The sequence below is a fragment of the Castor canadensis genome, chromosome 11, assembly GCF_047511655.1.
Source record: "Castor canadensis chromosome 11, mCasCan1.hap1v2, whole genome shotgun sequence".
NCBI classification, from domain to species: Eukaryota; Metazoa; Chordata; class Mammalia; order Rodentia; family Castoridae; genus Castor; species Castor canadensis.
Genome location: NC_133396.1, coordinates 85,697,732 through 85,769,820, shown reverse-complemented (window position 1 = coordinate 85,769,820; position 72,089 = coordinate 85,697,732). Strand labels below are relative to the sequence as shown.

Sequence of the window (72,089 nt, the reverse complement as noted above, 5' to 3'; positions counted from 1 at the left end):
ACCATAGAGATGCTAACACCCTTAGTTTCAGAAATTTGTTGTAATATCATATATTTACCATGCATGTAAAGATTATAAGGAGAGATGAGGCTGTGAACATGAAGACCGGGGAAAATAATGTATACCTTAGGGACACAATAATACACGTGTCAAACTCCTGTGTGTCCAAGTAAGGATTGCAGCCTTATCCCCCAAAACATTATTACCAAGAGAGCAGTAAAGCACAGCTGTTCCAAGGAGGGAAATTCACCCCAGACAGACTTATAACTTAATTTTTAAGCTTCAGTTTCTTTATCTTTACAAAATAGGAATTGAATGTCTACCCTGTGAGGATTAATGAACTAATGCATGGAAAGCACTTAGTTTTAGTAAACTTTAATAAGAGGTCTTTTACAGCAATACTTCTTATCCAAGATTTCTCTTTCCATGGTTCCAGGTACCTATGGTCAATTGGGGTTTGAAAATATTAAATAGAAAATACCAGAAATAACCAATACGGTTTAAATTTCTGGCCGATTGAGCTGAGTAGTATTATGAAGTCTTATACCATCCTACTCTGCCCACTAATCATGAATCATCACTTTGTCCACACAGTATAGGTTACCCATATGTTAGTCACTTCTTAGTTATAATCATTATTAGATCAAATATTGTGGTTATCACAATACTTGTGCTCAACTAACCTTTATTTTACTTAATGGCAATCCCAGGCACATGAATAGTGATGCAAAGCAGTATAGGACATGGAAGGACAGATTGATTCTGGCACTATGTGGAAATGCTACAGGACATATAAAAAAACAGTACTGTGTACATAGGGTACAGTATTCTCTTCAGTTTCAGCATCCATAGGGGGCCTTGGATTGTATCCCCCCATGGATAAGCAGGGACTATTCTACTATAGTTGTTTTCAGTGCCACCATTTTCATGTAAATGTACATCAAGGAATCAAGTCCAGATCTGGGAGGTGTGATTAGTTTAGGCAAATACTAATACTTCTTAACTTAGAGTCATAGACACATAGGTGGATATAGATGTTGGTGAATGTTGCTTTGTAGCTGGTAATAGCTTTAGAAGATGAATTCAGTGCTCATTTGTGCTTAAGCACAATTAGTATTCTATTTTATTTGATTTTTTGAGACAGGTTTCAGTATGTAGCCCAGGTTCATCTTGAACTCATGATCCTTTTGTCTCAGCCTCCCAATTGCTGGAATTACAGGTATGTACCATGAAGCTCACCTTAATTTAGTGTCTTTGCACAGCCTACAGCATATTTTGGCAAATGAACATCTGTTAGATTGCTAAATGCTCTAATGAAAGCATGATGTTTGTCAGTCCTAAGTCTTGAGTGAGTCTCTTCTGAGACCTCATGGTGCCCATTCAGGATCAGTTCTCCCCAGCATCTTCTCTATGAGCAACAATGGTCCCCACAGAGAAGAGAAGAGGACGAAAGCCTCAATGCAGTCTGCTTTCAGAAATGCAGTGCAAAAGGCATCTCAACCGCACACCTGCAATCCCGAAAAGAGAAAAGGGAGGTTCGTTTCTTGTGTTTCCTTCTGGTGAGAAGGAATATGGGAAGGGGGCATTTAGGGGTCAGTGTTATAACATCAACATATAACATATTAATCATCCAACACTGATAGCAGAACTGTTGAAGGATAAGCTATACAATTTTAAATATTTCACAAGAACAAGGCTTACAAAAGGTTAAAGAACATTTTGAAAAATGTAACTACATTTAGATTATTTATGTTAGAGATCAGAATTCCTTAAAGTTAAGTGAGCAGTTAATGGGCTACTTGGAGGTTTATCCTTGTATCGCCATTAAATTTGAGAGTGGATGCATGCATTCCCCTGAAGTGCGCTGGAAGGAAAGATGGCTTAAGTTGTTTTTGTTTTATTATTGTTATTGATGTTTCATTAGCAGCTGATGAATTAATTATTACTGATGAATTATCAAAGGTACTACTAAGTAGCTCAAGTATAATATAATTCATATTTTTAGGAAAGCGTTTGGTTTTTTAGTCATTTCATCTTTCCTAACTTTCCCAGCTCTAATGAAGGTGAGAAGAAGGATGAGGCTGGTGAATGATCTGAGAAGGTTGGAAGAGTACAGTGAGTGGCTGCAGCCTTTCCTTGATCCTAGGAAAAGGAGCACTAGGAAACTAATGGAATCCATACCACACCTTCTGTTTCTTTGTCCTTTTCTCTGCAGCTGCTTAAATTAGCTTTAAGTTCCCTGAGGGTAGGAATAAGGTCTATTTTCAAGCTATGTTGAGGATCTAGCACCTTGCTTAATCAATGTTAAATAGTAACAGTGCATTTTAATTGGCCTACTTGCAGAGCATCAGATTAAATTATTCTGCTAATTAATTGGTTGATCTCATATTTCACTTATATTGTCAGGTTATTATTTTTCCCTTTAGGGCTCAAGACACCACTGACAGTTCAAATACTTCTTCATTAATTACCCAGTCTTAAACTTTGCATAATTTTATTATAACTATTTTGATACCATATTTATTGAACACCAGCAGGTATTAGGAGCAAATAACAGAATTAGTTGCAACTCTTCTCACTAATATGCACAAAATCCAATGGACGGTGTACTTGGCTTGGCAGAGCAGAGCCTTTAATTAGGTTTAATTGGTCAGACATTAAACTAGTTTCATGTAAATGATCAATAAACATTTTATAACATTGGATCAAATTTCTTTTTCAGCAGCCAAACATTTTCTGTTAATTGACTCATCCTTTCTTCTCTAGATGGCTGTGAATATAACAAAGCCAATCACTACATTTTTAAGAGGAAACTAGGTAAACTGGTAGTTTTCAAAAGAACAGAAAGCAAGATAGAGAAAGGTTTAAAAATCAACACCAATCAAATGGCTAAGGAATTGTGAACGTTTAGCCTGGAAAACAGAAGATGCGGTGAGACAAAAACTCCCCATACTCACATAAGTAGGAGATGGGATAATTTCATGTAACAGAACAAAGTCTAGTGGGTAGATAGTGAAAGAAAGAAAATATTATGCAATGTGAGAAGAATCTAAACAAACTCTTAAAATAATATATATGATGGGGACCTTTACAGCAGATAGTCTCTTGTCACTCAAGGGGGTACGGGATGCTAAACTTTTTAATTAAAAAAATGATTATGAATTTCTACTTTATGCAACACTTTTACAAACAAAAGTGAACAAATCAAAGTAATGTTTTTAGCGTGTATGTTATACTTGGGGTAGTCGCAAAAATACAATCAAACAATTGCATCTCTGGATTGTCAAGGAGGTGAGGCAAAGAGGTAGGTGGGGGATGAAGCAGGGATTTATAGGGGAGGATGGAAAGTTAAAATTTCGATCTAAGTGCAGAGCAACCTTTGGGGGAGTCTTCAGCAGAGAAGACATCATCTGACTTGCATTTTTAAATGATCACTTCTATCAGCTGTGTAGAGAATGTATAGGGGAGGAAAAGAAAGGAAACAGGGAAAACAGCTGGACCATTAGAGAAAGACTGATAAGAGATAAAAGGTGGATAGATTTAAGGAATGTTCTGGAATTAGAGTTGCTACTAGATAAGAAGTGAGGGATGAAGGAATGGGTAGAAGGTGGTAACCACCTCAAAGGATGCTTGAAAGAGGACTTGTGGCTTTAAATGGAAGTTGCAGATAATAGTTTCTAAACATCCTTTCTACCCTAAAGTTGAGGTAAACCTTGGATGTGGCAATGCCATATTCCCATCTAATTTCTGTTACTATCAGAAGCATATGTGAGAGCACTGATATTTAATATGCAACTGAAACAGAACACAGCATCTTAGAAGGTAGAGATGTTCTATTGTTTCCTAGTATAATTCCTAGCAAATAATTCAAATTCAGTAAATATTTGATAAATGAATGAATGAAGTGACAGAGAAAGACTATAATTGTACATTTTTAAACCTGCAGTTAATATTCACACTAATTCATTCCCACTAACTCCTCAGACTTTTCTTTTGTTGTATTGTCAGGGTTGTACTTGGTTACACCACAAAAAATAGTTACTTCCATATGTAGGTGCTGAAGCTTAGCAGTTGAAAGAGGTCAGAATGCTCCTATCTCTCAAACTCATGAGTCTTGAAGTTGTGTTCTCTTGTTCATCTATGCCACATCTTCCAAATGGAGAAAAATTAAAAATAATAATAAGAGCAAGTACCAAGCTAATGTTTAACAAAACCACTTGACTAAAATGTTTGTGCTTTAAGGATAAATGTGATACACAGAACACAAGGGAAGGTTTTGCCAGATTGCATTAAGCCTCAATAAATGTCAGTGGCTCCATACTGTCTGAGTCTATTGAGGATGAGGGAAACTTAACGATGTCTCTACAGTCTACCCTGAAGAGACATTCAGCACGGTCTGTGAGGTCTCTTGTGGTTCTTACAGGGAGTTGCCTGACATGTCAAGGTCTCTACCTACTGGCCTTTAAACCATTGTAGGAAAATTGCAATCAGGTTTTAATAGCTCATTTAAATGTGTAATTACTCTGTAGGCTCCAAAGGCCCAACAGTGGCTTTTCTAGAAGTTGTCTGTGTTTGCTTTTTGCTTCTCATCCCACCACTTTGGAAAATTTGGACAATTTTCTTTGTTTTGCCTCATCCACAGAGTTTATTCACCACTTGTGTACTATGAGGCAAAGGGAAAAACAATGACAACCAAACAGTAAACTTTGCTCTCAACAAACAGAAATTGTTGCCAAGGCAACTGAGTAAGAGAGTCCCTACATCCAGCCATCACAGTGTGAAGCGAGTTTCAGATGAGATGTGGCTTAAGGGGCAAGGAGCCCCTTTAGGAAAAAGCTGATCTAATAAAGAGGCAAACCAATTGCCATTCCAAATGATGTACTTCTCCCTTTCTCAATAGAAAGAAGAGCTTGCAGAAACCCTGAAAGATAGTCAGGCTGGATAAACTAGATGGATTTCACAGGGTCCTTTTCAATTAATCTGACTACAGATCCATTAGAACCATTGTGCTTCTGGCTACAAGCAGAGGTGAGACTTTTGAGTTAGGAGACACAGGAAAGAGACAAGGCATGAAACAGACTTTGGAACCATGGTGTACACTGTAAATAGGAGTAACTGTCTTTATTTATACAAAGCCTTTTGTCCAGGCCCCTGCTGTATGGCACAGACAGTACCTCCTTAGGCTTCCAGGCACCCTTGTGAGCTGAGGAGATCAAGAATGGGGATTACAGATGGGAAAACTGGCACTCACAAGCAGCATATGTGCCAAGGCCCCTTCAGAAGGCAGCAACACAGCCAGAAACAGGATGCAGGTAAAAATAACAACAATAAATTTCTTTCCTTTTTTTTTTTAATTGCTTTTTAACATCTTCTCTGCTGAATCAAGATCTATTTCCCGAAACTACTTTAAAGAGTCAGTATTCTGTTCTCCCCCAAAACAGCAAGCTTCCACACTCAGAACATAGTAGTTGAAGCCCCCTGTGGACTGACAAGATGGAGGGTGGGCTTGTGTACTATCTTTTGCGAATTGAAAAATACTTCAGGAGCATTGTGATTGCTCTTGGGTTCATTTTTCTAGTTTTATGGAAGTACTTTTAGAAGATTCATTTTGGTACCTCCCAACCATGTGGGTTCTCCATCTGGGAATCTTAATCAATCAAACAAATGTTTATTGATTGCTTACCGTGTTCAGATCTAGTCCCACAAATGAATAACAACTGTTGCCTGCAGTACTCACCTTATAAAACTATTGCCTATCTACCACACTTCTACAAAAAACATATAGAACACATGTCGTACACAACAAATGAAGGACAGAAAATGAAAACGATGTCACTATACATGGTAGAAGAAGAAAATATGTTCTGATTCTGAGAAAAGCAGTATAGTAACCTGAAGTTGAAGAAGCAGTGACCAAGGAGGGAGTCCTTGAACTGTTTCTCAGAAGTTTGGACCATGAACTGAATGAAATGGTACCAGCACAGGTAAAATTGACATAGACACATATCATTTCACAATATTCCTTCACTTGTTCTTCAGAGATAGGTCTTAGCACACGGTATTGTAAATATTTATCTTTGAATCATAGTTCCTTCATTAGACTGGGTCCTTCTTAGTAGAGATCACGCTATATTCATGGCTGTATCTCCCAGTGCTTACCTCTATGCTTGGACATAGTAAGTGATCATTAAATGTGCGGTAGAGTGGATCAAGGAACACAGAAATTTCCTGGACAACAATAACAGTTCTCTCTTCCATGCAGTAAGAATTCAGAGTCGACAATAAGTCAGTGAAAACTTTTAAGTTCCTTTATAGTAGAGAAGGCAAGATTTTGGGAGGTTTCATTCTTGGTTCTTCCACGTACTCCCCTTGTGTTCTTAAGACAAAGCTCCAAGCCTCTGTTTTCTCATTCATAAAATATGAATGAAATAACTGTATTTATATCAGTGGTTCTAGTAAAGATCAAATTAAACAATGCATACAGAAACACTGCAAAGTGTAAAGCAGTGTGCAAATCTTAGTTATCATTGCATCAATAGTATAATTTAGCATATCATTAATTTATGTCATCCATTACATACTTTTCTCATCAAAGTACAGTTGTAAATCATAGGCCAATTAAGGTTGGAATAGCCTCTTAACATCAGTAGGCCAAGGTAGAAGTAAAGTGATTTCTCCCACGGTCCAACAACCAGGAGTGGAACCACATGTCAGGCTCTTGGTCAGCGTGTGCTCCTTCTGATGATCATTTCCTATACAGACCCCTTCAGAGTCTAGTCCAGCAAGAACAGAAGATGTGTGGTTGCTTTTCCCCCCTGTTCTTCCTCATTACTCAGTGTCACCATATCAAAGCAGGACTGGAAACATCCTTGTCTCTATCCTCACTTGAGGCCAGATGCCACCTCTCTTCCTGATAACTATGGGAGCCCTTGGCCAGCCTCCCAGCTCAACTCCTCCCTGTTCCAATCAAGAGTCTGCAGTTATATCATCTTTCTCAAGCATCATGAAAGCCCCTGACTGCCCTTTTCTGATACTTCAAAAACTTCTTTTCCAAAAAGCCCCCTTCATGAAGTTTGAACCTTTTAATACATCCTCCACTCCCACAGAACCCCTAGATTAGGTGGGGGGGAGTGAGTCTGTGTTGGAATTATTGGTGTATCTACCAGCTCATTGAATAACATCAAGCCACATCAGATTCTCTAGACAAATTTATTAAGTTAAAGGAATGGTAGTGAAAACCACCAAGCAACCACCTTTCCTAACTATGTTCCTCTCAGTTGTTACACATAAGTTCATAAATTCCCAGCCAAGCATTACATCCCAAAGTTGCATAGAATATATTCTATGATGCCTGGTATAGGCAGAATTTCCAATGGCAGGTGGGTATCTGCAATATTTATCATTTTTGTCCCTTCTTATTTACTGGCAACTAACCTCTTATTCACCAACCTCAACCACCTTGCTTGGCTTAGTAACAAGGATCCTCTTACCTCTAATAATTCTCACACTATGACCTGAATATACTATCACTACTCTTTAGACTTTGCACAGTAACTTGCCACTAACAGAACCACCTTCTCTAATCTCCAAAAAACCAGGTCTTGAGTTAGGGAGACAGCTCAATGGCAGAGCCTAAAAAAAGCCCTGAATTGAATCCCCAGCACCAAAAAGAATTAAATAATGAAAGAAAGAAAATGAGTCCTCTCCCACTGATACCTGTGCCCAGGACTCTCTTCAGCATGAGTCCTAGCTGATGCCCTCAGTGTATCCTCTCCCACACGTTATATTCACACACAGGATTCTCTTTAGCAGCAAGCAACAGATACTGTATTCCTGTGTTAGTCACCTCTTTGTCACTATAATGAAATACTTGAGATAATTAGCTTATAAAGTGAAAAGGTTTATTTTGGTTCACAGCTTTAGAGTTTCCGATTTATGTTTGGGTGGACCCATTGTTTTAGGCCCCTGATACATGTGCCAGACGACAATGGTAGGAAGCACATGGTGGAGTAAACTGTTCACCTCATGACCAGGAAGCAAAAGAAAGGAAGAAAGAGGAGCTGGGGTCCCACAATCCCTTTGGAGGGCTCTTCCTTCTGAAGGTTCTGCCACCTCCCAATAGTGCCAACCTGGATCTTTGGGGGACATTCAACATCCAAACTATAGCAACACCTGTTTTATACAGGTCTTAGTATTAGTTTCCAAGGAAACTATATGGCGTATGAGTTTTAGTGCCTGCCTTCTGGGACTTTGCAATGTAGTTGATGTTAAAAAAATATGCATAAAATAGTAATGTGACGTTTTTATATCTCCCAGTATTTCTCTCCTTCCCTTGCATGTGATCGGTTTATACAGTTTGAGCTAGCTGTCCACTGTTGGTTTTCATGTTTGTGTCCCTTTTGTGCTGTGCTTGTTTATGAAGGCTTCTCCAAGTGTGTCACTTATGCTCAGAAATATTTCTGTACACAATTCTTTATGTACATCCAGCTCCCTCACCAGAACATAAGCTGGAGGATTGTAGTAATTAGGTCCTTTCTATCATTCACAGAACCTGCAGTGGTTCTTAGAAAATGGCAGCAGTGGAGGCTGGCTGAAAGTGGTCACCTGGCTCAGCTGCCATTGTCACACATGCACATTTACACATATATAAAGAGGGAGACACACACACAAAGACAGAGAGAAACAGACAGATAAAGACAGAGAGAATTGGGCAGGTCATTTAGAATCACAATGCCACCTCTTCCAGAGGAATGTTAATAAATCTACATCACTTTCCTTGTGATCAAGGGACACACACCTGACAAGACCACAAATGAGACAGGAATGAGCATGAAACAGGTACCTAGGGTCACAAAAATTGCCAGACCATTCATACTTCATCAGTTTCACCTTAATGAATCACTCTCCCCATTTCCTTCTAAATAGCTCCAGAATTTGCTGTCTGTTCTATGCTTTTAGCATGTAATATATGTTATCTCCATTATTAATTGACTTACTCATGAAAATATTCATTGAGCATCTATTTACACTGTATGCTGGTAATGGAATCGGGAGCTAGTCACAGTCTCTGCACTTCAATAGTTTACTTTGTAATGAAGAAAATAGAATAACAGGAAATTGCAAAGTACAAAGGTACAGGTTGGGAAAGGCTCCGTTGAAATCCAGTTAGAGGATGAGATAGCCAGTCCAGGAAGGACACAATTCCTTGAGAAAGCAACCTTGAAGCTTGACTTGAGTATGAGTAGGTCTTTAGTGAGAGGAAAGAGAGGAAGAAACTTCTTCAGATCAAAAGATCTTAAAAACCATGTTTTACCTAGAGTAAATCCATAGTGAAACTACCATTTTACCCATACTTCTTGTACCACCAGCTGCATTGTCTCCAAAGGCAAACACTAAAACTCCCACATCAGGTGGCCTCTTTGGCTCCCAACAGCCAAGATGTATGTGTAATGCAACAAGGGGATTGGGCTTTGATCACATGATAAAGCGAGAGCACACAGGGAGGTATGAGGATAGGTAAGACACCTAAAAAACTAGATAGCATTTGTTGCCCTCAATGCAGAGAAACTAAAGTAGATACTTTAAAGCAACTGAGGCCAATAGGAGAAGGGGACCAGGAACTAGAGAAAAGGTTAGTTCAAGAAGAATTAACTTAGAAGGTAACACACATGGAGAGGAAATCAATGTGAGTCAACTCCCTGTATAGCTATCCTTATCTCAACTAGCAAAAACCCTGGTCCTTCCTATTATTGCTTATACTCTCTCTTCAACAAAATTAGAGATAAGGGCAAAATAGTTTCTGCCTGGTAGTGAGGAGTAAGGGGAGGGTAAGGGAGGGAGGGGGGAAGAAGGGAGAGGGTGGAGGGGAAGGGGGGAGAAATGACCCAAACATTTTATGCACATATAAATAAAATAAAAATTTTTAAAAAAAGATGTATGTGTAATGGATACTCAAAACCTACTGGCTACTGCTAAAGAGTATCCCCATTTTGATGTGTGGCAGTTGCCAAATTCTGAAGAAAAATAGTAGCACTCAAGTGGAGCATGTCACTTGTCCATTAGTTTAGTTGACAAGAAGGTGGTGCTATTGTGCACCTAATAGGGAACTCCATCATCCTGTTTGTCCTTGAATAAAAGAATAAACCTCTCCACCCTAGACTCTACTATTACACACTGTGGATCTCAAGAGATGAGAAGGTGGTGAAGGCTGGAAAATCTATCATGTCAGAAAGTCTGAAGGGAAGCATAGATGGTGCCCTCTGTGGCCAGGTGCAGGTCTGGTAATTTGAAAGAAGCACCTAGCAGGGGCACATCTGCCTGAATTTAGAAACCCTGTCTCCAACTGCCCCTGCTATATACAGTTTCTCTTTGTTGGCATGAGTGAAAGAGGCATATGGTGGTGTCACATTCAGATGGGCCCCCTCCTATGGGCCTCCCAGGAAGGGCAGAGAAAATGTTCAGTGAGGAGCAAACAGATGTAGATGTTGGAGCAGAGTCCCACAGTTGTTCTCTGCAGCCAACCTGGCTTCTTTCCAAGGTCAGGCCAAAGAACTGCCAGGCAGGCACCTTTTTGTTCCCTCCCCAACCTGCCCAAGGCAGATCACTGGATGATTTGCTCACAAGCCACTGATGTAAACTTTTTTTTGAGACAATATATTTTAAAACACATGACTTTTCCAACAATGCCTAGATAGAGTGAGCTGTAAATAACTAACACTCAGCAAGTAAAACATGGTCTCTGAACAGTGAAATTTTGGCTCTTAGGAGACTCTACCCATAAGTCTCACAAGTCTCCAAGGGCAAGACTGTTTGCAAAGTCATCTTCGACCCAGCTAGGAAATCTATTGAGAGAATTGGAAAAGACATGTGGATGTAGCTGGGGGTAAGAACACCTCTATTCCCTTTTGGAAATGGGGGCTCTCTATTACCATCATTTTTCCAGGTTGATATTAGTCATTACAGAACCTAGCAAATAGTGAGATGAAAAATGAAACAGAAAGGAAAAAAAATCAAAGGGAGTTTTAAAAATGATAAAATATAGACTAGAAAATAAAATAGAAAGCTTAAAATAAATAAAAAACACAAATAAGGAAAGAGTTAAAATTTGAATGTCACATTTCAAATAAGAGGAAAAAAAGAAAAAGAAGGCAGAGGAAAACAAAGAGAAGCTCAAAGTTACCAAGGGAAGGTAAGAGATTCAAACATAGAGGTTGAAAGGTATAAGATTTTGATAAAGCTCAAACCCAAAGATAAACGTAGAGCTGTGGGGGAAGGAAACAAAAGGAGAGGATCTGACCAAAGGGTCTTGTACCTTCCAGTTTCTGAATGAAATGGACAGCTCAGGCTATAGTCATTCCTGCTTGATGGTGCAGACAAAGGTGTCAGTCATATTCAGCCATTTCTACCTTGGCCCTGTAAAGTGCTTCTGAAGATTTCTGCTCTAATAACAGTCTCTATTTTCACTCTGCCTGTGGAGAAGGGAAAAGAGAAAGAAATCTACCAGAGCTGGCCAGGAGATAACTAATCTGCTCAGCTCCCACAAATCCCAGGAGCTTTGCTAATGCTGCGTCTTTGCAGTCTCTTCTCTAGGACGGCCATCAGCCCTGTGTAAGAACACAGGGTCTGGTGTTGACGACTGGCTGTTCACTGCCAGTAGAGAGCTGCCTGCCAGCAGGTCCCTAACCATGCTGGCCTTCACCATCACCTCTGATATTAAAAAATCTATCAATAGCTACATTGGACTTCACCCATCAAGAATAGCTCTGAGCCAAGAAGAGGTCACTGGGTGGAACTATTTAGATCTCCCTAGGGACTCCCAGAGTCCCAACTAATTTTTCTCCTTCTCTGACCCCTGTTTTTGCTCCTTAATCTCTGGAGACTGATTTGGCTTTTGGCTTGTCTCATCTTTCAATACACTCCCCATCACCATCATTTGACTGCCTTTTGTGTCATTGACTGAACTCAATGACTTCTGATTGTCTAGTATATACCTTGGTGTCCCCACGGTGTTGTTCTTGGTTCTTCATAATGCTGGGTGTGACAACTGCTGTTTCTTCCAGTGATGTCATTCTAATTACAACTGGCCATCTAAGAGCCTTGGTCATAGGGACATCAGGGGACAGTGTGTGAGTTTGGTTCCATATAAACACACCCTGACTGCTAGAAAAACAAAACAGAATGCATATTATGTGAAGAGTGGAACAGAATGTCATGTCCGTATGTGCCCCATTCAATTTGTAAGATCAAGACACTTTGGGACAGGCATATCCCTTCTATTCCTTTTGTTCTTTGCCTTCAACTGATTCTTTGACATGTAAAGACAGCACCATGGGAGGAATACATACTGCCATTATTAATATAACAAACCCCCTGGGAAATGAGGGGGTTTGTTAATATTGAGGGGATGTCCATTCAGAGCTGCTGTACCTGCCATTTGCTTCCTGTTCCCTTACCTGATAATGAGTTTCCAGATATCAAATGAAAGCTCCCTGACTACTGCAGGAGAAGCAGCACATCTGTGAGGCTGCAAGTGACAACACAGACCCATCTTCGTGTTGCTTACAGCTCTCAATATGCTATTCTTACAGCACAGCAGCTCACAAGGCTGTGCATGGAAATGATACTGGAAGAGGGTATCAGCTAGAATGCGTTAAATCTTCCTCCTGATAAACTAAACTTGCAGATAGAACAACTAATTAGGTCCCATGTGCTGGATCCAAAGGGATTTTTTTTTTTTGATGACCTAAAGCTGGAGAAAGGAAAGTGCAATTTAATGTAGACAACTCGAACTATTTTCTTATGGCACAGAATCCATGGAGAAAGCCCAGAGAGGGAGCGCCAACAGCTCCGCAGAGGGACCAGGCAAGTCATGGGAGTGCTTTGTTCAGCTGGCTAGGACACAGCAGCATCCTCCTAATAAATGGTGACCTCCTCTGGACATCTAGGTCAAGGTGGGGGAGGGAGTTATCTTTGTTCTTTAATCCCAGTGCTGTTTATTTCCCTTGGAGCCAGATTAGTGTCCTTTCAAAGAAAGAGCCAGAAAAACAGTAATCAGTGTGCCAGGTTATCAATTGAGGGCTCACGGCTTTACAATTCAACAAAAAGCAGTCACCCAAGGGAGGACTTAGATAGGGATGTGGTCTCTTTCAAAATCCCCAGACTTTCCTTTTACCCAGCAGCACAACTCTCAGCTTTAAGAGAAACAGGCACACTCAGACATTTTAGAGGGCACACACTGGCTTTGTATGGAGCTCATGTGAGTTTGCAACTGATTTGTTTGAATTTGGTACCCATGAAGGTGACACCTAAATCAATTTTTTTTAAATTGTTGTGCTGGGGGTACATTGTGACATTTGCCAAAGTTCTTACAATATTTCAGCATTGAATTCACTCCTTCCGTCATTCTCCGTTACCCTCCTCCCTCTATTTCTAAAATAATCTCAACAGGTCTCAACAGCTCCATTTCTTATCCCAGGTTTTCCTCTACAAATATGCTAGAGCTCTATCTTTCAGCCTTTGTAATGACTAAGAAAGCCAACTCCTCTGCCTCATCTTTATAGAATCTCTGCTTATTTCAGACCAAGATACATCACCTCACATCCTTTCAAAACTCATCTTGGACATGTCCCTGAATTCTGTTCTCAGAATTTCCCCAAACTTCCTCTTTCATGGTGTGAGGACATCCAGCTACTCTGCCATATCTGCGTGTTCTAGCTCTCAACCTTCTGCATCTTCTTTCACTGTGAATGACTTTGTGCATTGTACGCACAGTTTTTCTGAAACAGCACCTGAATTTATTTTCTTTATGAGTCTTCTCTCTGTTGGAAACATTAAATGAGGCCTTACACTTCTCATAAGTCCAGGAACATGTTCCTTCCACACATAGGAATTTTCTATCAGCAGAAATACATCTACTGGTCTCTTCTTAGCACAAATATTTTAATAATCTAGTTACTTTTTTTTAATATCTACTCACTTAATAGCAGTGAGGGGAAGCATGGGGATTCTTAATCCACAAAGGTAATTAGAAGTTTGAAAGGATCACTGAAGATGATAAGATGGTGAAAATAAAAAACAAAAGACAAATAAAAAATCTGTGACTGTGGAGTAAAATGCTCAGATGGTGTGGACATTAAATCAAAATCTCCTTTTAACTCTCAGGGTTCTTAATAAGTCTCACTGATGTGGAGTAATGGAAAGAGGAAGACAGGTAGAATCAAGGATGGCAAAAATGTCAGGTTCCCACAACCAAACAAAAGATGATTGTTTTAGGAAGCTACCCTCTGGAATACACAAAATGAAGAATACTATATTTTAAAAATAAATAAAATAAAAGCCAAATAATTCAGTTTATTTTAAGTGGCAGAGGGAGCTGAGCAGGAGCTGAGCATTTATTTTATTATGAGACACACCTATTTTGGAAAGAGTCCACCAAACAGCTGTGAATGTTATCTCAAAAGCATCATTTCATTTCTTACAAAACATTTATTAGTATGTTTTAATTATACTAAGTAAACGGTTTCATTATGATATTTTCATATTACTCTTCCTTATCTCCCCTCCCCCCTTTCACTTCTACCTCTCTCAAACAACCCCTTCTAATTTCATGACCTTTTTGTTGTTGTTGTTCTTTTTGCCCTAGCTTCCACAAAGAATAAAAAACCTGATGTTTGTTTTATTCACTTAACATGATGATCTCCCATTCCTTCCACATTCTACCAAATGACATAATGATTTCTATAGTGGCTGGACTAGTTTACATTCCCAGTGTATAAGAATTCCTTTTACCCTCACCAGCACTTTTTGCTATTTGTTTTATTTTTATTTATTTATTTTTGTGGTACTGGCATTTGAACTCAGAGCCCTTTTTGCTTTTTAGGTTATTTTTCAGATAGGGTCTCATGCTTTTTACCCAGAACGATCATCCTACCTATGCTTCACATGTAGCTAAAATTACCAGTGTGAGCCACTGTGGTTAGCCCTTGTTATTTTTTCTTTTGATAACAGCCATTCTAAATGGGGTGAGGTAGACTCTCAATGTAGTTTTGATTGGCACTTCCCTGGTGACTAAGGATGTCGAACATTTTTTCATGTATTGATTGACCTTTTGTACTTCTTTCTTTGGGAAGTGTCTCTTCCATTTCATTGCCCATTTATTGATTGCATAATTTGATTTTTGTTGCTTAATCTTTTCAGTTCTTTCTATATTCTAGATATTAATTCCTTGTTGAATGAATATCTGGCAAAGATTTTCTCCCATTTTGTAGGCTGTCTCTTAATTCTGTTGATGGTTTCTTTTGCTGGGCTGAAGCTTTTTAATTTGATACAATCCTATTTATCAATTCTTGCTCTTATTTCCTGAGCAATTGGAGTCCTATTCAGGAATTCATTACCTATCATCATTCTTAAAGAAGCTACTAGAGATAAAGGGCCATGGAGCTTTGTAATGGCTGCATATGTCCACCAGTAGTTCCACTGTGGACAATGTGGTGAGGGCTAAATTTTTACATATATATAATATATAATGTATAATATATAATATGCATCAGAATAGAATGGAATGTATAATATGCATTTCCTGTGTACCTACTCATCTTGGGATGTTTCTGTGCTTTGATATTGCTTGCCTTAAATCATCATTTCCTGGGTACCCACCCTGGAGACTTATCTGCTCTTATCTAACATCTGATGTCTATTCCAGGGATGTAACACCTTAAGACACCTAGAATTGCAGAGCTAAAGAAGACTTTGGTGGAGCCCTTATAACCCAATACTTACTCCGTAGCATTGTTTTTTTTTTTTTAACTTGAATTATAATAGTAATATGTCCGTTTTAAGGAGTATGAAAGGAAATAACCTATAATACAAATATCAGAGTTCTAAAATTCAGTTCAATTATTTTGAGGGAACGATGGTGTATAAATAAATGTATACATGTATGTATGTGTGTTCGCAAAGGCATACCACACATTTTATTCATGCTGAATTGAGATTACATTATAGGACATGGTGTGAATTTTCCCATATCAGTAGATATTCTTCAAAAACCATGATCTTAAAATCTAAAGTAAGGTGAAATCCACATAAGAAAAATTAACCATTTTAAAGGGAACAAATCTGTGGCACTTTGTGTATTCATAGTGTTGTGCAATCACTGCCTCCACTCTCAAAACCTTTCTGTTACTTCAAGATAAAACCCTAAATCCATTAAGCAGTTTTGTCTCACTCTCACTTTCCACTAGCAGCTGAAAACCACCATTTTGTGTTCTGTCTCAGGATTTACACTTTCTAGACATTTCGTATAAATGGAATCATACAATATGTGACCTCTTATGTCTCATCTCTTTCACTTAGCATGTTTTGGAGATTCATCTTTGTTGTAATGTGTACCAGTACTTCATTCTTTTATGGCTGAAAAATATTCCATCATATGTATAAACCACAATTTGTTTATCCATTCATCCATTAGTGGATATTTGTGCTATTTCCACTTCTGGGTACTGTGAATAGTGTTGCCGTGAACATGTACTTGTTTGAGTGCCTGTTTCCAATTCCTTTGAGTATACATCTAGACACTGGAATTGTAGGATCATATGGTGTTTCCATGTTTTCATTTTTGGAGCAACACCAACTGTTTTCTACAAGTTCTGTATCATTTTACATTTCCATTAGTGATACAGGAAGGTACTGATTTCCCACCTCGTGAACACTTGTTAATTTCAGTTTGTTTTTTATCATAGCCTTCCATTATATCTACTGTAGTGGGTGGGAAGTGGTACCTCATTGTGATAAAACCATGATTTTTAAAATGGTTATGCATGTGATTTATCTGACTTTACTACAATGCATTAATCAGTCTCTACTCTATCACCCACATTTTGGATGTTTTGAAGTGGCTCCTATTGTAAATAACCATGTGGTGAAATACTTTTACACTATATAAATCTTTAATTAAATCTCATTTTTGCCCAGCAAAAGTTCTTGGGAGCAGTCATCTGATTTTTCAGGTGAAGATGTTGAGTAAACAAGAGATGACAGAGAAACACAAGTTGCCTAAACCTCAGCCAATGCTTTCCTTTGATTTTTTGATGGGTTTGTGTCAGTGTTTTATATGGGAGATGTATAGAAGAATAAGTAGAACTCAACAAATGCATTCTTTAGCATCGAGCCTGATGCTCTGTGGGACCAGTGATTCCAAAATCACTTCTAGTACTATTTTCTTTTTATTTATTTATTCATATATTTTTATCATTCTGGGGCTACATTGTGGCATTTACCAAAGTTCTTACAATATATCTAATATATCATACTTGAATTCACCCCCTCCATCATTCTTCTAACACCTCCCACCCTGTTCCTGGAATAGTTCAACAGGCCTCATTTTTCCATTTACATACAAGTGTATGCAGCATTTGCACTGTATTCACCATCTCATGCCCTTTCTCCCTCCCTTCCCCCCTCCATTGGTACCAATACTGGGCCTGTTCTACCCTCCTGTTCTCCAATTTTGTAAAAAAAAAAAAAAAGACATTTTTGTTATTTGTACTATTTTCACTCATTCTAATTTACCCTAAATGGAAGAAGGCTGTAAACATAATAAAGCTCTGTGTGTTCACATGCATTGTTGCATACTGGGTGCCATCAACAACTTTACACCTTTTCACATAGAGTCTTCAACAGAGTCTACCATAAGTCACCAATCTGCATGTGCTAAAAGTCTGAGAGAAGAAGGTTCAAATCAATCACACTGGGTCAGCTGCCCTTCTGTGACATTGTTTTCCCACCTCCAGAGTACTCTGTGCTTGCGTAGGAGAATGACAAGCAGATTTGTGCTGTCATTGATAGACCTCTATTTAAGTGGCATTTTCAATGAGGTTTGAGCTGGTAAGAGAGTAAGATCCAATGATACATTCTGAAATTTTTAGTGAGATCCCAAAAAGAAATATATCCAACCACATACAGTGCATAAAACTACAGTCTGTTTCCCCTCTAATTGGTAATAAATGTAAATGTTTAGTTATGCCTGGCTTGGGAGCTATGAACAACACATCTGTCTGACTGCTTTTTCAATCTTCACAAGGACTGCAGCATTGATACCATCTGTAGCCTGTGGAGGAAGAAAGAGACAGAGAGAGTGAAGCTGAAACATAGAGAATAGGTATTATAAGAAATGGATAGGGAATTGATTTACTCAATAAATATTTACTGAGAACCTTTCATGACCAGGGCACCTCAGGAGGACGTTGCTGGGTTTGAGAGAGATAATAAATCTCCCCCCACCAAATTCTAAATCAATTGATGGGGTCAGGGTATCAGGCCAATAAAGACATAAATGTCAAACTTATTATCGAAAACGACTATTGGAGAATGAGGCTTAGGTTGCAGTAATAGTGGATTGTCTAAGTGTGAAATCCAGCAATAAACACTGCCCCCACCAACAGACAATAATACTCAAGGACTATGGGAGACACAGCATGAATACTTTTCTCCAGGCCTAGCTAGGAGCAGACCAGTTCTCTACAGGCCAGCAGGGCCATACAGAAAGAAAACAAGACGAGACAGCTACAGGAAAGTCTTCCTTCTAAACTGACTCAGGTGAGTAAGGGGCAACAAAGAATTGCTGGAACATGCACACAAATGGGTGACCTGGGCACTTTAGTAAATTCAGATTCAGTCCCCACACCCATGGATTCTAGTTCCGCTGGACTGAGGGTGGGAATAGGCATAGACATATATATATATATATATATATATATTTAACTTCTAGGTAATTCTAAATATGAATCTGGGGCTCAAAAAGTTCAAACAGAAAGAAAGTAAGGGGGAAGGAGCCACCATCACCCCTACATACTTCAGCAGAGACAATGATAAAATGAGGTAGGGCAGTTTACCCTCCAGGATATTTCATTCACCAGAAAGAAAAGACACCAAAGCAACCACAGTGCTGCTTACACTCAGAAGATGGAGGAACCAAAGGCTTGAAGTTGCAATATTCCCAGGACCATGACAGGCCTGAGTTCAGTAGATCACCCTGATAACTGTGGAAGAAACAATAAGAGAGAGGGGGACGACTGAGAGGCCCCTTTTTGATAACAGATCAAGAGAGAATGTTAAATAAAAAGGAAGTGAGGTAGGTAGGAACACAGATTTCTCATTAATTAGCATCTTTTAAGGGCTCAGACTTAGGATAACAAGCTTTCTTTTGGAGGGGTAAGCTGCCATGGTCTGCGTTGGCCACATGTATGGCCTCTGTTGGGGTCTGTGGTACTGTGTGGAGAAGTTTCAGCTTCTAGAGGTTGCGCTGCAGCTCTGAGGAGAGAATGAATGAAAGTGCATGGTCCAGTGCCTGGCTCAGAACACCTGCTCTCTAGGTGTTAGGTGCTGTTGCTCTTTGTTGAGAGACATGTTGGGAAGTTTGGCAGCACAAGCTTTTCCTTGGCTTCTGTGGGCTAATAGTTTAGCTGAAATTCTGTAGATATTTTACTTCATTTTCTGATTCAATCATCAGTAATTGGCAACAGACAATGTTGAAGATACCTGGATATTATATCTTAATGAGTTTTATTAATAACCAGACAAAGCCAGGTTCAATAGCAAGTGTCTTAAGTTTATTTTGTACTGCTATAACAGAATAGTTGATATTGGGTAATTTTTAAAAAATTAAACTTCAACTTAATTTTTTTTAAATACTGGGTAATTTTGTAAAGAAGGGCGGGTTGCTTAGCTCATGGTTCTGGAGGCTGCGAAGTTCAAGTTCAGTTAGCTGCCTCTGGTAAGGGCCTCTTGCTGTGGAGATGGCCTATCAGGTGGGAGTGTGGGTAAGAGTGGTGAGTGGGCATGTGAGGAAGAAAGAAGGGGGCAAAAAGGGCCAGGCATTTTATAGCAATCCATACTCATGCTAACTAATCTGGTATGAGGAGAGAAGAACTCTCAAGAGACTGCGTGTATCCATTGCATTGGAACTCCCATGACCTCCGAAAGGTCCCACAACTTCTCACAAACATTACACTGGGGCCCAAGTCTCCAAGAGATGAATTTGGGAGGACAAACCATAGTCAAACAATGGCAGCAAATAAGCTTTCACTTTGTTTAATCTTTATAACTACTCCATGAGATACATTTTATAATCCCATTTTACGGTTAAGAAACTGAGGTTAGGAGAAGTTAAATATTTTTCTATTGTCATCCTTTAAGTAACAAAGGGAGGATTGAAACTCAGGGCTTCTGATTCTGTACCAGACTCTGTTTTGTTTACACAACAAAAAAAAAAACCAGTGCTTTCTGCCTTTAGAGACAAAGAAATAAAGAAAGTCATGGTTCTCAAGTCCTCTGGAGGTACATGCTTATAAATTGCCTTTGTAATATATAGAAATACGGTCTGATAATAGAGCTCTATTATCTTCTGTAAATGTGAGAAAATCCCGTACTTGAATGGGAGAGTAAATTAACGCTCACCCTCTCTATAAATTTATTTTCAAGGTGTCTGTAGAGTACCCTGCAAACTGTGGAAAAATGAGAACTTTTGAACTCAGTATTACTTTTTCCCCAATTTAATTGCATGCCATATCTTTTAGATTAACACCCTCATTGTATGTTTTATGTGTCTGCAGACCATCCATGGGAAATTCGTGAAGAATATTGGTCACAAATTCCTTAAATTTGCACTTGATGGGTAACTTGCATTTGATGAGTAACTTTTGATTAAATGAATGAATGAATGTTGAAGAAGATCAGTATTGTGGAAGTGAAGGGGTAATAGATATGCCATGAGGGGAGGCCAAGAAAGGAAGAAAGGTGTCCTCTTTTCTCCCAGGGCCTGGTGGCAGTACATTTTACTATGACTGTAAGTGCTTGATGGCTTTACTCATTTTAATTTCAAATTGGTTCTTTATTTTGAATCAATTAGACATTGTATTGTAGCAGTCCACATATCATTTGTCTTCCCACCCTTCCTGGAGGTCCTATCTTGGCAGCATTTCCAGCTGACTTGCAATTATCTTTTTAAAGAGGCATTTGACAAGGAGATTCACGTAAAAAGAGAAAGAAGTAGTTATTACCCACTTTTGCAAACAAAAGTGATATCTCAAGTCACTTCTCTCCACTCAGCAGCCTCAATTCCACTCTGCACACATTCATGGAGTTTGTATTCTGTGTGGAACACTGAGATAGAGACCTAGGTCTTTTTTCCAAGTGGAAACACTGTGGTAGGGACTAAGAGATGCACATAAATAATCATAGCGCCATGGAGTCTCTATTGTTTAATGACTACTGCTGTTACATCATAGGAAGTTTATTACGTTAGCCTTGGACACCTATCTGACCATCAGTGTTATTTAATATGGATTTAACCAAAGATAAAAATTTGAGAAATAACATATGAGTGCAGCTCTTACCAAACTAATTCCCCCACATTCTGCTGCAGAGCACAAAAAATCATACCAGAAGTTTTGAACCCAAGGTTTCAGAAATGAATGACCATGAAGTAACCACACTTTCATTTTTTAGAAAATTTATATATTTTATATATATTATATATAATATACATAAATACTATATTTATTTATATATTTTTTACATATATACTTTTTTTGAAATTTTTTTTCTTTTATTCATATGTACATACAATGTTTGGGTCATTTTTCCTCCCTTCCCCTCGTCCCCTCCCTTATCCTCCTTCCCTCTACCCCCCATCCCCTCGCTACCCGGCAGAAACTATTTTGCCCTTATCTCTAATTTTGTTGAAGAGAGAGTATAAGCAATAATAGGAAGGACCAAGGGTTTTTGCTACTTGAGATAAGGATAGCTACACAGGAGTTGACTTGAATTGCTTTCCTGTGCATGTGTGTCCACACTTTCATTTTGTTATGTAGGGGTATGCTGATGCTATTTTAGGCCTAAGGGCTCCATATGTAGATTTAAGCTTCAGCATCTTCAAAGGGTCTTTCAGATCAGCAAACATTTATACCATACCTACTATGTGTTGCCCACTTAACTGCTCGCCAAGGGTAGGTATGAAGATAAACAAAAGATATTTGCTTTTTTAGGAGTTTGCAGCCTGGTGAGGGGTGCAAAACCAAACGATTTCAATAAATAATTTTGGGTGCTCAGAAAGTGCACGGGACACTATCCTAGCAGAAATGAGTGGCTCGAGCCCAAGTAGAGTGTCCAGAGAGGCTCCCTGGAGAAGCTGCTACTCCTCTGCTCCTTGAAGGTGAGCATTGGTCAGGTGAAGAAAGATGTGAAGGATCATTCACGTAGAGGGAAAGGGAAAAAAAAGGCATGGAGGACACAGTATATGGTATTTAGAGGGAATTCTCAGTTACCTTTTTAATAATCATGAGCCAGCAAAGGATAGATGCTGCTGGAGAGGGAAGGCAGGTTGGGCCAAGGTAGACTTTGAGTACTAGGGAAAGTGTTTGACCCCCAGTGTAATGGAGCTGCACTGAAAATTGTCATGCAATGTAGAGTAGACTTAACTGGAGCAAGGCAGAGCTAGGAAAATGGGGAGTCCAATTCAGGAGGATATGATCCAGAGGTTGTGAAGGTCTGAGTGTGAAAATTCTAATCCCAACAGAGGAAGAACTCCCTCTCTGGAAGCTCATGAGTTATTCAGGCAAGGTGAGGGAAAGGGTGCAATAGCAGAGTTGAAAACTGATTAGATATGACTATTGAGGAAGAAGGAATCTAAAAATGACTCTGAGGTTTGGGACTTGGATTACCAGATGGATGGGGCATCATTATAGGCACTACAAATAAAAGAAAATAGAAGTTTAAGGGCAGGGGAAGAAAGTCCAATTTGGGATATGTGTTGATTTCAAGGTGCCTATGAGACAACTGAGGAGGTGTCAAATAGGACACTTTGATATACATATGTGAAGTTTGTGGAAGAGGCTAGGACTGGAAATATAACTGGAAACTCCATGTGCTAGTGCATCTCTCTTAGATCAGAGCTGGGGAGGTAGTAAGAAATGTAAATAATACATGTTTAAGACTGATTGCTTGGGGGCCATGGGGAGAACTATTTGCTCTAGGAAAGAAGAGTACATAAAATCTCTTAAGATTGTCTATACCTTAAATTTTGCATTATAGAAAACACTTCAGACCAAGACAGTACCTGGCTGTTAATCCCAGACAGAAATTATTTTTTTCCAGTACCTATTTTTGGTGTCATTCCATTTATTTTTAGACACCTTTGAATTAACTTTGGAGAATCATCTCTTGGAGTTTATCCAGGGGACTGTGATTTAGATAGTGAAGTATCTAGAAGCCCCTTCATATGAGAATCAATTTGAATATTTGCAGATAGTTCACCAGGAGGAAGAGACCCCCACATTCACATATGCACCCTCACATGCATAATGAAGATTTCTTCCATATATTTAAAGGGCCATTGCCTAGAAGAAATAATAACCTTACTGGACATAACCCCAGCAGATCAATGAGTGGAAACTATATGCAGAAAGAGTTCACCTTAACTCAATAAACAACTGTTAAATGCCCACATTTGGTAGTTTTTGTTCTAGGTACAGGAATCTAGTGAGGAACAAGATAGATAAGGCACCTCTTGTTCTGGAGTTCATATTCTAGTGATGAGGAGACAGATAATCAACAAGATAAATGACTTTATGTACTGAGAAGTACTATAAGGAAAGGAGTGAATTATAAAGAGACAGAGTAAGACCAAGAGACCAAGGTGGAGAGCTTAAAGGTGAGGGAAGAGCTCTTCAGGTTGAGGTTGGGGAGAGTCTTCTGAGGAGGAGACATTTGGAGGTCAGAATGACAAGAAGACAATCTTAGGGAAGAGCTTTCTGGGAAGGGTAAAATAAAGAAGACTAAAATTCAGGGCCAATTCTAGTCTCTTAGGATAAGAAAACAGTATTATGTGGCTGAAGGGAAGATTAAGTTGGATAGTTAGGCCGAGGGAGCTCAGACAAAGATCCTTGGGATTTTATTCCAAGTGTGATGGGAGATTCCTATGTAAGCTTTGAATAAGTAGGACTTGTTCAGACAGTCAATTATCTAAATTATACTTTTTAAAGATCACTCTGGCCTTTGGGCAACAAATAGAATTTAGGGGAGTTAACACTATGGCAGAATCCCAGGGAACAAAAGACAGTAACTTGAGGAAGGTGGTAATGTAGACAGAGAAACATATAGAAAGAAACATTTAATAGACAGACATGGGAGAATATACTTTTTAATTATGTGATGGGGGAAGTGAGGAAAAAAGGGAATTAAGGATGACTCAGGTTTTCAGCTTAAATGTTCAGTTGGATGGTTTGTGCATTTTTTGAGATGGGGAAGGTTGGGAAAAGCAGGAGCAGTTGGTGTACAATAGATAGAGATTATGCTTAGATATATTATGTTAAAGTATCAATTTGACTTGCAAGTAGCTATATCATGTAGTCTGGATCACAGGGAAGAAGTCATGGCTGGAGAAATAAAAGATTGGGTATCAACAGAACATGGATGAGACAAGAGCTGTTGAATTAGGGATAGAGGGAGATAAAAAAGATTCCTCAAAACTGAACCTTGAGAGTTTTTTGATATTTTTTTAATATTTGGAGGCCAGTTAGTGAAAGTACACCTGGTCAAAGGTACAACTAATAAAATAGGTTGAACACTAGGAGAAGGTAGCACAGTGAAAACTAAAAGTATTTAAAGAAGAGGAAGTCTTTCTATTTAAGGAAAATTCTCAGATTTTTCCTATCATGAATACAATGCCATGGTCTCCTATCAAGGAGACAGGAAGGTGCTGCTCTGCATTTCTCCTCTCCTAGAGGTTGAAAACAACTAACCGTACTAGAAGACAATGGTCACTGAGTTAGGATGGACTCTGAGGAAAAGAAAGAGATGTTTATCAGCTGCTTAAGCCTGGGTTTACAGACTTTCCTGTTATAGATATTACTATGTTTCTGGAGACTCCTTTCCTGATGCTGGCTGGGGACTTCGCCTTATTCTCAGGTCTTCATGGACACTTTTTCTTGCATATCAAGGATTCTCCTCTGCTTCAGTTCTGGTTCTTATATCAGATTTCACACCCAGGCCCACTCTCATTCTCTATTGATGGTTTTACCCCTACCTGGGCAGACTGTCATTTCCTAGTTTTGGTTAGGTCCTTGTCCAAATATATCACTACTTCCCTTTTCCTTTCACCCATCATTATAGCCATGATTATTTACTGAATCTGCACTAACTTTCAGAGTCACAATTCTGTTTTTGTATAATTCCAGCCTTAACCTTTGCCCAGAATCACAGTTCTTTCAAGATTCAACACATAGTTGTATGTGGTCTATACAGCACTAGAACTAGGTTATATAATGAGACACCTGGAAGTGGCCCTACAATAAAGAGGATACCTGCCCCATGTGCACAGTTTGGTAGGATGACCATTGAGGTCCCATCGAATTCTGGGCATTTTCAAATTCAGTGTAAAGAAAATGACTCTTAGGTTTCCTTTTATGGAATCATTTAGAAAGCAAAAATTTAATGAAATATAATTACATTTCATTATTTCTAGCATGACTATTCTTATTCTGAAATTCTGTTTTTATGTTTTTCTCTTTTGTTTTGCTTTAGGTTAAGGGAGCTCTTATTTTGCTGACAAGATATTTTGCTTGAGACTCACATAGTGCTACTCAGTCATAATTCCAAATGACAAGATTATACACTAGACTGTACAGTTTCTTCTGGTCAAAGCTGACCTCCTCAGCCAGGAGTCAGTGGCTCATGTCCATATTCCTAAGTACTTGGGAGGCTGAGATCAGGAGGACTGTGGTTCTAGGCCAGCTCAGGCAAGAAAGTTTGCAAGCCCCCATCCAGTGGTAAAAAAATCTGCACATGCTGCTGTATACCTGTCATCCCAATGATAGCAGGAAGCTTAAAATAGGAGGATTTTGGTCCAGACCAGCCTGGGCAAAAAGCAAGACTCTATCTCCAAAGTAACCAGAGCAAAAAAGGGTTGGGAGCATGGCTCAAGCAGTATAATACCTGCCTATCAAGTATAAGGCTGTGAGTTCAAACCCAAGTATCACCAAAAATAAATAAAAAATTGACCTCCTCATATTTTCTTACTTACTGTAGGCAGTCAGCAAATATTTAATGATTTGAATTGGTTTCCTTGGTAAAGCAATGGCTTGTGTTGGTATTCATTATCAGGATATGGCATAGGATGGAAAAAGGAGTTTTGTGAACCATGCTTTCTATTTTTCTCCTTTTTCCTATTAATATTAACATGATAAGTTGATGCTTTCCTATTTGTAACACAACATTTCCAAGAATGATAAACCATTTGGAACCTCTCAAAGTATTTCTACATTTTCCTGGTAAATAACATTAACTTAGTATGTATGAATGTGTGGCAGGGGAATACCATGTTATCTTGTCCCCTGTTGCCATTCCATGGTCACTGCTATTATCATGTGGACTTGCAATGCCTGGGTAAGGGAGAGTTGTATCTAATGCAAAAGCCATGATCTGGTAGTCTGCACATTTGTGTTGTGTGACCCACAGGGCATTTCTAAAGCATTTCAAAGCCATGCATTCTGCAGTCCTCATTCTTCTCTACTATATTGCTCCTGACCTGCTTCATTCATTTTTGCTACCTGCTATGCTTTTGGATGTTTTTAAATGTGTAAACCTGGTCTAAAATATGATAGAACAGAAAATATGGCAGTGATTATAAATTGTCATACAAGAGTTTTATTTGGACTACAACAGTGTAAACATCACAAAGTTTTAAGATAGAAACAAATATAACTATAACCAGCTGGAGTCAGAAAAGAGCAGGCAGAAAACAACTTGGGTCTTTCTCACCAAAGCCCCTTCCTTTTTCATTTTCCCTCCATGGCATTATTCTTCCTCACCACTGGATGACTCTTGGTCATACCATTATTTTTCCTGTCATTCTCAGTTATTCACAAAAAATCTTGCTTTCAAGGTATTTGGGGAATCAAATCCAGTTTGATATCAAAGTGTCATCTCTCATCCAAATTTAAATGCTCTACTGTCCCATCTGCATACCAGCTGGACACTCACCCGAACACAGATCTTTGTAATAAGGAAGCAGGGTGAGATTGGTTGCCTCCCTCTTTATCTGCTTCATTTTTCCCTTCTATATCTCTTTCCCTAAATGCTTTTCCTAAATGCTTCTCCTGGTCACCTCTAGGGCGGAGCTTAAAAGAGTGAAAGGAGAGGGGAAAAAAGGCCACAGTCTTACTTTGCGATGAGTTTCTGTCATGACTTTGGGGCACAAAGGTAGCTCTTTCTGGGATGCGCTGATTTGTGGGTCCTCACTTGCGTTTCCACTGGAGAGTTCCCACCTGTAGTTCCCTGATGTGGGAAATGTCCTCTCCAATTGAACTTTTATGGCTCCCTGTCATCTCCTGGATTCTGGCACATCAACACAAGAATTTGCTCTTGGGTAACTCATCTCTCCAGACTGTCCTATTGGAAAATTCCTTTCAAGAAGTTGCAAGACTACCTACATTTTATGACATTTACATATAGCTTATAAGAAGAAAATTATTGTGATCCTGGTGACTTTGGAAACACAGGTCATTTTCAATGAAGTCCTCTGTTCTGTAGCCACTAGTCACTCCACACAGTATTTTATCAGCAGAGTTTTGCAGGTATAGTCAGGTAGGCACCGGCTGAAGCTTCCCAACATCCAGGGGATAAATATCAAGGCCTTCTTCGTGGGCTTGAAGTGGGAGTAAAAGCATGTCAGGAAGAATAGCAAACCAACAGTCTGCAAGATGCTCACTCATCACCAGTCTCTCTAGTGAGCTCTTAGCCTTCTCTTACATCTCCTGGAGTTAGGTGATGGGGTAAGCAGGAAAATCATGCTTTGGTCTGTTTTCCTATCCTGCAGTGCCTCACCTCAGAAAGCAGGGATCCTTCTGTCTGTCATTCTCAGCTTTTGGGCTTTAGCAATGAAATAGGAAAAATAAATGCTTTTTACATCCTGAGTTTCATGAAATAAAAGCCAGTCAATCTTTGCTTCTGCTTAGGAGGCCATTCTTTGATGACTTTTAAAGGCGACCTCTCCTCACTTTTCCTCATAATCTCTCACTTTGCTGAAACAGTTCCATCAGTTTCAAATGAGTTCTGCAATCTCCCACCCTCCAAAATAATATTGGTCAGTTCTCCCTTGACCTCGCATACTTCTCCAGTTATTGCAACATTTTTCTGCTCCTCTTCACAGTCAATCTTTCTAAAAGGTTTTTCTACACAAGCTGTCTCCTCTGTTCACATCCAGTTTACTCTTCATTCAGGACCACCTGACTGCTGCCTCCATTATTCATGGGAAAATGCTGTGGTCAAGGTAACAACCACATGTTGTCAAATGCAATTGACATTGTTCCTTACTCATCTTTCCAAGTGTTTCTCCAGCATCTAATTTAACTGACAAGTGTTCTGCTACAATCATGTTCCTCTTCAATCCCCAGGATATCACACTGTCCTGCAATTCTTCTCTCACCCCTTGCTTAGTTTCCTTTGTTTCATCTTCTAATAGACCTAAAATGCTAGACTTCCCCAGGGCCTCATTCTGAAATGTCTGCTCATCCCCAGTCTTTCCTGTGTGATGCCCTCCATTCCCAAGTTCTACACACCATTTATCTCATGTATCCCAACTTGCTGTATCTAACCCAAAACTTTCCCCTACTCTGCCTTGGCATAGTTCAACTATACAACATGATTTGCTATAGCCATATTACAACTAAAATATGCAAATCAGAAGTAAGTTTTCCTTTCAGATCTGATTCTCAATCTTCTTCCCAGAAAACACCAATTCCCTTCTTCCCTGCTATGAAAGCCAGAAATGGGGAAAGCATTATTTTTCTTCTTTTCTCAATCATGCAGTAAAGTCACGTATTTATCGACAGCCTGCCATGTCTCTATCTAACGTGAAATACCCCATTCCAACTTGTGGTTCCTACTGATTCTACCATCTCCAAGCATCTGCCTTCACCTTTCCTTTCCTTGACACCATCTTAGTTCAAACCTCCATCATTTTTATTACAGGCATCTCAACTGCTTTCTGCTTTGACTCTGACCCTAACTTGATACCACATCCATTTTCCACCCAGTCTCCACAGTAATTTTTAAAATATGGTAAGTTTACTATATTCCAAAATATTCTAATTATTTGATAACTGTAAAACTAAGCAAAACAAATAAAATATCCTGAGTAAGCTCAGTGCTTAGTCCCTGCCTTCCTTTTCCATGTCAAACATGGCTCCTATCTCTCATTTACAACTCTCTAGCCATGTACGTGTTTCAGTCCTGTGAATTAGCCAACTTCTTTCCTACTTCAGGGCCTTTGCACTGCCATTCACTCTAGCATATGTCTGGCTTATTCTAATCCAGGTTTCAATATAAGGTCATCTCTTCAGAAATACCATCTCTAACCACATTCTCTAAATTAGTGTACCCTTGCCAGTCTCTATCTTGGTATCGTATTATTTTTTTTAGACCTCCATTATATTTTCTAATTATTTATTTACCATTAGATGTTTATGACTCCCACTGGACTATAAGTACTGCATGGGCAGATAACATATCTGCCTTACTTATGGTGGCATCCTCCTCATTTACTACAGGATCTGATTGATTGTAGGCATGCAAGAAAGGTAAGTTCCATGAATGAATGGATGAATATGGACACATGTGACAAAGAGACAGCTCATTCATAAGTGGTTCTTCTAATTGCAGTGTATTTGGACATTAACACGTGAGGGAAACAAGGAAATATGTTGAAATATTTGGACCATTCATTTGTTCCACCAATAGTTAAAGGATTTTTATTTACTATGTGCTGAGTACTGTTGACCTCATTGGAGATACATAATTAACACAATGTGAAGTCTCTGCCTTCAGAGAGCTTTTGTTCTCATGGGTTTTCCATGAGATCACAGATCACAATATATTTAATGAAGATATGATGTCATTTGACAAGGAATATGTTAGGAAGAAAGTAAAGCACACAAAGATGATAAAGGATGACATTAATGGGGGCAATTTTAAACCAGGTGGTTAGTAAGGAAGTCCTTTATGAAAAGGTAGGTATGAGCAGAGATGCAAGGGAAGAGCATTTCTAATGAGGGAGCAGCAGATGGAAAGGCCCTGAGGCAGAAAGAGTTTGAAAAGTTGAACTAATAAAGAGGAGACTGAAAACTACAAGAGTGAGGTGAGATAAGTGCAGAAGTCAAGGATGGAGCAATGGTCAGGGATCAATCATAGGGCTCTTAGATGACTGCTAGAATTTTATTCTGAGTGTCATAGGAAACTTTGTAGGGATTACAGCAGAAGAATAACATGATCTCATTGACATGTTAGACAAACTCTCTTTTTCAGCTCTGTGGGGAGTGAACAGAGGCTATTGGAAGCAGAAAGACCAGCTAGGAGGCTACTACAATAGTCAGGATGAAAAGGGGAGTGTAGACATGGAGAATAGTGCACAAATAGAGGATATCCTCTGAAGGTAGGATCAATGCAACCTGCTGGGACATAGGTTGTAGTGTAAGCAAGTTTCCAACAAGATACTATTTATTTAAGCCTGTGCCAATGGACTGTTGTTTGACTGTAAAGAGGAAACCTAAAGGAGTGCATGTCAGAGACAATGGAGAATAAAGAGTTCTGTTTTGGCCATGTCATGTTTGTACTCTATTTAAACCAAACATACGCAGTTTGATAATGCACAGATCTTAGGTTCATTATGGTACATGATAGCCATAGAAGGGGTTGAAATGTGTGAATTGGTTACTGCCCGTACAAACTCATTACCAAGTTATAATGAAAGCAAGTCTCAGATCAGATTTTATAAAACATGCAGAGATAATGTCATTAATGAGTAGGCACAGGGCAATTTTTGCACCTGCTCTGTAAGCTTGATGTAAGTCTCAACTCATTGTCCTTCCAGGTGTGCCAACCACTGCTTTGAAGGAAGAATTCACTCAGCAGAAGATAGTATCCCAAGACAGAGTCAGACATTCAGAAATCCTTGGCCCCAATGACTAGAAACAGGACTGTTTAAGGAACAAGCTTCATGTATTATCCCTAAAAGTATAGCCCATGGGCCTTGTGAAATTCTTATGCCCTGTTTTTATACAGGCTGGTAATGTCCCTTAAATATCTGAGCCAATTCCCATATCTTGGTTACCTCTAATTCGGCCTATGAAAGCCCATCTCTATCATCCATTATGCTGATTAACAAGCCACTAATTTCACAAATGAAAACCCAGTTTTGATTCAGCAGGCTAATTAGCAAAATGTCTGGTGTTGATCAGAGTTAAAGATAGCTGAAGTGCTTGTAGTAGCTGCCTCTGGAGGAAGACCTTTTTGCAATGAAGCCAGCTGTAGAGCAAATTCCTGATTAGAGTAACTGTCTGTAGCTTAAAGTAAAAAATTATACACCTTTGGAGCACACTCTCTATTACAGAGCCATAAAACAATGACAGAATATATTCTATGCTTCCTAGTAGACATCCACATAGAGACATCTTGTAGGAAAATGGATATACAGGTATGATGATCAGGAATACAGAAAGACATTTTTGAGTTCTTAGCATATGAATAATATTTAAAGTTATGGAATTTGGTGAGCTCATCCAGGAAGTAAATATGAGAAAGGAAGAGACCAATGACTGAAACCTGAGACACTCCAATTTTAGGGACCAATTAAAGAAGGAGGACATATCCAAGGAGGTCAAGAACTGGTCAGGTATATAGGCAGATGACCAGAGAAATGTGTGAGAAAAAGAATTTCAGAAAGAAAGAATGACTAAATGTGTCAAATGTTCTGAGGATTGAGGAAGGAACCTTAGATTTTCCAAATTAAACTCACTGAGGTCTTTGTAAAAGTGGTTTCCACGCAGCATTGGGAATAAAAACCTTGGTGAGGTGGGTAGAGGAGAGACTGGATGGTAAAGAGTAGAGATAGTTTGGCCAACTCATTGGAGTTGCTTCCTTATACAGGGTAAAGGAGAAATGGGTTGGCAGCTGCAAAGTGCAAAGGGTCTAAGAAGTCTTTGTTTTTATTATTGCTCTTATGTGAGATTACAAAGCATGTTTTGATGCTGGCATGAATGACCCATTAGAGATGGGAAATTGATGAAGAAGCAAGAGCATCCCTTCCTAATGCTATGATATGGGAAGTCATGCTATCATCCACTATTCCTCTTCCAATTGGTAAAGTCCCTGCCATCAAACTAAATTCTTATCCTAGAGGTGCAGGAATCCCTTAGTGATTCGTTGGGATGGAAAAAAATAATTTCCTGAAGAAATCAAATTGTAAAATAAAAGACCACCAAGGAAGGCACACCCCAGTCCTTGCAGCTCTACACCATGGGTCAGGAATGAGTGAGGGGCTTCTCCTCTGTTAACTATTGGCAATGAGATTTGCTTGAGAAATGTTCTAATTAGTCCAACCCTCAAGTCCCAGATCCATCATGAAGCTTAGAAAGTGCAGAAACAGCTCCTATTAGGAGCTTATTAAGAAGATCAGGAATTTGCCAGCGTCTGTATGAAAATGAGGAGAAGCAATGGCCAGTCAAGAGCCAGGAAGAGGACCCCAGCCTCCACTGAGTAGGTGCTGAGACTCTCTCTATCTCTTCTTGAGATCATGAGTCTCAACCTACTTATTAATCACAACTCCCCGTGTAAAGGATAAATGTTGTAGACCCAGTCCAGCCCAGAAGTAAGGACAGTGAATGTGGCCCTCTCCCTGTAGGAGCTTCTCACTGTGATGAGGATTAAATGTGGGCTCTTGATCCTCACTCTTGCTGACACCACTTCTGTCTCAGTCTTCTCAGTCAGTTCACTCCTGGGTTTCACTAACTTTGACTAGGGACTTCAAGAGAAAATGTGGTCTTCCAAACCACCCTTCTGTCTCCTAGGCTTTGCACCCACATCTCACTTGAGTTAGCTGGGACTTCATATCTTTCACCAGAAACTTGGCAGCCATGTTCTTGCTGCCAGCCTCTCTATTCTCTGCACTCCAGTTTATGCAGTTAATCATGCTGAAAGAAATTTAACCCCATATTCCTTGTTGCAAAATTAGAATTGTCACTTGTTCTCTAATGGTTGGAGTCTGAAAATGCATTTTGCATGACACTTCCTATAGTATGCTATCTCTTTTAAACCCCTTTGGCTCTTTCCACTTTGTTCACATAAAGCAAACACCACAGGTATTGGGCCAAACACAAGCTGTTTCCTTTAGCAAAAATGCACTTTGACCCTTCTCTATCTGGTAAACTCTTCACCATCCATCAACATCCAACACAAATGTCACATTCCCTCTGCATCCTACCGCTATGGGTATTGCTGATCACTGGCCCATCATTTATTGTCTGATTTCTTTGCACCACTTCCTGCACCGTGCATGGGAAACTTTACTTCAGGGGAGGGGGTTCCCTTTAGCCAAAGACATCTATAAAACATCTTTTTAAATAAAATGTCCCAGGTGATTGTCACTGCCCCTGGACTGAGTACATGACCAGCACTGACTGAAAGGAAGCAATTTTCTTCCCAGTTTAAGTAGAGGGTTCTCTCTCTCTCTCTCTCTCTCTCTCTCTCTCAACATAGACAAGGAAGGTCATGGCCCCCACATGCTGCTGACATTATCTTGCAATCATCAAGGAAGATGAGGTCAAATATAACCCATAAAAGAGGGCAGAACAGGAGAAGAACAGTGAAATGGAATTGGAACTCTGGCTAAACTGTAACTTCTGCCTACCATAACTTGGGTATTGTGTATTATGAGATAATAAATTTCCTGTTTGTTTAAATCAGTTGGAAGTAGGTTTCCCAGCACTTACAACTGAATGTTCCCTGCCTGATACATCCACTATCAATTGAGTACAAAGGACATTCCTCAGTGCTCTCCACCCACAGGACCTTGTTACAAACCTGTGAGCTCATCATTGTCAGTGTCTTCAATGTCTTGCACAGTGCCCAACAACCAAAAGGTTGATTGGTAAAGAAGGTATGAATAAATTAATAGAGGGGTCCTTTGGTAACCCAAAAAAATCCAACCCAATGAGTTACAAATTATTAAGAAGAAAGTAACAAATAAGACACAAAGAGAAGGAAAAGTTTTTTCAGAGCGAGAAAGGCTAATAACTAAAGAAATATCAGTGTTTAAATCAATTAGTCTTCAAACTGGTTTCCCATTGTGTCTTTACTTACAATATGGACAGGAAATTGCAGACTCTATCTCAAAACTTACATAGAGTCCAAATTTCTTTTAGTTTCAAATCCTGTCTCCAGCTCTTACCAGCAATTTGACCTTGAACAAACTCTGATCTTCACTTTTCTTCTCTTCGATATGGGAGTGATAATATCTCGTTAAGGTTGCTTAAGGCTTAAGCAAGGTTAAACTCACAGTATTTGGAGTCAGAATAAATGACTAAGATCATGCAGGGAGGTGTGAGAGATGAGCAGGTTGTTATATTTGCATTTGTTTTAATTGAGAAAGGTTTCCTTAAGAGAGAAGATCTTGGCTGTCATTTCCCTGTAGCTAAGATCCTTAATTTCTGTCTCTGCTTGTGTCTGAGCTTAGCCTAGATACATCTATGGAGATGAAGGCATGACATCTTTGTGTTCTGACAGGAGCATTTTAGTTTTCTAGTTAAGAAAATAAACTGGAACAGAAGAAATAAAAAGATCAAGAAGAAAGGGATGGAAATGCCTTTTGGCTGGATGCTGATTCTGGCTGGGGCAGCTGTTTTCCTGGCCTTGAGTTCAGTGAGGTGGGTGTTATTACTCCACCTTACAAATAAGGACACCTAAGCTTAGGGAGCATAATTTACCTAAAGCCACACGACTAGTCAAAGGCCACACTTTAAATCCAAGTCCATTTGGTTCCAGACCTAAGAAGCCAGACAGCCAAAGTTTAGAGTCTAGAATCCTAGCACACCAAAGCAGAAACCTAAGGAGCTGAAAGGACACAGCTCGTTTACTTGCATTTTTTTCCTGCGTCCCAAGAGAGAATCATCTATTAGTGATTTAATTCATTCCCTGCAGTTGGTGCAACAAAATTCTTAACAATACGCATTCAGGACAGTCCACAGGGGGAACAGAAAAGATGAAGTATAGCTCTCAGAAATCATGTTCTTTACATGAAAATAGATCAGGCAGTGGGAGGGGGTGTACTGAAAATAGCCTGAGGGAGTGAGAGACAAAACATGTGAACAGTGAGAGGGAGGCTGAGACAACTGTGATGTAGTGAAGAAAGGGCACTATCCAGAGAGAGGAGCAGACAGAAGTGAAGAGAAGAAATGATTATTTTTTTAGGATTCTGTTAAACCATCCATTCAGCCTCTAAGGCAAAATCATTCCCCAAAAGACAATATATTTTAAATTATGTCAACTTAAAGTACCATTTCTTTGGTAGTCTACCTGCCCTTCCATGAACATACATTTTCTGAAGGAAACAAATACAGAGATGAATGGATAGATAGATAACACTTTCTCTCAGGTTTGAAATTAATGCATCCTTATTTAAAAGTTGAAAAGTGCAGAAAAACATAATGAACAAAATCACCCATCCCATCACATCGATATAGCCATTAGTAACCTGTACATGTTGAATTTTCTGCTTTAGATCCTTGAGGGTGTGTTTGTGTATAATACATGTAATAAGGGCTGGGTATGGTGACACATACCTATAATTTCAGTTTCTAGGAGGCAGGGATGGTGGACCATAGTTCAAATCCAGCCCAAGTAAAAGTGCAAGATCCTTTTTGAAAAACAAACTAAAAGCAAGTGAGGATGAGTTCAATCCTCACTACTGCAAATATATATATATATATATATATATATATATATATATATATATATATATAATGTTCCAAACAGAAACAGAATTCCCCAATTCCTAAATAGAGGTCTTCAAAACAACTTGTGTTCTAGTTGATTTTAGATTCTTATATTTTCAAAGACTTCAGGTCTTCATTTATGTCTTACCTCTTCTGCATCCTAAAATATATTTCAAAATTTCAAAATATTCCTGAAGAGGGGAAAGGAGGAAAGGGCATTAAGGAAGAGTAATATAGATGAGATGATTGAGATCAAAGTACATTTTAGGCATGTTGTAAATATCCTAATGAAACCCCTTTGTACAATTAATTTTTGCTAATAAAATTAATCTGATGTTACTTCATCTCTAATTCATTATGGTGGTAAGATTAATATATATATATACATGTATGTGTAATTACATAATCATATATACACTGAATATTGTGTATATACATTCTGTATGTATAATATGTAATAATTGCTTGTTTTAAAATTTTTCTTTCATATACCTCCAACTCAGCTCCAAATGAACATTATCTCTAAGCGTTTTCTCTGGATTCTTTCGGTTTCTCTAGAAAATACTACATATTCCTTCTCTAGACAAGCTAGAGTTCTTGGAGATAAATGGGAAATGGACCTGGTGTGTATTACAGAATGTAGACTTTACTTTTGCCCCTTGTTTTTGCAATCACCTCAGTCTCTTCTGCAGCCCTCTACTATGCACAGTATTGAAGAGAGAAACCCAGGTTCTAACTGCTCTTCATAAGAAAGATTTCCAGGAGTTCTCTCATTTTTAGCTCATTTTCATTCTTGCTAGGGGTAGTGCTGTAGTGCTATAGATGGATTGTTTGTGTCCCCAAACGTCATGTGTTGCAGTCTAATCCCCAGTATAATGGTTCTTAGGGGTGGGACCTTTGGGAGTTGATTACATCATGGTGGGAGAGGCCTTGTAAATAGGATTAGTGCCCTTACAAAAGAAACCCAGCTCATTTGTCCCTTCCACCATGTGAAAGCAGTGAAAAGGCATCATCTGTGAGCCAGAATGCAGACTCTCACCACACACTGAATATGCAAGCCTCTTGATCTTAGATTTCCCAGCCTCCAGAACTTTGAACAGTGAATCTACTAGCAGTGAAGTTATTCAGTCTATGGCATTTTTAAAATAGCAGCTCAAGTAGAGTAAGACAGGTAGATTGTATTAATGGACCTAATTTGCCACACTTGCCTTCATGTGTATTCTTTGTCATGTGACTTTGCTGTCCTCTTGCTAAAGGGTCAGAGTCTATTATCTCACAACCTTAAATTTAAGCTTGTCCATGTCATTTACTTTAGCCAACAGGATGAGGTATGAGTGAGTGTGCCAGTCTGAAAGTCTGAATCCAGTCTTGGCATTTCCATTGTCTTCCTGTGCCTCTACTTCCATCATGAGAAGCACATGACTGTGTCATCTCACTGCCTCAACTGGAAGAAGAGAGATGTGTAGAGTAGAGCTGGCTATGCTAAGGAGCCATGACGAAGCTCAGCCTTGAGAAAACCCCCCAGTTGACTCTTAAATGTAGAAGTGAACCAGATGATCTTCAGAAGTGTGAACAAAACTTTATTGTATGCCACTAAAGTTATATGATTATCACAGACTATTATTCTGATTATACCTATCTAAGACACATTTTTCTTCAAATACCTGAGGCTTTCAGGGATGAGAGTAAGTGGGAATATCACCTATTTTCTCATTACCATGATTATTTTCAAATACCATTTTTCCATTTAATTAATCTGATCTTCATATTCTAAATTTTGTAGACATATTTCATACATTGTTTTTCACACACCCCCATTCTTGTAGCCTTTGTCAACTTCTTTCTATTTAATCCACTTACTGTCATTTTAAAGGGTTATTTTAGAAAAATACATATGTTTAATTAGAAGTCCCTCTATCATGAAACATTCTCCATGCTTACTATGACAGAGACAATGCTACTATTCATCTAACAATTTATTTCTCTTCTGAGTACAGTCCTCCCAGCTGTTACATTTAGATTCTGGTCTAGATGACTAGCTTGGCTGACAGAATGTGAGAGAAATGATTGAAGCCACTTCCATGACTCTTCTTTTCCTACTATCTTATATCCAATACATTGATATCTATTACTACTCAGTCTTTAGGATAAAGCATATCAAAGAGAACTTTATGCTATGGAAGAAGTGAACATTTTCCACACATGTATACATAGGATTTTGTATCTGCCCTTTTTGGAGAAACAAAGAGTAACTTTTTATATATACATTATATAAATGCAGTTATTAAGATAAACACATGATGCTGATGTTGTTTGGAAGTTAAATATAAATAGAAGGTATGTTTGGACAGAGTCCAAAGGGATGGACTGTAAAGAGATATTATTTATTAAACTTCATTCCTTTTATTCAATTCTCAATGCCAAAATAACATTTTTTTGTTGCTTAAAAGCCAGTTTCCAGTTAGACTCTGCTACTTGGAGGCACTGCTGTGAGTATTTTGACTTCCTCAAGAAGTTGAAAAGTCCCAACCTACACCCTGTGCCAAGTAGTGCGAAGACACCACTCTAAAGACACTGCTTTCTCCCGACTGGTTATTGTTAGTATGGCCAATCCTGTGATTCTGGGGAATTCCCACTCTTTTTCTTTGTCCCATGTGTTATTGAACTTCAGAGCCCAGATGCCTTGCCATGCCCTTTCCATGTACTGGCACTCTGCCACTTTGCTTATCTTGCATGAAGAGGTAAGCAAGCAAGAGGTTATACAGAACTATGGATTTAAAAGATAATAGGGTCCCTACCAAGATGACTGATCCCAATATAAAACAGACAGCAAGCCTGCTTCCAGGAGAAGAAGAAATATTTCTCCTATTTCAAAGGAAACACCTGAGCCAGGCGCTGGTGGCTCATGCCTGCAATCCTAGCTACTCAGGAGATAGTGATCAAGAGGACCACAGTTCAAAGCCAGCCCTGGGAAAATAGTTCATGAGACCCTATCTTGAAAAGACCCAATACAAAAAAGGGCAGGTGGAGTGGCTTAAGGTAGAATGCCTACCTAGTAAGCATTGGGGCCCTGAGTTCAAATCCCAGTAGCCCCCCCTGAAAAAAGACAAAATAACTGAAATCATGAGAGACAGATGAGTACATAACACCTACCATGAGATACACAGGTCCATAATTGAACCTGAACAGTTCCAGAATTGTCATCTAGGCTGTTCTATTTGTTGAGTTTCTCACCAAATAGAAAGTCTAGCACCATGACAGATTAGCTGAATAGCTACGAGAGAATTGGTAGCTAATTTGGTGGCCTGATAAGTCTAATGTTTTTGTCTATTTCTGGCAAATTCTACTGAATCACATCACTTAGTACCCTACCAACTATGAAACTTGCAACTATGATTTACATGACTAGAAGATGAACAAGACATGAGGATGTCTTTTCCTCCTTCAGGAATCATTGGAGGAGGCATAAGGATAAGGTTGCAAATTGTAGTTATCATTTTCCTAACCCCCTTGGCTACAGCTGCAAATGCTGCTGACCTGGAAATATTTTCAGACCACAGAATACTCCCCTCTTGGCTGTTATTACAGATGTACTTCCCTCTGTGCCTCAGCTAAAAATGAACTGTCTCCTAGAGTAGTCAAGTGACCATTACAAACCATCTTCCCATGTTTCTTAAAGTGATGTCAGTGCTAATCTCACAGCTGTCAGCATTGAAATAGTATAGGTCTCCCACAGAGAAGTATGGTGTATAGACACCACATTTTGGAATCAGAGGGTTGATTGGGAGTTAAGGATTAACATGTGTAAGACTCTTCTCTTGCAAAGCTACAGCAAAACTCCATGGAACTGGCAATAGCCCAGGGCTTTAGTCAATCAATGCTAAACAACAAGAGGGGTTGGGCTTAGGAACCCGATCAGACCCATGGAAGGTCTGATGCTCTTCCAACCAAGAATGGTGATATAAAACTCTTGCCAGTAAATCATCACACCATATAGTTGCAACTCCAAGTCTTAGATCTCAGTTCCCTGTTCACATCAGAAGCAGGGCTGATACTTCATCAACCATAAACACAGAGCTGGCAAAAATAGGGCTAGAGCAAAGTCCTACCACTCAGTACAGAATCATATTTAAGAGTTTTCCTCCAAACTCTGACAAGTCTACCATGTGTGTGTGCACTGCCTTGCTATTTTGCACAGCATTTAAGACTCAGTTCTGCTATTTTTCCCTCCCCATACTCTCTCCCTTGTTAACATCCTCAATTTTTAAGGCTTTATTTTTTTATTTTAAGTTTTATTTATTTGTTCATTTAGTTATTTATTTTTGCAGTGTTGGGAATTGAACTCAAGGCCTTCCTCTTCCTAAGCAAGCACTCTACCACTTGAGCCATACCCTCAGTCTGATCTTGATGGTTTCAAATGTCTTCTATAGATGCTGGCTCTCAAATACATGTTCTTTTAACTTCTCTGACCTCAGGAATTATATCCTCAACTACTTACTTGACCTCTCTATCTGAATGTCAGACTCATTATGTCTCAGACCAGAGCACTGCTCTCTTCTACTGCTTCAACCCCTTTCTATGCTGTTCTGCCTACTCCATGAAGATCATCATCTCTCACTTGGAACACAGATGTTCCTTCTTGCATTCTGGCCCACCTTTATCCCATTCTCCTATGGCAAACAAAGTGATCTTTCAAAACCATAGACTAAAACATCTTATTCCACTTCTTCTTGGTTTAATAACTATACAAATGACAAATTCATATGGTATAAAAGAACCCCAGATCTCTTAATGATGACAATGTCTTACCCTTTATGACTCATTTGAAATTAATCTCTTTTTTGGATTGTCTGTCCTTTCTATCTTATCAAAAGCTACTCCTATTCTTTAAACCAAGTGACTTCATACTTTTTATTTATTTAATTTGCTTGTTAATTGGTTGATCTATGAACTCTAAAAATGCAAATGTCATATCTATTTAATTTGTCATTTTCCCAGACTTGAGACAAAGGCCAGTACATAGTAAGTGCTGAATAAATGTGTTTAAAATAAAATAATAGGCATGTTTCTAGTGAGTGTTTGCTGAGCATTTCCTCATAGAATTATTTAAGTGCCTTTTTGACTTTGGCCAATATTTTTTCCTCACATGATAACCATTTTTCATGAAAATTTTTAAGTTTAATCACTATAGGAGAATATACTGTATTCTCAGGTAAGGAAAACAATTCCATATATGAAATGCAGATGAAGCTTTGTTCAAAGATTTGTATTTTAATATTTATTCTTCATGTCAGTTAGAGTATGTCTTCAAATAATTTTTCAAAGGGATCATCTGTGGTATATACTAAACCTTTGCTTTTATGAAAATAATTTGAATAATTGTTTGGTTGGATATAAAATCTAAGGTAACAAAACTTCCTCTCACAGCTACCAAAATTCTAGGGGTTAATCCATTGTCTTCTAGCATTTCTCACTTAACCTAACCTTGGTTAGGTTCACTTCATCATTCTCTTTCATCCCCCTTCCCCTACTTAATACCATTCTAACAGGTTTCATTGTTCTATTTTCACAATGTATATAAAGTACATTGACTATATTCACCCTCCTTCACCATCTTCATTTTCATATAAGCAAAAGATTAGTACAAATCACAGATCATCCTTTTAAAAAAGTAATCAAAGACATCCTCCAAATGACATGGGGATTCACTATTAAAATATGGATGTTTGAAGAAAACTTCATGTAGAATTTCTTGCATGGATGAATTTTCTATTTATGTTTTTAACAGTTTTCTTTCTCAGTCTGTTCATTGTTGGCATATGGAAAAGATATTGATTTTTGTGTAGTGATTTTTCTTTTCCTGCCACTTTGCTGAAAGTGCTTATGACATCTGAGTTTTTGGTGGAGTTTTTAGGGTCTTTTGGTATAATCACTGTTAGGAAAACGCTGCACACCACATGCAAAGGAGGCTTACGAGAGGTATGTCATGTCCAAAAGTTTAATAAGCAGTCTGGCTGGCTGAGAAAAAAATGGTGCGGCAGCTTCTATCTGTGGGTCTGGCCTTAAGTAGCATTTGGGAGAAAGCAAGGGCTAGGGACAGGCAAAGGGAGGTGGCAGGAGATAAGGAACAGTGGGGCTTTGTTCTGCAAGGGATGAGACCAGCTGCAGCTCAGGCTGCAGAATGGTGGCAAGGGGCAGTTCTTATCATTCTCCCATTTTTTTGTTCCTTAAAGAGAGAGGGAGAGGAAAAGGGTTGAGTATTGGGGCACAGTTTGATCCTCTGGTTGCTTCCGGCTGGTGGAGGGTGGCACATGTTCTCAGGTGGGGTCCTTAAGGTTTGGTGTCTTCATAAGTTTTAGCATGGTGATCTCCTCAGTGGCCCCAGAGAAGTTGATATCCTTGGAGGAGGAGTTGATTGATTCTTTGGTTGGTGACTGCAGATATGCAATCTAGTAAAAAATTTTGTAAAGTTTTCATAATGCAGGGGAGAAAGCTCAGGAGGATAAAGACAACAATAAGCGGCACTAGAAAAGGCAGTAGCCAAGAGAACAGAGGGGATTGAGTCCAGTCTAGGATAGGGGAGTTTTTAGTCTTGCAAAGTTAGATTTCTTCACTTAAGGGAGACAGGGCATCAATATTTTGTTCCACTAGGCCTGACTCATTAATATAGTAACAACATTCCTCTAGGAAGAAAAGGCAAGTGCCTCCTTTCTCAGTGGTTAAGAGATCTAGGGCCCTGCAGTTTTGTAAGGCAACCTGAGCTAATGAGGTAAGTTGTCATTGAAGGGAGACTAGAGAAACTGAGGTTGATTCAAGAGTGACCTGTAGGCGATTCTCGAAGTCCCTGGCTGAAATGAGGCTGCGGCCCAAAGCTCCTCCTGCTAGCCCTGATGGAGCAATAGAGGAGGCTAGGCTAATCCTGACCATGAAAGGCAAGAAAGCAGCCCTTCTTTGTCATGGTGAAAGGAGCCAGGCAAGCTCAGCCTCTATGTAAAGGGTGAGCTGAGGGATGATTACCATCAAAAGGCAGGGACCTGGGGTGGTGGTATTCACACAGGCATATAAAGTACCATTCCACCAGAAGGATAGTCCAGAGGGAGGGAAAAATCTGTGATGTCACAGAGATATTAGAGTGACAGAGGCCATGTAGCTCCTCCTTGAGGGTGGAATGTTAAGTGAAGTAACAAGTATGAAAGGGAAGTGGATGTTGGTCTGGCTCAGGTTCCCAGAAAGGTATAGAAGGCAGTGGGGAAGAGCATGTTGGGGTATCTGGTATAGAGGTGAGAGTAGGTTTGGAGAAGTTGACAGGGATTGCTGCCAGTAAGGGGCATTGGAGGGAGGCATGTAGAAAGCAGTGGGTAACATTCATAGGGCTGGTGGAGTTAAGAACCTGTATGGGGGCTTGTATAATTTGGATCTAGGATGAGAGGGTAGTGGTTGTGGGGCCTTCTGGAAGTTGATCTTGGAGGGTCTTCTCAGCCTCTAGGATGTTTGAGGAAATTTGTACATGTGAGTGGAGGGCCATGAGTAACTCCCTAGATATCCAGATATGTCCAACAGGAGACTTACTGTACCCATGGGGGTAGGCTGTTCCCTTTACTGCTGTAACCAATCTCGAGTCCCAAGTGTCACTTATTTTGATATAGAACTTGTTGTCTTGGGCATAAAATGTGCCCCTGCCATTGTGGGCTAAATGAATGTGGCAAGACCAATAGGGATACCCACCATAGAAGGGGGTCACCATTTTTACAATAGTCTCTACTTTGGTCATATTGAAAGCAGATAAAGGGTTTGTAAGTGGGGGATATAGACTGCAGGCAACAGAAATAGTGATTGTAGAGGAACATCCCTGTATAGGGCAATCAGCAGTTCCTGCAGCGCGAGAGACGGAGGCCTGGTTATGTGTGTAGGTTTCTCGGACCTTGAATCTCCAGAGATATAATGGAGACGGGGAAATGACTGGAAGGATAGTAAAGATCCAGGTCATAAGAATGAGGAGAGTATAGGGAGTAAGGCGCATAGGGCAAGGTAACTGAGGCAGAGAGCTGTGCAATGGGGCCATCTCCACTCAGGGAGAGAAGTTGCCCACAGGCTGACACTCAGGAGAATGGGGATGAGGACAAGAATTACCCACAGGAAGGGATGGAGTGAAAGCATAGGTGGAGTGGCTTAGAGTAAGGCAGAGAGTAGGTTGGAAAATGAGTAGATTTCTTCAGGAGTAAAGTCTGAGAGAGTACCCTGGAGATGAAGATCATATATCCAATCTATAAAGCAAGGGTAAAAGAGGTATGAGAAAGGAGGGAGGTTGATCATGTTGGGAAGTCTAAAACCTCAGAGTACAGTGTATATATGAAAGAGTAAAAGCATGGGCAGGCACTGACAGGAAAGAATGGGAGAGGAGAAGTATAAAGAGTGAGTAGGCGAGATGCCAGGTCCCCAGACATAGGGCTCTTGCTTATGCCCTGGGAGTCTCCGTGGGTGTGTCTCCATCTTCTGGGATCCTGGGGAGGCAGGAGATCTTTATTTTTGTTGGTCCTGTAAGAAGAGATTGATAGGTTTTTTTGTGGGGCTGCCAGTTTTAGATTTTGAACATGTACCCAGGAGGGAAATCCTGCTAGCTTAGCAGCTGTAGGTGTGGTGAGGATGACCTTAAATGGGCCTCTCCACTTTTCCTGCAGGTGGCCAAGTGTGGTTGTACTTTTTAGATAAACCAGATCTCCCATTTGGAGGGAGGGAGTTATTTTGGTGGTGTCAGAGGGCTGTGGCAACTGATCATGACCATGAGACCAAAGGATAGAGTGAAGAAAAGTGAGGAGAGGATTAAGGAGAATGGGAGAAATGTTAGGGGGTTGTGGCTGAACTGTGATAGGAAGAAGTAGACAGCCATAGAGGATCTCTAAGGGGCTGAGCATGAGTGTTCTTTTTGGGATGGCCCAGAGACAGAGAAGGACTAGGGGTAAGAGCTTTGTCCAGTCTAGGTGGAGCTCTAGGGAGAGTTTGGTGAGAGTATTTTTTAGTGTGTGATTGGCATGCTTAACTTTACCTGAAGATTGGGGGTGATAGGGAATGTGAAATATTTAAGGCTTGTGCCAATTTTTGGGAAATAGAGGAAACAAACTCAGGCCCATTGTCTGACTGGATGGAGGCTGGGAGACCAAACCGTGGGATGATGTCTGTGGCCAAAATTGTTGTTACTGTGGAGGTCCTTTTATTGGTCATAGGGAAGGCTTCCACCCATCTGTGAAGGTGTCTACCAATACCAGGAGGTACTTAATCCTCTTTAATGGAGGCATATGTGTAAAGCCCAACTGCCAATCCATGGCAGGGAGGCATCCCCTGGCTTGGTGGATAGGAAAGGGAGAGGGTCTAATACTGGAGTTGGGGTTTGTGCACTGGCAAATTGGATTGGGTAATAGGTTTAAGGTATTGTATGTCTCCTGGAGATAGGGAAAGGGATTGGCAGAGAAAGGTGTAAAGAGCATGAAGATTAGGATGGAAAAGTATATGTAAATAGGAGAGAAGAGTTTTAACTTTAGAAGGGGGGAGAGAGAGTTTAGTGAGGGGGGAAGGAACCTGGGGTAAGGGGGCACATGGCCAATTGGGGTGCAGTTTTGAGGGCTGCTCGTTTGGCCTCTGCATCTGCTTGGTTATTTCCTCTGGTAATTATGGAAGAGTCAGTTTGGTGGGCTTTGCAATGAGTAATGCCCACCCGGGAAGGAGGTGTGAAGCCTCTAAGACCTGGGCTATTAAGGCAGCATTGACAATGGGAGTTCCTCTTGTAGTTAGGAATCCTCTTTCCATCCAGATAGCAGAGTGGACAATAAAGTGTGAAATGCATACTTAGAGTCAGTATAACTGTTGACAGTTTTGTCTTTTGCCAGGGTTAGAGCTCTGGCCAGGGCAGTCAATTCTGCCATTTGGGAAGTAGTACCAAAAGGGAGAGGGCATGCCTCAATGATGGGGAATCAGACATGATGGCAAGAGGGGTCCAGGGGCTCTTGAATGGGACCCTCGAATGCCTCATACAGAGGTTTGGCTATTAGACTGAAGTTGGGCACCTAGGCTCTGAGATAGCCAGCCAGGCCGAGGAAGGAGAGAATTTCAGCCTTGGTGGTTGGGGCAGGGAGAGAGGCTAACAAGGACTTATGATCTGTGCTGATGGCCTCTGATTAGGGGACATGAGATGAAACTTAGGGTGGGATCCTATGATTAGGGGAGATAGGCCCAGGTATGTCACCTGGGTGAGAGACAGTTGAGCCTTGTTAGGGGACACCCAGTATTCCTTTTTTCCCAGAAAATTGAATAGGAAGGGAGTGTGTTGTTGGCTATCCTCGAGTGAGGGGCTGCAGAGCAGGAGATTATCTACATACTGGAGGAGTTTATTTAGGAAGAGATGGAGGGTAAGGAGGTCTCTAGCCAGAGCTTGGCCAAAGAGGTGGGGACTGTCCCAGAACCCCTGAGGCAGAATAGTCCAGGTCAATTGTTGGGAAATATGAGAATCTGGATCAGTCCAGGTGAAGACAAAGAGGTTTTGGGACCGTGGGTGGACAGGGATAGTGAAGAAAGCATCTTTTAGGTCCAGGACTGTGAAATGGGTGGTGTTACTAAGGATGACAGACAGGAGAGTGTGGGGGTTGGGTACTACTAGGTGTATAGGAATCACTGCCGTGTTGATTAAGTGGGGGTCCTGCACCAGCCGGTAAGACCCATTGGGCTTTTTTACAGTCAGAATAGGAGTGTTATAGGGGGAGTGGGTTGGGTGAAGCAGGCCCTTAGCTAGAAGCTCCAAGATAATAGGCTTCAGACCCTGTAGGTTAGAGAGATGTGATATTGAGATTGGCTTGGGAAAGTAGAAGGATCTTTGAGAGTAATGACAATTGTCTCATGATGTGAGGCAACAGAGGGATGTTTGAGATGCCATACGATGAGGTCCACCAATGTTGCTGGTAAGGGCAAAGAGTTGGGAGAAGCTTGTCGAAGGAAGGCACCTATGACAGCGAGGAGGGACTGTGAGGATGGAGACGAGGGGTTGATGGGTCATGGCTTTTGTGGGGATGGATGTGAGGTGAGGGTGGCCTGAAATTTTGTTAAAATGTCTCTACCTAAGAGTGGAGTGGGACAATTAGGTAGCACTAGGAAGGAATGGGTAAAGAGGGTGTCTCCCAGTATGTAAGTTAAGGGACAGGTCATTAAGGGCTGGGTAGGATTTCCCTCCACCCTGACTATGGAGGTTGAAGAAGGCTTGGTAGGTCCCCAGAACTTCGGCAAGGCAGAAAAAGTGGCACCAGTGTCTATGAGGAGAGAGATAGGCCTACCGTCAATGATGGCCGTTACTCTGGGCTCATGTGAAGTTATGGTCGTCGGGCCTGGGAGTCCTGGGCTCTGTCAGTCTTCTGCCATGGTTGCTAGCCCTAGAAAATTAGTTAGGGAGGAGGAACATTGAGGGGGTCTAGACCCCCCCCACCTTGAGAGGTGGAGGGGCAGTCCCTCGCCCAGTGGCCCTCCTGTTTGCACTTAGGACATGGTCCTTGTGGGTGGTGTATCTTAGGACAGGCACAGGCCCAGTGTCTCTCAAGGCCACACTGAAAACATGGGCCAGGAGGTGTTCAGGATTTTCTCTGGCCTTGTGAGTTGGAAGCTGAGGGATTTTGTCGAAGGGCTTGGGCCAACATCTGGAATTTGGTCTTATCTCTCCTCTCCTTATCAGCCTTTTGCTGTTCCTCATGGTAATTATAAACCTTAAAAGCAACATTTAGAGTTTCAGCCTGTGGATTCTGAGGATCATTTTCTAGTAGTTTTAACTTTTTCTTATATCTGGGGCTGACTGGGAGATAAAATGTGTCATAAGAATAATTGTCCCATCTTGTGTTTCAGGATCAACTTTGGTATGGTGTCATAGCATCTCTGTGAGTCAGGACAAGAAACTGACTGGATTTTCTTTTTCCTCTTGTTGAATTTCCCTGAGTTTATCAAAATTAACAACCTTTTGGGCAGCCCTCTTTAACCCTGCCACTAGGCAGGTGACCATCTGGTCTCTGGAAGTTGTGTCATTAGTTTGATAGTCCCAGTGGGGTTCTGTCTCTGGAACCAACAATGTTCCCATGGGGTGGGCAGGGGTAGTGCAGTGAATCTCATCTGCATGTGTCTTAGCCATGTCCCAGATCCTTCATCTCTCCTCTGGGAGGAAGGTTGAGGAGAGGATGGTATAAATGTCATGCCAGGTGAGGCTATAAGATTGGGCCAAATACTGAAATTCTTTAATATGAGTCAGGGTCAGTGGTGAAGGAACCGAGGTGTTTTTCAACTTGAGACAGGTCTGAGAGGAAAAGGAACATGAACTCACATGATACCCTTGGCGCCAGCCACCTCTTGGAGGGGGTAGAGAGAAACCAGCTGGCTGGGTGGGGGGCATGAGAGCAAGTGTGTGGGGGACTCCAGGGATCTTGTGGTTCTGAGTTGGTAAGAGAGCGGGGGAAAGGGAAGCAGAGGGAGGAGCAGAGGAAGGGGTGGGAGAAGGGGCAGGGGAAGCAGTGGAAGGAGTGGCAGAAGAAGGGTCAGAAGGAGTGGCAGAAGGAGGAGCAGGGCCAATGGTTGAACAATGGCAGCCTGTGTCTGATAGGGCAGAGGCTCATCAGTGGGATTGAAAGAAGGGAAAGCATTGGAGTCAGGGAGGGTAGTTGGGGTCTTTGTAGCCAGAAGGACCTGGGCAGGGGAGGAAGGGGTACAGAGAGAAGGTTTAGAGTGGAGGTAAGAGAAGGCCTGGCCATAGGGAATCTCCTTCTATTTTCCAGTGTGTTCACAGAAGTTATAGAGATCCCTGAGAATGTTAGGGTCGAGTGTGCCATTAAGTGGCCATTTTGAGTCATTGTCCAGTTGGTATTGTGGCCAAACCTGATTGGAAAGAAAAATGAGTTTTTGGGTTTTGAGATCAGGTGAGAGCCCTAAAGGCTCGAGGTTGGCCAGTAGGCAGCCCCTAGGAGTGTCTGAGGGAATTTTGGAAGGTCCAGTCCCCATGGTGAAACCTGGTCCGAGGAAGAATATGGTGGGCATCCCCAAGATATTGCTTTCCTGGATGAAACAGAGGAGTGGAGGACCTCAAGGGAACATCTTCACCGAGAGGATCATCCATGCCCCAGGAACCCAGTTCCTGGGGGAAGTGAGCTGGGACCTGGTACTAGGATTTTGACCACCCAAGAGAGAGAGAGAGAGCCACGACTCATGGCAAGACAGTGCAAGGGAACTCACGAAGGGAGAACTGAGGAAATCAACCAGTTGTGGGCGAGTAATGGGAGAGCACTGGCCTTGAGGAGGTCCCCTTGGAGTGAGAGTGGCAATGGCAGCACTAGTCTGGGGTCAGGGGTCCCGGCAAAGCAGCTCAAATCTTAGAAAGTTTATCCAGGCTTAAGGAAGGCAGCTCCCACCTATATGGCTTTGGCAGGCCAGCATAATCCCCCAGCCAGGCACCCCTATATAGGGGATTTCTGCCTTGTGGCCAAAGTAGGCTTGGGAGTGCAGCATATATTGGGAGGGCCTGAATTTACTGATTGGGAGAGCAAGATCGATGCCAAAGCTCCCAGGTTTCAGCACCAAAATGTTAGGAAAACCCTGCACACCACACACAAAGGAGGCTCACGAGAGGTATCTCATGTCCAAAAGTTTAATAAGCAGGCTGGATGGCCAAGAAAAAAATGGCACAGCAGCTTCTCTCAGCAGGTCTGGCCTTAAGTAGCATTTGGAAGAAAGCAAGGGCTAGGGGCAGGCAAAGGGACATGGCAGGAGATAAGGGACAGTGGGGCTTTGTTCTGCAAGGGATGAGGCCAGCTGCTGAAGCAAGGGCTAGGGGCAGGCAAAGGAAGGTGATGAGAGATAAGGCACAGTGGGCTTTGTTCTGCAAGGGATGAGACCAGCTGCGGTTTAGGCTGCAAAATGTTGGCAAGGGGCAGTTCTTATCACTCACATCATCTTCAAATAGGCATAATTTGATTTCTTCTTTCCCTATTTGAATCCCTTTTATTTCTTTTTCTTGTCTTATGGCTCTTGCTAGGAATTTCAAAACTATATTGAATATGAGTTAGGAGAGTGGACACTCTTGACTCATTCCTGACTTTAGAGTTTCATTTTTTCCCATTTAGTATGATGTTGGCTATAGGTTTGTCATATATGTCAAAGGTTTTTTTTGCAAAAATTGAGATGATCATATGATTTTGTCCTTATTTCTCTTTATATACTGTATTACATTCATTGATTTGCATATACTGAACCATCCTTGCATCTCTGGAATGAAACCATCTTGTTCATGATGTATGATCTTTTTGATGTGCTGTTGAATTTGGTTTGCCAATAGTTTATTAAGAATTTTTGCATCTATGTTCATTAAAGAAATTGGTCTATAACTCTCTTCTGTTTTGTTTTGGCTTGTCCAGTTTTGGAATGAGTGTAATACTGGCTTCATGGAATGAGTTTGGTTTTCCTTCTCTTTGTATTTCATGGAGAAGTTTGAGGAGTAGTATTAGTTCTTCCTTAAAGATCTAATAGAATTCAGCAAAGAATTCATCAGATCCTTGTTTTTTTTCTGTTGGATGAGTGTTACTGCTTCAAACTCATTACTTTTTATAGATCTTTTTATGTGGTTTATAGCCTCCTGGTTCAAGTTTAGTTGGTCAAATGCATCTAGAAAATTTTCTATTTCTTCTAGATTTTCTAGTATATTTAAATATAGGTTTTCAAAGTGTTCCCTCATGGTCCTCTGGATTTCATTGGTATTCGTTGTGATATCCCCTTTTTCATCTCTAATCTGGGTCTTTTATCTCTTCCTTCTAGTCAGATTGGTTAAGGATTTATCAAACTTAGCTATCTTTTCAAAGAACCAGCTCTTCATTTCATTGATTCTTTGTATTGTCTTTTTTAATCTCTATTAATTTCTGTCTTAGTTTTTATTATTTCTTTTCATCTTCTAATTTTGGGTTTGGCTTGTTAATTCTTGTTTTTCTAGGATCTTGAGATGCATCATTAGGCTATTTACATGCTATATCTCTGTTTTTTAATGTAGGCACTCATAGCCATAAATGTTCCCCTTAGCACTGCCTTTACTGTATCCCATTGATTCTGGAATGTTGTGTTTTCATTTTCATTAGATTCTAAGAACTTTTTTATTTTCTCCCTTATTTCTTCAAAGACCACAGGTCATTCAACATTATGTTGTTTAGTCTCCATGAATTTGAATAGTTTCTGTAGTTTCTTTTGTTATTAAGTTCTACTTTTATTCCATCGGAGTCTAATAGAATACAGGGAGTTATTTCAACATTCTCATATTTGCTATGACTAAAATATAATCTGTTCTGGATAAGTTCCATAGGTTGAATAGAAGAATGTGTATTGTGGTGCTGCTTAATGAAATAATCTGTAGATGTCTGTTAAGTCCATTTGGTCAATTGTGTCATTTAATTCTGAGGTTTCTTTGTTGATTTTTTTGTCTGGATGACCTATCTATTGGTGTTAGTGGGTGTTTGTTTCTCCTGCTTTCACTGGATTGGGTTCATCTGTGTCTTTAAGACTACTAGTGCTTGTTTAATGAAGCTGGGTGCTGACATGAGGTAAATATATGTTAAAAATTATTTCCTCTTGATCTATTATCCCTTTTATTATTATGACATTGGCTTCTTTGTCTCTTCTAACTAATTTTGGTTTGAAGTCTATTGTATCAGAGATGAGTATAGCTACTCCTGCCTATTCCTGAGGTTCATTTGCTTAGAAAGTCTTCATGTCTCCTTTCACTTAAGCCAATGTTTGCTTTTGTTCCTGAGAATCATTTTTTGGGGCAACAAATTGTTGGGTCTTACCTTTTAATCCAACTCACATTTCTATGTCATTTGATTGGGAATTAAGACCATTAACATTTGCAGTTAATACTGAAAGGTATATGGTAATTCCTGCAATTTGTTGCTTTTTTTTAAGTGTTTGATTTTTCTTCCTCCTCTTCATTTTCATATCTACTCATCTGGTGAGATTTATTTATTCTCATACTTTCATAATTAGGTTTATCTTTGTAGGAATCTTTTTAGCATCTTTTTTGTGCTGATTTTGTGGTCATAAATTGCTTTAGTTTTTACTTATCATAGAGGGCTTTTATGTCTTCTTCAATTATGAATGATATCTTTGCTGAGTAAAGTAATTTAGATTTTCAGTTATTTTCTTTCAGTGCTTGAAATACTTTGTTCCATGCCCTCTTTGCTTTTAAGGTTTCTATTGAGCTATCTGCTGCTATTCTGATGGATTTTCCTTTAAAGGTGACTTAGGTTTTGACCTTGTAGGTTTCAATATTCTTTTCTTATTCTCTGTATATAATGTTTTAACTATAGTATGCTGTGGAGAGGTTTTATTCTAGTTGTGTATGTTTAGAGTTCTACAGGCCTCCTGTACCTGGAAGGGAGTCTTTCTCTCAAGTTTTGAGAAGTTTTATGTTATTATTTTGTTGAATATGTGTTCTATTCCTTTGGCTTGCACCTCTTCTCCATCTTCAATGCCCATGATTTGTAGGTTTGTACTTTTAATGGAGCCACATAGTTCTTCCATATTCCATTCATATTTCTTAATTCTTTTTCTATATATTCATCTGATCTTTCTATTATATTTACTTTACTATTATATTTGCATTGTATTTACTGTTATATTTACTTTATAAAGTAAATATAATATAATACATAGCATTCTATCTTTCACTTATTTAAGTCTGCTGGAGAGACTTTCAACTGAATTTCTTATTTGACTTAAGGATCTTTTCAATTTCAGAGCTTTGATTTGCTTCTTTTCTAAGCCTTTCTATATTTTTTTAATTCACCTCTCATATCTTGCATTGTCTTCTTATTTCATTTAGCTGTTTATTTGTATCCCTTTGAGTTCATTCAGCTATTTGTTTGTATCCTCTTTGAGTTCATTTAGTTGTTTATATTTCTATTGAATTCATTTAGCTATATATTCATATTTTCCTTAATTTCATTGAGTCACTTATGTATATCTTCTTTCATCTCATTATTCATACTTATCATCATTACTTTTAGCTCAGACATTAAGATTTCATCTTCCACACTATCAATCAGATCCTCTGTTGTGTGCTCATTGATATTTCAAGGAACCCTATTTCCTTGCCTTTTCATATGCCTCTATTTTGATATTTGTTCATTTGTAGTTAATTAATTGGTTAGGGATTTTAATCACCTAAAGTATTTACCTTGAATTATTTTCTATGTTCTAGAAGGACTAGTTAGTGTCTAAGTTGAATGCCTGAGGATATAATTCAGCAATAATAATTTCACCAACTCAATTCCAAACCAGATATTTACATGAAGTAGAATACCACTGGCAACAATATCTATACAGGCAATTATGTTACATATGAAGCTGACTAGAGTTTTTGTATGGTATGGTTGGGGCTTAGAAAAATACAACTTGTTTGCATAAAAGTTAAAACTTAGATAGCAAAAGTAAGGAGGATGAGGGAAGAAATAAGAAGGAAGGAAAATGAGGACAAAGGGAGTAAAGTGTGAGGGCTGTAGGTAAACAAATATTATTGTGTAGGGATATGGTTCAATTGATATGGAGAAGGGTGCTATTGTCAGGGATTGCAAAATGCTAGAAATGTTGAGAGTAATAAAAGAAGGAGATAGAATGAACCCTCAGTAGATAGGAAAAGTGAAGAAAAACAAGAAATGAAAAAGTTAGGAGAAAAAATGGCAATATAAAAGATAAATCAAAACTTTATTTTTTTTAAGTCAGTAAGCCTTCCTTGTTGAAGAATGAATATCTTCTGCACTCTATCAGTACACAGGATGCTCCCCTCCAGTCTCTGATCCTTGGCTTTTTTTACCTATAATTCTCTTGTTGTGGTTACTCATGCATTCCCTCGGGACCCCAGCTTGCTCAGATATAACCTGGAGAGGGGAAGGCTCTGGATTAGAGCAGCTTCTAGAATGAGGTGGGACAGTTCCAGGCATGTAGGGAAGTAATTGGGGTAGGTTGTGAGGTCTCCAAGCACAGCTAGTGGTTAGAAGGCACTCTGTTACTTTCAGAACCTAAACTTTTTCCTGTTTAGGGAATCTAATAGCTGCTCTGGCTTGTCCACATCAAGCTTTTTCCATGTAGGCCTCCAGTTTAATAGTTTCATTTGAGGAGTGAGGAGCAAGTAGCTCCTGTTACATGTGCATATACATACACTGCTGCATTGGCCAGTAAGTAAAAGGCTCTGTCTAGCTGGCATTTTCTTGGGATAAAGACCCAGATGTTAAGCCTAGCCAACTAGTACACTTACTTGTCATTCGTCCTTTGGATTCCGACCCTGGGATGAGCAGCTTCACCTGCCTCTGTTGGGGCCAGGTGTGAGGGCTTTTAGTCAGCCTGCTTAGCTAAAAGTTTTCTCAGGGGTTGGATGTATTTGCTTCTGTACTGAGCTGGCCTGTGCAGTGGCTCTCACTACTGAAACTGGTTCAACCACCTGGTTGGGTTTCATTCTGGTCTTCTTGATCCAGGTGATGGTACACAGACACTAGTCGGCAACTTTCTGGTGGCCCCAGTAAGGCTTGTGGATCTGTTGTTAGCCCTCTGTGCTGTTGTTTTGTTCACAGTTGGTTCTAACAAGTGACTGTCTCAGGAAGCAATTCAGTTCTAGACAGAAAAAAAATTGGGGATGGGGTGTGCAATGGAGCAGGTTCAGGTACATGCCCTTACGTCTGTGGTAGATTTGTTCTTTTAGGGGTTTACCTAACAATTGGTATCTCTAGCTACTATCTGTCCTTATACTGGTACTCTTTTTAGTGTACTAATTTGCCCACCTCTCTTTGTAGCCATGTACCTGAAGTTTTATTTCATGTACATGGAGACACAGGGAAGTGGTGCCTATCAGCAGTACACATCCTGGCTTCACCACATCCTTTTTCTAATTTAAAAATATGTCTAGGTATAGGTATTATTTTATTTATTTTGCCTATAAAAGAGAATGACTGGTCATTGCAATGTGAGATCTTTTCTGAAATCAAGTAGTTTCAGTATCTTTCCTGAGTTAATGTGATTCTAATTATTTGGGACATTTTTCAAAAGCATTTCTAATTGTCTACCAAAGTTTTTGTCTCCTATCATAAAAATTCATAGTCTTTCTATTTTTTCCCTTACTCCCTCTGCACTTTTGAAAAGCTTCCCAAGTTTCTCTTGCCAATTATGACTCACTTTCTTCTCAGCATCAATTCTGTTCCCAAGTGCCTCTGATGTAAAATCAAATTCTTCCACGAGAGGATCTGATTTACACGCACTAGACTTATATCTCCCACCCTTACAATTTTTATGCTATGTCTTTTCATGACCACATTAATCATCTAAACTAGTATTGAGGAATATCTAATAACTGTGAATGACACCAACACTAATGCTATCACCTTGCTAAGTCAATTATCACACTTGGTAGCTAGTGAGGTGTAGCCTGAAAACATGCTTAAGCTATGAGAATCTCATTCACATAAGCTCTAAAGTGAGGCTCTTATTGAACCAGAAAAGCAGAAGAGAACTAAATTATGGGCATCTCCTCTAAGGGGACCACTAAGAGAAATGCACTGCCTTTGGCTGGACCTGATCCTAAAGGTGAGCAGAAGGTACCTGTGGATGTACCTTATTGCTAAAGACACAGTTTGAGGGAATGGAACAAGAGCTGGATTACAGCCTTTCAGAAAGATAGAAAGGGAGAGGGAAAGAAGGGAAGGAGGGAGGGAGGAGGTAAAGAAGAAAGGAAGAAAGAAAATAAAGAAATTCAATTATAATAAAATTAAAATTTTGATCCTAGTTTATAGTGGAACTCTTCTCAGAGATAGCTGTATTATAAACAGGGAGAAATTGTCAATCTACTAAGTTCAAGGGATGAAATCCCTCTTGAAAGTACTGAATCTAATTAGTATTTTCATCCCTCATACCTAACAAAGTACAGAGTATAGAACAGACAGTCAAAACATGTTTCCTGAATGAGAAAGCCCATGTTGAATGTGCCAGCAAGAGAGCTGGGGAGTAAATGCAGCAATGCCTACTCAATACTCCTGAGCCTCTTCAGTGGAGCTCCCCATGCCCATTCCTCCCAGACAGTTGATGTATCTTTGTGTTCTATTCAAATGGCCCACACTTTCATTAGCACTTATAGCTACCTCAATATTTGCCTGTATGTATGTCCTCATTAGTTTGTGAGATTTTATCTCTGTATCCCCAGCACCTAGCCACTAAAAGTAGAAACTTATTAATCACTTTTTAAAATAAATTTTTATTAGGATATATTCCTTATGTGGGGGATTCATAGTGATAATTCTGATTAGACTTATATTGTACATTAGTTACACTGCCCCCGTCTCTTCCCCTCAGCCCCTCCCCACCTCATTTAAAGCAATTGCAAGAGGTTTCTTTGTTCTGTTTCATATAGGTGTATGAAGTCCACCAACCACATACTATCACTTTAATCTCCTTCATTCACCCTCCTCCTTTGATGTTCAAAGGAGTGTCTCAAGGTATTCCCATTGTGGATATACTTTACTTGGTCCATTCAACCCCTTCCATTACTTTCCCTTACCCCTTACCTCCCACCCCCATTCTTCAATAGCTTTTTATACATATCCTTATATCATCTGCCTTCACATCTTATGTTATGCAATATTACTGATGCTCTATCATTCTCTTTTCCTTTCTCTCTTTCAAAAGAGTAGTTACACTATTACAAACATGTTTTATATGTGAGTTTATGATCATGCTTATTTTTATGTATATATTTATCTTTTGGGTCTATCTTCCACATATGAGAGAAAAGATGCAGCCTTTGTGTTTCTGAGCCTGGCTTACTTTATTTAACACGATGTCCTCTAGCTGCATCCATTTACCTTCAAACCATAAGTCATTATTCCTTATGGATGAGTAAAACTCCATTGAGTATATATATACCACATTTTCTTGATCCACTCATCAGTTGTAGAGCACCTGGATTGTTTCCACAGCTTGGCTATTGTGAATAGTGCTGTAATAAACATCGGTGTAGAGGTGTCTCTATTCTATCCAGTTTTACGTTCCTTTGGGTAGATGCCTAGGAGTGGTATCACTGGATCATATGGAAGTTCTATCTTTAACTTTTTGAGGAATCAAGATATTGCTTTCCATAGTGGTTGTCCTAATTTTCATTCCCACCAACAGTGTATAAGGGTTCCTGTAGTGCCACATCCTCGTCAGCATTTGTTGTTATCACTGGCCTTGCTATGGCCACTCTAACTGGGGTGAGATGAAATCTAAATGTTATTTTGATTTGCATCTCTTTTATGACCAGGGAAGTAGAACACTTCTTTATGTATTTAATAGCCATTTGTACCTATTCCTTTGAGACTTTCCTGTTAAATTCATGTGCCCATTTCTTCATTGGGGTGCTGATTCTTTGGGGGTTGAGGTTTTTTGAGTTCCCTGTGGATTCTGGGTATTAGTTTCTTATCAGATTAGTAACTGGCAAAGATTTTATTCCATTCTGTGGGCTGTCTCGTAAGTCTGGTGATTGTTTCCTTTGCTGTGCAGAAGCTTCTTAGTTTGATGCAATCTCATTTATTCATCCTTTGTCTTAGATGCTGAACCCTTTGAGTTCTATTTATTTTTCCCTATACTTGTCTGTTCCTGTGTATTTCCTACTGCTTCCTGGAGCTGTTTCAAAGTTTCAGGTCTTATATTAAGATCTTTGTGGTCTACTTTGAGTTGATTTTGGTACAGAGTGAAAGAGAGGGATCTAGTTTCAGTCTTCTACATTTGGATATCCAGTTTTCCCAGCAGCATTTGTTGAAGAGTATGTCTTTTCTCCATCATGTGTTTTGAGCTCCTTTGTTGAAGGTCAGTTGGCTATAGATGCATGGGTTTATATCTGGATCTTCTATTCTGATCCATTGGTATTCCTGTCTGGTTTTGTTGTTATGGCTCTATAGTATAGTTTGAAGTCAGGTATTCTGATGCTTCCAGCATTGCACTGTTTGCTCAGAATTGCTTTGGCTATTTGAGGTCTTTTGTGTTTCCATATGTATTTCAAGACTGATTTTTCTATTTCTGTGCAGAATGTCATTGGAATTTTGATAGGGATTGTGTTGAACATATATATCTTTCTGGTAGTATGGCTATTTTCACAATGTTTATTCTACTGATCTACAAGCACGGAAGGTCTTTCCATCTTCTGATGACTTCTTTAATTTCTCTGTTCAGGGGTTCATTAAAAAGGTCTTTGGTTTCTTTTGTTAAATTTATTCCAAATTATTTATTGTTTTTGAAGCTATTGTAAATGAGATTGTTTCCCTGATTTCTTTCTCAGTCTGTTTGTTGTTGGTATATAGGAAGGCTACTGATTTCTATATATTAATTTTGTATCCTGCTACTTTGCTGAAAGAGTTTATGATTTCTAATAGTTTTTTGGTAGAGTTTTTAGGATGATGTCATCTGAAAATAGGGATAGCTTGAATTCTTCCTTCCCAATGTGAATTCCTTTTATTTCTTGCTCTTGTCTTATTGCTCTGGCTAGGACTTCCAAAACCATATTGAATAAGAGTGGAGAAAGTGGACATCCCTATCTCATTCCTGACTTTAACAGGAACGGTTTCAGTTGTTCTCCATTTATATGATGTTGCCTCCAGGCTTGTCATATATAGCCTTTATTATGTTGAAGAACATTCCTCTATTCCAAGTTTCTTCAGAGCTTTTATCACAAAAGGGTGTTGAATTTTGTCAAAGGCTTTTTCTGCATCTATTGAGAGGATCATGTGTTTTTTGTCCTTTTTCTGTTTATATGCTGTATTACATTTATGGATTTATGTATGTTGAGACATCTTTACATCCCTGGAATGAAACTGACTTGGTCATGGTGTATTATTATTTTTTTGATGTGTTGTTGAATTCTGTCTGCCAGTATTTTGTTAAGAATCTCTGTGTCTTTAACAAATTCACCAACATGTAAGAGAAGAAAAGGGAGGAGAGAGGAATGGAAGAAGGAAGGCAGGCACACAGGCAATTTGACCATGTAAGTTTGGAGTTAATGGACCTCTGAAAGTTGTGAAGTTTAGGACTACAGAAGCTGACTATGAGTACTTTCTTCTGAGCCCATGACAATGAAAATTAGAAGGCAATCCATTGTGCTCAATTGGGAAGCCATGATGGTTAGTTAGCTTTTCTTGTGTAACAAACCAAGTCCAAAATCAATAGCTTAAAACAATTGTAAGTACTTACTTAGCAGGCAAATTTTTGATTTGACTGATTTAGACTGGGCTTAACAGCATTGTTTGGCAAGTCTTAACTTAGGACCCCCACATATCTGTGACCAAGTGAGTGTCACTGACTTAAGTTGAGTTTGGCTGGGGGGAAGTGAGTATTCATATGCCTCTCAGTCTCATCCCAGGGCCATCAAGGTAGCCCTGCTTTCTCTTACCATGGTGATGGCAAAGGTACAAGTGTAACTCAATTGTACAAGCATTTTCAAGGCTCTGTTTAAGTTACATCTAATATCTCATTGACCAAAGAGGTAAAGCACTGAGACCACTGTGCAACCTACGTACTTACCTTAATCTAAGTGATTAACCTAATGAAGAGACTCTTCATCCCTGTGAAAGCAAACAATTATTTTAAAAGCACATCCCAGATGTGTGGCACAGAAATAAATACTTAATTTGGAGAAAAATACCTCTAAATCATTCTTAGAAATACAAATCACAAAGTTAAATTTCTTTTCCTAAAACCAGTGGTTAAGTGTTCAGATATGGTCAAAATCTGGGATGAGTCCAAGATTTTATACTACTTACATGCTAACAGGTTACCCTGCCACACTTTCATGAGTCCTGGCAAAATACATTGGATTCCTAAGTCAGAAACAATGGACATTTTATTGCTCACACCATTAGCCGTAGCCAGGGTCCCCTGAGTCCACTTTACAAAAGGCTATGCTTAAATGGCTGAATGACACCTAGCCTTCAGTGTGTTGCATTATGGGAGAAAAAAAACTGAGCTTAATAACCCCAGAACCTTAATAATAAGTGTGTCTGTCCTGCTATGAAAAGAGAGGTTGTCTCTACCTTCCAAGGCTGTTGGCTGAATAAATATCATGAAAAGTTTGTCAGGAATATTGGTAGTCAGTGCCTTTTCTTAGAAGACATATGGGAACATAAGAGATGTGTGGAGGATCATATTCCAACAATATGAAATCATCTTCACTTCTCAGTGCTGGGCTTAGCTAGAGCCATGATACACACAGGGTTTAGTTTAAAATTTGGGTACCAAAACTACCTGTGGATTCAGAGAATCACGCAAAGACTAGTGTAGAGCAAATACTAACCAACTTCCATGCTATGATCTCTGCTCACTAGCCATGTTTAAGTCCAAACTGTGTCACTGATTGGCTTACCTTTGAGTCTCAGTTACCCCATTTATAAAATAAGGAGCAGAGTCTGTAGTAATCTCCCAGATCTTCTTTCCCAACTGAGACTACCTGTGAGTGCTAGATAGTAATCCTCTCTGGAAAATTGTCCTCAGCCAATCAGAAGCTAAGCCATGCACATCCCTAGTCTGTGGGCAACTGATGTGCTGAGCTCCTGTGGAGTCAAGGGGAGGACAACAACACTTAGTTCTTTCTCCTGCCCTATCCTACTACCTTCACTTCATTTCTCCTGAGAGCATCCCCTGCATAAATCATATGCATTCAAAGCCCTAACTCAGGCTCTGGTTTTAGGAAACCTAACTCAGGACAGGGAGAAATATCTTTCCTAGAGAGCTGTGATCAAACCTAACTGGATACAGTGCAGAGGAAAAAGGTCATAATAATTTTTCTACCATTTCTGACTTTAGTTCCCAAGATGGTGTTGTATCCAAACTGTCTTGGTCTATGTGACTGCTCTTCTCACCTAAGCTGACCTCTGGTCAACTGTTTTCACCATCCCTAAGAGTGCTTACAGGTTCATTCTGCTCCCATTATGTGCTGTGATAATCTAAATCAAAATTCTGGATCATTCAGAGGAGTCATATAGCCACCAAAAAGAGCCTTTTGACCTGCATGCATGTGTGTATGTATATGATAGAGAGAGAGGATATGAGTGAGAGAGAGAGAGAGAAAAGGAGACAGAGAGAGAGAGAGACTGAAATATTTTTTTTCAATGTTGTTTTAATTTTTTTTGATTTATAATAGATTAATAATGTGAGGGGTATTCACTGTGATAATTTGATACATGTACACAGTGTACTATGAATTTTGTTCCCCCCAGATAGTCCACCATATTCATTTATGTCCCATTATTATTATTATTAACATCATCATTTTAGGTCCAAGTCCTATAAATGAATGAGAACATGAGATATTTGGACTTTTGAGCTTGACTTATCTTAGTCAGCATAATGATCTCCAGTTCCATTCATTTTCTGGCAAATGACATACTTTTATTTTTCTTTGTGACTAATATTCCATGGTGTGTATATATATATACACACACACACATATATATATATATATATACACACATATATATATATATAATATTTTCTTTATATATTCATCAGTTGTTGGGCACCTCAGCTGATTCACAGTTTGGTTATTGTGGAGAGAGCTGCAGTAAACATGGTTATAGGTGTCTCACTTGTACATTGACTTATACTTCTTTGGATATATGCCAGACAGTGTTACGGCAGGGTCATAAGGTAGGTTTATTTTTAGTTTTCTTATGGACCTTCATCCTGATTTCCATAGTGGTTGCACTAGTTTACATTCCCACCAACAGTGTGTGAGGGTTTTTTTTTCACACATCCTTGCCAGAACTTGTTATTTGTTTTCATGATGGCCAATCTGACTGGGATGGGATAGAATCTTAGTGCAGTTTTGACTTGTATTTTTTTTATGGATAAGGATGTTGAACATTAGCCATTTGTACTTTTCCTTCTGAGAACTGTCTATTTAATTCATTTCCTCTTTTATTAATTGGATGATTCGTTCTTCTACTGTTTAGTTTTTGAGCTATTTGTGTATTCTAGATATTAATCCCTCATCTGTTCAATAGCTAGAGAATATTTTCTTCCATTCTGAGAGTTGTCTTTTGATTGTTATAACTATCTTTTTTGATATGCAGAAACTTTTAAAGTTGATGCAGTCTCACTTGTCAATTCTTAACCTCATTTCCTAGACAATTGGAGTCCTATTCAGAAAATAATTACCTATACCTATGTCTTTCATAGTTTCCTCATTTTTTCTGTAGTAGTTTCAGTGTTTCAGATCTTACATTAAGATCTTGGATCAATTTTAAGTTGATTTTCATACAGGGTGAGAGATAAGGGTCTAGTTTCAGTCTTCTGCATGTAGATGACCAGTTTTTCTAGCACATACTCTTCCATGGTGATGAGTATAACACAAAGTAAAAAACAGTTTCTCAGGCCTTATGTGCCTGGGAATAATGTCAAGAAAAAGTTATTTATTGGGACTGCTGTTAGCTTTCAGATCACTGAAGTTACCTGCTGCGACTCCAACTTACAAAATAATGTATGCAGATACATACCAACAATGCCTCTGGCAATGCCAATGCCTGAAAAGCTTCCTGCCATTTTCACTTGTACATATGCTACTGTAATGCTAGGCTGTTGTTTTAAATTTATCAGCTTGCACTTTGGTTGCAAAGAGTCAGCCATTTCTTAACCTTTGCAGTTGACTGCTTGGGCATACAAACAAAATCAGACACTTACAACTTTGAGTCATTTTATAATTCTTTACTTTCTGATTCCAGCAGCCCTCTAAACTTTGAAATGAATTCCTAAGTCTTTCCTTTTGAATTCATATGTTTGTCCCCAGAACTTCTGACTACCACATTTCTATGAGATTGCTTTTTGCCCTCCTCTGCCTACTTCCAGTCAGCTACTGGAAGTTCAATCAGCCCACTGGGCTCAGGTCTTACTTCTTTTTCCCCTTGACCTTTTTGCCATCTAAATAAAGAATATTCTGGACACAATGTACTGTATACTTCAATATGATACTCTGATTGGCAGTATTTGTTATTAGTACAGGAACCATGTCCCCAAAGTCAAACTAGCCAGAAGTGAGTTACAAAAGTCCAGCTTACATCAGCAATCCCAACCTGCTCCTATATCCCCACCTTGCAGGCAGAGCTGTGTCTAATCTTAACTAGTGAAAGAAAGCAGAGAAATGGTATAAATATCTAGATAATCTGAGCTAGGCTCATCTCTCATAGGTAAGCATCTATATCGCAGAGGGTCTCAAATCGAGCACAAATAAAATAGCATAAAAATTGGCATGGAATCATATCCTATGCATCCTAATATATTTGGGAAGCACGTGTGGCTTCTCCATAGAAACCTATTTTTTAAAAAGTGTAGAAGCTAATCCCCAGAATGCAAATGCTTCTACTTGGAATGTTGTTTGATTCATCGACTCATCATCTGCAAATTGGGAGAGCTGCTGGCATTAATTTTTTTCAGAAGAGATTTGTGAGCAACTGGTGCTCAGAGTCATCTTATTTCCCAGGGTCTCAAAGGGAATCAGAGATGTGGTGAAAAGACAGGCACAGATGCTGCTTGAGAGCATCCCTTGTAGAATACCTGAATCCCTCAGAACACCAAGACACAGTTGTTTGCTGCTCTGAATTATGTTTCTTGAAAATCTAAAAACATTTACTCTTTTGTCAGACCTTAGAAAATCAAATTTTGAAAGCTCATCCTCCTTCCCATGACCATTCTATAAACTATTCCCAACAACTCACAAGCAGTCATGCACAAATAGATGTATAGACTGTTCTGTGGAAGCCAACATAGTGACAAAGATTTCAGACTACACTTTGGGTCAACAAGGAACTAAATTAAGAGTAAAACAAGCTGCCTCCACATCTCATAACAAGGCATGGAACTGTCACTTGGTGAAGCCACCTCAGAGGCATCAACATGCAGTAAAAGGGCTTTTCTTTAGTATCATTTTCTTTTGGTGTGTGAGCATAGCTAATACCCAAATTAAAACATGTATTTATATCATCACAAAAAGACATTTGTCTACATTTTCCTGACAAGTAAAATGAATTATGAGGTGTGATGAGATGGTGATAATGGAAGGTATGCATTTATGAAGTCTAGAAAACAGAATAAGAACGTCCAGAGTGTTTGCCCACCACTGTCCAAAAGAGAAAGACATTGTAAATGTCAAACAATTGCAACCTGAGGTCTGTGCTCTAGCATGGAACAAGAGCAGTGTGTGTGCTTTCTCTAGGTATGTGAGTGAATGTGTGTGTGTGTGTGTGTGTGTGTGTGTGTGTGTGTTTACATACATGTGTTGATTACTTTCAAATCAACCTTCTAGACCAATGCTGGACATTGCCACTTGAATATACCATAGACACCTCACAATTCATCAATCTAAAACTGACCTCAGTATCTTTTCCTCAATGATCATAACCTGGAGTTCCTTGTGCCTCAACCACAACAGCCAGTCAGTGAAACTATCAATTCTTCCCATCATGAGGTTCAAATTCATTCCTCTCTATCTCCTGTACTGCTACCTGGTTCATGCCACAATCTACTACTGCATCAGTTACCTAAATAATCCACTGAATAGTCTCCCATCCTAAAGCTTTGTTTTCATTAATTCATTTTCTTCAAACTTCTCCCACCATCACCCAAATAACCATTATAATCACAAATACAATGATGCTTTTGTCCTACAATCATTCCTTGTTGCCTTCAGGCTCATACCCAAATTGTCCTTTGTTGTGACCATCCTGTCTCACATCTTACCACCCCTCCCTTTGCACACTAAGTTCTACCATACCACAAAACTTGGGCTTCCTTGGGAAAGTTATTCTTATCTCACTATCTTCCCTGAAGATCTCCTTCCTCTTCTGTCTTATCTAAGTGGATCCAACTCATCTATCAAGACTCCACTCAAACCCAGGCTCTGGTGTCTCACACCTGTAATCCTAGCTACTCAGGAAGCAGTGATCAGGAGGCTAGTGTTTCAAAGCCAACCCCAAGCAAATAGTTCATGAGAGCCTATCCTGAAAATACTGTGCACAAAAAAGGGCTGGCGGAGTGGCTCAAGCAGTAAAAGTGCCTGCCTACCTAGCAAGCATGAGGTCCTGAGTTCAAACCCCAGTTCTGTACCCAAAAAAGACTCCACTCAGTCATCACCTGATTTCAGATATCTACCTATAACATTCATTAGCACCATATATCACGTATTAAAAATGCTTTCCCTCACAAAGCTAAGCTCTTGAAGACAAGTAACATGTCTTACTTGTGTGGTACATAATAACAGCTCAGTGGGAAAACACTCAATTTAAAAAGTCTGGTCCATTTTCTCTTTTTGGTCTTTTACAGAGTATGTGACATTTCTTGTAAAACTTTTAAAATCCTTTTTCTTCTCAGCTCTTTGCACAACTTTAGATTACTAGTTCTGTACTCTCTTACCTTAGAGTGGGAAGACATCTAGACTAAAGGAACAAGTATCTCTAATGTTAGTAGCACATATTTTTCATTACAAAAAAGAGCTGAAATCTGAGTTATCCATTAAACTATGTATAATCACTCATCATACATCAATCAGGAATTGCTTTCCCTGAGATAAACTGAAGAAGGTGAGGGGATAAAATGTCAAAGGAGAAGACATGCCATGAACCATGACACCTGTAGCCACACAGGTCATGTGGCCCTACTGGGACATCTTATTGGCCTGAGGAAATTTAAGAGACCGGTATTGTCACAAAGGATGTGACAATAGCACAAGCTCTGCTGATATCAAGATATGAGGGAAACAGTGACTGCAGGAAATGGGATCCACAGAGCCTTTTGCCTTTACCTCTGTGGAAGCTGTTCAAATTTATATTTGATCTCCTACTGACACAAATAGGATCTCAAAGTTAACACCATCCATTCTTCTCACAGATATTCAGTCAATGGGAATCTATCAGATACAAAGGAAGTCATCTGCTTTTTCTACATTCACACACCTATTCTTAAGAAATCTTAAGGGTCCTCTTGGCACTTGGCCCATTCTGCCCATGGCAAAAAAAGCAGGGATAACTTTTCCAGATCTGATCCCTTGCACTTGGAGAAAGTATAGAAAATGAATCACTAAAATAATAAAAACACAAACTTATTTGAGTCAAAAAAGGATATCTTCAATCGCAGAAAATTATCTCACCCACCAATGCCAGAGGCTGTGAACATGTATAGATGAGAGGCTGTTTCCAACTCTAATTCTCAGAGAAGGCTTTAAAAAGCCCTGACATTGAAGATTATGAAGTATTAGAATTATTTGTTCAAAATGAAGACTATAATCTTATTCTGAAACACTATAACAACAGATAGGAGATAGTGCAGTCAGGAAGTCAACTGTTGACCTACCCAAAGGCAGAGGACTCTATGGGTTTAGTTTCTCATTCATTTAGTCCTATGATTCTATAAATCCTCCTAATAAAAAATTGTTAGACACACCAATGATTTATATTTACTTTTTCCCTCTCAGTTAGAAAATCACTGTCAGGGTGCATATCTGGGGGCTAAGTTTTCAGGAGGAATTAGGCCTTTATCTGTATCAGTACTCAGTAGCCATCTTCTGGCACTTGACTAATGACTGCAAGTAAGAACCTACAATAAATTCTAAATCAGGAAATCATGTCTGGATTGGCTGTTCTTCTAACATTTATTGGTTTGAGGACAGATTGGGCTATACAGTGAGAACTTGTTTCAAGAAAAAAGGTTTAGTAGCAAGGTTTTGGGAGCTCTCTTGAGTGTTTCTTGCTCAGCCTAGGTGCTATGTGAAAGTTGGACACCATCCAGGCCCACCCTGTTGTGTAGTACTTGAAGGTCTTTCCTTCAGAATGTCCAAGGAAGTACAATATGGAGAGGAGGAAGTGGAGACTTTTGCCTTTCAGGCAGAAATTGCCTAACTTGTGTCTTATCCTTATTTTTTTCTATTCTAACAAGGAAATTTTCCTTGGGGAGTTGATCTCTAGTGCCTGTGATGCTTTGGACAAGACTAACTATGAAAGCCTGACAGACCTTTCCAAGTTGGACTCTGGTAAAGATCTGGGGTAAATTGACATCATCTCAAACCCTTAGGAACATATTCTGATTTTAGGAGGAACAGGCATTGGCATGACCAAGGCTAACCTCATAAATAATTTGGGAGCCATCACCAAGTCTACTACTAAACCACTGATAGAGCTCTTCAGACTCCATGTGCAAACATCTCCATGATTTTGCAATTTGGTGTCAGATTTTATTCTGCCTATCTTGTGGCAGAGAAAGTGGTTGTGATCACAAAGCACAATGATGATGGACAGTATGCCTAAGAGTCTTCTGATGTATCTAGGAGATACATCGCTGTACATACATACCACAGGGAGACCATTTGACTGGGGTACCAAAGTGATCCTCCACTCTCTGATCCTCAAAGAAATCAGACAGACTACTTAAAGGAGAGATGGGTCAAGGAAGTCATGAAGAAGCACTCACAGTTCATAGGCTATCCCATCATCCTCTATTTGGAAAAGGAATGAAAGAAGATCTGTGATGACAAGACAGAGGAAGAGAAATGTGAGAAATTAAAGGAAGAAAAGAATTATAGGGACACTAAGATTGAAAATGTGGGCTCAGATGTGGAAGATGACAGTGACAAAGATAAGAAAAAGAAAGCCAAGAAGATGAAGAAGAAGCATATTGATCAGGAAGAACTGAATAAGGCCAAACCTATTTGGACCAGAAACCCTAATGACATCACTGAGGAGGAGTATGGAGAATTCTACAATAGCCTCACCAATGCCTGTGAAACACTTCAATGTTGAAGTTCAGTTGGAATTCAGGGTGTTGCTTTTAATCCCTCACTGGGCTCCCTCTGACTTTTTTGAGAACAAGAAGAGCAAATCATCAAACTCTATCTCTGTCATGTGTTAATCATGGATAGAAGTGATGACTTGATAGTTGAATATCTCAGCTTTATGGTGTGATCAGAAAAATGCTCCAGCAGAGCAAATTCTTGAAAGTTATCTGCAAAAACATTGTGAAGAAGTACCTTGAGCTCTTTTCTGAGTTGGCAGAAGACAAAGAGAGCTAGGAGAAATTCTGTGAGGCATTCTCTAAGAAGCTAAAGCTTGGAATCCACGATGATTCCACTAATTGGCATTACCTTTTTGAGCTACTGTGCTGCCACACCTCTCAGTGTAGAGATGAGATGACTTTTCTGTCACAATGTCTCTCACAAGAAGACTCAGAAATCTATCTAGGTTACTCATAAGAGCAAAGAGCAGGTGGCCAACTTAAACCTGGTGGAGCATGTATGGAAGCCAGGCTGAAGTGGTATACATGATAGAGCCTAGTGACAAATAGTGTGTGCAGCAGCTCAGGGAGTTCAGTGGGAGCAGCCTGTTCTCCATGACCAAGGAGAGCATGGAAGTGCACAAGGATGAAGAGGAAAAGAAGGTAGAGGAGAGCAGGGCCAAACTAGAGAACCTCTGCAAGCTCCTGAAAGAAATCTTAGATATGAAGGTTGAGACGGTAACAATACCCAATAAGCTTGTGTCTTCCCCCGTTGCATTGTGATTGCCATGTATGACAGGATAGTCAACATGGAGTGGATCATGAAGGCCCAGGTACTTTGAGACAACTCTACAATAAGATACAGATGGAGAAAAACACTTGGAGATCAACACAGAGCACCCTATGTGGACACACTAAAGCAGAAGGTGGAGACAGATTAAACTGACAAGGTTGTCAAGGGCCTGGTGTTGCTGCTGCTAGAAACCATGCTTCTGTCTTTTAGATTTTCCCCTAAAGATCCCCAGACCCACTCCAACAACAGCTACTGCATGATCAAGAATGTTAGCATTGATGAAGATGAAGTGACAGCAGAAGAAATCAGTGCTGCTATTCCTGATGTGATCTCCCCCCACACACTTGAGGGTAATGAGGAAGCTTCTCTGATCGAAGAGGTATATTAGGGGTTCCCACTGGGAAACCTATGCCCTTTATATAGTGACCCCATCATGATTCAGTAACATGGTTGTCCATGCCCCACCTGGCTCCCTCTGCTGGTATCTAGTGTTTCTCCTGTCCTTGTGTCCAAGGCAGGAAACAAAGGCCTCAAGCCCTTCATGTGACAACAGTGTTGAATGTTGTGTACTGTTTTGTTCGGAAAGTAAAGTATGTAAAATAAAAAGATACAGTTTTATACAAAAAAGGAAGTAAGATTTTAGAAGGCAGAAAGAACCAAATACAGAGGACAATAGGAAAAAACAATAAAAACTGCCCAAACTTATAGTTGGAGAAAGGAAAATGCCAGCCTTTTCTACTCTTGGGAGAAAGCAAAGAAGAAAGGTTTCAGAGAGAGTTCTATCAAGTGAAAGTCTGTCACTTTCATTTTAAAGCTTTATGAGGGAGAATAAACAACAAAAATGAAATTCTTAGGATGGGAACAAAGAGCTCACTAAATTTTAAGATGTGTTAACAGACATTTGACCATGATTAGTCGAGTTCTATGAAATGTGAAATCATTAATATATTCTGTACTCAGCATTGTACGTTTAATATTGCATACATTTATTTGGATACACTTACATCTGTTCAGTAATTACTGGCAATGAGGCAAAGTATCACCAGAAAAATATCCTGCTGTTCTGAGCATGTATTACTTTAAAAACATAAATTAGAGGTTAAAATATATGTATCTGACAAATGCATATGAAATAGTACATTTAATTGGTAGGGGGGTGATTTGTTTTAATAAATCCTTGGGTTTGTTATAAATCTCTACTTCGAGATTTTAAAGAACTTTCATGATTTTTTTTTGTTATTTGCCACAGAACCAAAGTTAGGAAAAGGAAGGAATGAACTCACTCCATTTTTTTAGGTGAGAAAACAGATGGTGATCTGAACTCATTGGCCCCACTTCTGCATCCATAAGATGGGGATTTTGAAGAGAAGTGGCTGGGAAGATGAAGAGGAAAGGACAATTCTATTCCTAGGCAACCTGTTCTGGCACTTTCACCCCTTTTCATATACTTAGAGCCCAGTCCTAGGAGAATCAAGGATTCAGATGTCCTGGAAAAATTCCTAGCCAGTCCAGAAACCATGACTCTACTTTAGATACCTATGGTAGAACTTTCCTGCTTCCAAAGTCTGTGCTATTTAAAACCCCATCATTGGAATGGCTAAATACACTCTAGGAATGCAGTACTGTGGAAGACTATCTAGCAGTTATAAATAACAACAAAATCCAAGTGTACTGACATACAAATATCTCTGAAACATATTACTGGAGAAAAGCAAGCTGCAGTATGATATATACATTATGACATTTTTAATGTTGAAAACACAATACTATGTCTTTCTGCACATAACTAGTTTATTGAAAAATCTGATTCATTAGGATACAAATATAGAATTGATTTTTTTCAGTCACTACCTTTAACTAGTTTAATTTTCCATTCCAAGCTCTTAATGATATTAAGGGAAGATCCCATCACTTTCTGACAATTCTCACACATTAAACACTCCAGGCTAGTCCTATCCATCTATCGCAGTTTAAATAATCAATCTCATATCTTTCCTTCTCAGCTAGGTTAGCCTGGTACTAGCTTGAGGAACTTGGTGTGAGGAGGGAGGTTTTGCTAAAGTAGGGACGTGGAATTAGAGCCTGTGTTTTTGGGGTTCTTGCTTGACTGACATTATTTGGCCTCTGGAGCCACAAAGTTGGCAGTCACCTTTCTTTGGAAATGTGTATGAGGTCTTCCTGATCTAGATTAAAAAGCTCCGATTTGATTCCTTCTGATTCACCTCACCAGTGGTTCAAAATTCATTCTCTAGCAGACAGGGTCTCTGAAAGTCAGTCATATTGGTCAGGTAATAGCAACAACATTCAAATTACCTTCATTTATGTTCACTTGAGGCACTGTACTCTCCTTACTCTCTTCAAATAAATGTGGAATTGTTTTATCCTCACCTTTTCTATCTAATTCTCTTTTTATCCTGCTTAACTGGGTACTCAGTGAAGATCAGTCAGCTCATTTTCTAAGCAGATGTCCAGTTGGTGAATTTTAAACTACTTTGCCCTTTTTGCATTCTCTCAAAATATAGAAATGGTTCTACTGGAGCCTTCCTCACTTGGCTGCAGTTTAACTGAATCTCCATGAATTTGGAAGGGAAAAACTACTACATTCCTTCCTTAAACCAACACGCCACAACTCTACTTCCTTTATACATCTTGACGAGAGAATTGTAAGGTGATGGCAGCAGGGTCTCCTACAGAATCCCATAGAAAAGTGCCCAGTGACCCCTCAACTGAATTGCCACCCACCATCCTATTACACACAGCTATATATTTATAAACAAAACATTGATTGCTAGTGTTTTTCTCTGGGGGGGAGATATGGGATGATGAGTGGTGGAAAACGGGCTTTGGTTTATATTGTTTGGGTTTTTCAAAGAGAAAAATTTTATATACTTCATTCATTAATTTAATATACTGGCTGAACTCTAGAGATACTGTGGGTGCTTTAGTCAAGGCAGCCAAAGTTGGAGTCTCAATCTTGACCACCAGATTGTGGTGATCACCATCAACTCTGCATTGATAAAGTTTTTCCCAAAGTTTGCATAAGGAATTGCACTATCTCCTAGAGAATAATTGACAAATACTTGGAGCCACAGAACAGAGCACAGATTCCCTTTATCACATTGCTAATGGAACACAGACTACAAGTCAATGTTCCCTTCCATGTTCCACCTGCTACAAGTCTGTATGATCATCTGCTAGGCTCTGACTAATGAGAGCTGCAGAAACCCTGTAGGGCAGAAGGGGCAGTCTGACAAAAGCACACAGAGGGAGGCGACATGATGCTGAGTGCCACATGGATTTCCCACTTGTCAGGGTCTCGTCACAACCATTTACAGAGACAGGAAGGGGCTTAGCCAACAAGCAAGAGGCTGTTTATACCCCTTTTCTGGTTGTTATTCTGCATGTCCAGACCAAAAGAAGATCTCCAAGTCATCTTGGCAAGGAGAAGAGCCAGCCTCTACCAGGGTAGCAATGGACACCTGAAAACATGGTTTTTACATCTTTGCCAAGACTTAAGAATCTCAGTGTATATCTGGAAATGAGAGGACTCCAGTACCTCTAGCCACCTTCACTGACATTGGATAGATGATTCAAAATAGAAATAAAAAGGGAAATTGGAAGATTTCAGATGTAGCATAGGTACTGTGATTTGGGTTGAAGACAAATTT

General features: G+C 39.6%; 1 pseudogene; it reads left to right on the top strand.

Annotated features, from left to right (window-relative positions):
* Nucleotides 1-66,691: 66,691 nt before the first annotated feature.
* Nucleotides 66,692-68,809, top strand: LOC109679215 (heat shock protein HSP 90-beta pseudogene; annotated as a pseudogene).
* The last annotated feature ends 3,280 nt before the right edge of the window (nt 68,810-72,089 follow it).